Genomic DNA, 65,265 nt, shown 5'->3' on the forward strand with positions numbered 1-65,265 from the left:
AAGCCTTGGAAACATTTTTATAGTATGAAAGAACAGCGGGAACTGGCCACTTCCAGGATGAGACGAAGCACACTCCGAGCACAAGGAGAAGACAGTTATGCTCAGCGGACTGACTGAGATGTCACATGCTCCAGAGCAAACTTTTGTTGTTAACATGGAGAGATACATTTGTCTGATATATGGTTAGTTGTCATTATTTTCATAACCTGATTTCTTAATGAATAAAAAAAGTACTTTTAACTTGAAATGTTTGTCTTCACTTCACTGAACATCCAGGTGTCCTGTCCAATAAGAATATTTTAAGTCAAGTCAATTTACTTTTAAATTCTACAATCGGAGGCCCCACTGAACACACATTTCAGTTCAGTTCTCTTTCACTTAAAGCTTCTTGAACTAATATGTTGTATGGTGAAATGGTTCAGATAAGGACGGTAGTTTTTTGTTTTTTTAAAGGATCTAATGTTTATTCAGCATTTATGTTTTTAGTGCCCTTGGCAAACAGGCAAACCCAGGGGTGGTAGCTATATCACATCATACACAATCAAAAGTATTATTTTACTACATTACTTTTAAGAAACATTGAACATACACATCCATCCTCTGGAAAAGGACAGAGGAAGTAATAATCAAACAAACTCACTAGTTACTGAAATTAAGTGCCTACCCCTGGCCACATATGTGGACATGTGAAAATGTGAAACAGGAATTGCAGTCCAATAAATCCTTGATTGAATTTCATTTTTTTCCATTTTCTTTATTCCAAAGAGAATAAAACTAACAAAAAAATACTTTGATATTTGCATTTTCAAAACAAAGTCATTGTATTGTAAGTAGTTATAAATGTTAACATTGCAAAAAAAAGTGTATTTGCATTTTCAAAACAAAGTCGGGACAGTGATTATATAGATCCTCAGTAAGTAGTAATAAATGATAACGAACCATAACAAGGTTGAACAGTAATTATATTGACCCTCAGTAATGAATTATAAATGTTTACAACATTGCTGAAAAGAAAAAACATAGATATTTGCATTTTCATAACAAAGTCATACAGTGACTGTATTGTAAGTAGTTATAAATGTTAACATTGCAAAAAAAAGTGTATTTGCATTTTCAAAACAAAGTCGGGACAGTGATTATATAGATCCTCAGTAAGTAGTAATAAATGATAACGAACCATAACAAGGTTGAACAGTAATTATATAGATCCTCAGCAATTAATTATAAATGTTTACAACATTGCAAAAAAGAAACAACATAGATATTTGCATTTTCATAACAAAGTCATACAGTGACTGTATTGTAAGTAGTTATAAATGTTAACATTGCAAAAAAAAGTGTATTTGCATTTTCAAAACAAAGTCGGGACAGTGATTATATAGATCCTCAGTAAGTAGTAATAAATGATAACGAACCATAACAAGGTTGAACAGTGATTATATAGATCCTCAGCAATTAATTATAAATGTTTACATTGCAAAAAAGAAAAAACAGATATTTGCATTTTCATAACAAAGTCATACAGTGATAGTATTGTAAGTAGTTATAAATGTTAACATTGCAAAAAAAATGTATTTGCATTTTCAAAACAAAGTCGGGACAGTGATTATATAGATCCTCAGTAAGTAGTAATAAATGATAACGAACCATAACAAGGTTGAACAGTAATTATATTGACCCTCAGTAATGAATTATAAATGTTTACAACATTGCTGAAAAGAAAAAACATAGATATTTGCATTTTCATAACAAAGTCATACAGTGATTGTATTGATCATTTGTAAGTAGTTATAAAAGTTAACGACACTGCAAAAAAAGTACATTTGCATTTTCAAAACAAAGTCAGACATTGATTATATAGATCTTCAGTAAGTAGTTATACATTTTTAAATTACAAAAAAACCTTTGATATTTGTACTTTCATAATAAAGTCATATCGTGATATATGGATTGGTCTTCAGTAAAGAAACTTCATTTCAGAATTTTCATAACACCGTCATATGCTTATGTCTGTTAAACAAATGATACCATTGTTTTGTTCATGATAATGTTTCAAAATCACAATATGGCTAACAGCATTTTTAATATATCAAAAAACATGACGTCTTCATGTCGTGTTTGTCTTGAATCCCTAATTCACATATGCCTCTACTTTACCGAGAAGGTCAGATGCCTTGGTGATTGCTAACACTCCGTTCTCTGATTTGAACTGTCCATTTGGAATGTGGGGAAATGGATGGTATTGGGGATACTGAGTCTTTTTGGCGTCCACTCCTAGCGTCTTCAGATTTTCCACAATTCGAGGCAGAGCTCTCAGTTGGAGGTTGTTGAGGGAAACTTGTGCAGCCATGGCTGAAATGGAGCTGCTGGTGGGATGATGACCATGTCTTTTGTACTCTGCAGCTATGAGAGACTTTTCCACTGCTTGGTGGACTTTGAACAGACACCACTCTGTGCTCCCCCCATCAATGTCTTTGGAAGCTGCATTGAGATCACAGCGAGCCTGTCTACACCAGCGCTGGGCCTCCTCTCTGTTTGGCTTCGGGACATTTTCATTATGGGTCCAAAAGTTGTAGGACTGGTGGCCTCTAGAGAAACTCTCTCGGCCATTTCGGTGATGCCTGGCCTCCTGATTCCATTGCTTAAAGAAATCGCTGAAATCTGAGTCGCTGAAATTTGAATTTCCCCTTCTAGGGGACGAACCTGTAGTTTTGCCCTTGCCTTTGCTCAGTTCTTCAATACGATTCTGCAAGTATTTGAATGCCTCAGTGGCGAGAGATTCACAGTCAGGGTTTTTGTCAGGATGCCATCTAAGGTACAGTCGTTTGATGGCTTTATGCCTATCCTCCTCAGCAAGAGTCCAGATCTCTGTCAAGCATTTGTCAATTTCCCTTTTAGCTTCGTCAATAGAGGCCGGTGAGGATCGTGTAGATGAGGAGCTTGTAGCTGATGATTGAGAAGAATGTGGCACAGCTCCTGCTAGTGGCTCCAGCTCCATGCAAGAAGCTTCAGCAGATGTACATGTCCTCCGGCCAGGTTCTGACTTCTTTTGTCTTTTAAACTGATACAGGTCAAGACAACTGACTTCAATTGGCTCATCTTCACCAATGTCTATTTTGTATCTCCGTGAATATTGTCCAGAGTGCCCAGGCAGTTCTTCAACAATAACTGCATAAATATACTTGGTTTTGATGTTGTAGCCAACATATTCTCCCTCTTCAAAGTTATTGAGGATGTTCATGTCTAAGGAATCATGCCATTCTTCTGGAATATCTGTCCCAGGGGCTGGGGGATTGAGGAGGAAGCTTTCAGTTTCAGCACTGTCATGGATCCCATTCTTAGCCAGAGTTTTCTGAACGTCTTGCAGACTGTCACACGTGAGAAGTTGCCCGAGGACTGGGAGGTGAATTGATGCAATTCTGTGACCTAAAAGAGCATTAATCTCCTTTGTCAATGTCATATTGATGTCATTTATCACCTTAGCACCCATGTCATTGTTGTGTTTCAAGTAAAAGATGCAACCTTCTTGCTCTCGCTTGACAAAAACATCCGTTTCAGTGGCAGTTTTGTGTAGCGGCACTTTATCCAGCCAAAGCTTCGTTTTCAGGCTTTTGCAGCAGATAATCTGAATACTGCCAAAAGTCTTCTTGCACATGTCAGTCGCATCCTTTTGTGTGATTTCTCCCTGAGACTGCTCTCTGATAAGACATATCAGTCCATGTGTAAACACTACTGAGGACAGATGTTTGTCAAACCATCCACTAAATTCACAGTCAGGCTCAAGCTCACAAAGCTGCATGTGTGAGTCCACTACTTTCTCCTCAGTGAGTTGAGACAGCATTTTAGGCTGAAATTTCTGAGGCAGCAATTGCAGCAACCGATGATGCTCATAGATGTCACGGCCCAAATGACATTCACTGAGTTTCTCAAGCAACAGGAACTTGTTCTCCAGCGCTTCTTCTAACCTTTTGGTCTCAAACACTGTGTCATTGTAGTACAGTGTGCATGATGGGTATAATTTACCATCTACTGCAGGAAGATACAAAGTCTTTACATCGTCAACAAAGGACTGTTTTCCTTGAGTTTTGACTGACAGAAAAAACTGCTCAACAGCACGTTTCACAGTTTTCAGTTGGTTTGGGTTTAGTTGTGGTTTCTCACAGGAATCAGCGTACACTGCTGCCAGAACATTACAATACTGCACTGTAGTAGCTTTGTCCTTTACACCAATTTTCTTGAAGAAGTCTGCAAACAGGACATCCTGTGGAGAAATGCTGTACAAATATGGTCTGAAATCACGGTCATAAGGGATTGACAGAGAAGCATCATCAGTCTTCACAATTTCCGTGTCTTTTTCAACCAACACAACAGGAAGCCCAGCCAGTGGTTTACCTTCAAACTTGTTTGCTTGCAGGTAGGCATACGAACTTCGAAACACATTAGCACGGGTTTTGATCAACTGGTCAGTTTTACAGGGCGACTGACAGATGTTTGCCATGTTGCTGGTTACACAGTGTGGAGGTGGTTGTTCATGAGCTCCTGCATCTTTCATCATTTGTAGGAGCTTCTTTGACTTATAAACTCGCAGATGTATAATTGGCATTGAAGACCAAATCAGTTCTTGATGCTTAGGATCGCTTTCCATCAAAGATCCTCTGATTTTAACAGCAGTTCTCTCAGCAGCAAATGGTTGGTGATAGTTGCACAGTTCTTTTCGAATTTTCACAGGAAAAATGAACTTGATGTCAGCTATACTTTCCAGCAACTTTTCCTCTTTATTTTTGTCTTCATTCAAGACTGCTCCGAAAAGTACTGATGATTTCTGTTTCACCTCGTCAAGTGGATAGTTTCCTTTTGCTTCTGATTCTATCTGGTGTGCAAAATGTATTATTTCATCTTTTGACACAACATGCTTCATTCCAAGTTCTCTGAGTAACTCTTTTGATCGCATTGATGTGTGTGGATTTCCCTCAGACAACTCAGTCCAAAATCTCTCAGGTACAAATCTCTCTTGGGGCAACATAGTCTTGTAAAGCATGACACTCTCATCAAAGTAGTATGATGCTGTCTCCAGTCTGCCTTGAGAATTGCAAATCAATTTCACTGTCTTCAATGAGGAGATGATTTTGTCCTTATACTGAGAATAATCCAAATGCAGTAACAATTTCAGGCAGGGAAGCAGCTGCACCTCTGCAAGTTTGTGTACAACGGGCAGAATGAACTTCATGAAGTAATCCAAATCAGTCAGGATTGGGATGTTCAATGTTTGTGACAGACTGTAGTTCTCTGGATTGTTTTGGAGAAAAATGCTGTTGCTGTCAGACAGGATGAACAAATTTGGAAATTTCATTGAATATGTGCTGTTCAGGATAAATACCTCTTTAGGTCCATCGATCCTCACTCGGGTACCTTGTATTGTTTCAAATAATGGTAAAGATTTGAGCTTCCTCTTATACTCTTGTTTGTCTTTTGCCTTGGATACTCCAGACTGCAGGAAAACCTGAAGCTCTTTCATCTCATCAGTGGAAAGCCGGGAAAACTCTGAATGCTTGATGTAGACCTCATCTAACACAGAGCTCTTATCATTCACATCCATAAGTTCAGGATGTAACATTAAACGTTCCTGTGCATGCATCTCAGAGAAGAATACGCTGTCAAGCTGCATGAAACCAAGTTTAAAGAGGATGCCTGATATGTCACTGTCTGAGGCGAACTGAATCACACTTGGCATGTCTTTCATTGTTTGCAGGAAGCGCATGTTGTTTAACCTTGGACACACAACAGGTAAAATGCAACAGTTATTGAAGAGCTGTCGCACATCACTTAATGTCAGACTTTGTCTATCACCACTAGATGTTGCAGGTTTCATTTGACTTGTGAAGAACTTCCAAAGTGATTTCAACCACTTCCTCATCGTCTCGTTTGGGACATGAAGACCGCTGTGTGGATCAACTTCACAGTTCTTAAGAAGATGCTGAATTAATGGTTTCAGATATTCCGCTGCACAGGGAACTGTCAAACTTTTGACAAGGTTGAAAGTTTGTAGAATATGAATGTAGTCTTTGTTGGTCTGATAATCTGCAAAGTGGTCCTCCTTTGTGAAGAACAGACTCTCATATCCTGATATCAGCTTGGGAGATTTGGAGTTAAACACTCTCAAAACTTTATCTCTTGTGAGAAGAAGTGGAAGCCCTTTGACTAAACTGGAATCGTCCATGGTGACCCTTTTCAAGTGGAAATCTTTTAAGCAGAAATTCAAGAGCTTTGAACACCTTTTTTCATCTCTGATCAGAGTGGCAGTTATGGGCAGGGGTAAATCCTTATTTGTTTGTGCTGGGTCATTGAGGGGTTTTTCTCTCAGGAAAGTCTGAACAGTTGAAGGATTCACATCTTTCACTTTGACACCAGCAGAGTTGAAACCATTCCAAACTTTTTTCATGGAAAAAGGAACCAATGCCATTCCAAGATCTTCCAAAATGGCATTAATCTCGTCACTTGCTGGATGTGTCAGGTAGGGTGCCTTAGTTGATTCAGTTTCTCTGACATTACACCATTCATAAGAGTACTCCTTAAATTCTCGGTTTGCAATTGTACGTGTTGAACTCCTCAACACTGGAATCACATTAAGGCCTCTTTCTTTGATTGATCTGTATACCTCATGTATCATTTCATGCCAATCCTGACCAACATTTTGGGACACTGTTGGCCAAAAACACAAGTATGACTCAATATGTGTAGAAGAGACTTTCTTTCCTGCAATGTTACGGCTAATGTAATGAAGGAGATCTGCATACAGTGGAGCAATGACATTCTGTTTCAAAGATTCATTCCAGTCAGATTTTAGACTTTGCCCATCTTCTTTCCAAAGGCTTCTCCTGGCAGAATCGACCTCAAAGTTTGCATTGACATGCACTGGCAGTCCAGTTTTCCCTGGCAAAGGAAGTGAACAAAAGGCTGCTCCAATACAATCCATATGGCTGGATTCTGAACTCTTTGAGCTCAAACGCGCCGCTATTGCTGCTTGGTAAAGTTTGTCTGATGTTATTTCTCTTTCCCCACTGTTTCTGAATGTGCCAAACTGATCTGCAATTATCCATTTACTTTGTCTTTTATCTGAGGTTGAAATCTTGGCTCCATAAATGGCCTTGTGCGGTGTTACTGTTTTGTCAGATTGAAGCGCAATTTTTTGAAGTTTGACAAAGGCATCCTTTCCTTCTCTGTTTGTCTTTGGTATACTTTTTTCAACCATGAAGATGGTTTTGAGTTCTTCTGAATGTTCATTGATTTCATGGACTTCTATTTTGCAGATGTTTTTCAGAAACAGAATTAGTCCTTCAGGATCTTCAGAGAGGGCAGAGCAGAGTTCTTTCATGTCACGGTCAGTGACTCCCTGCTGTGATATTTTAGAGCTGTTTGCCATGGTACCCACCCTTAGAGGTAATCTGAACATGGTGCCCTCTGTAAGAGAAAATTTGTCTGGAAGAAAGGATTTGTATACATCCATGTACATGTTCTTGAAAGTGTCAGCTAGTTTATAACCAGTGCCAACTGGTGGTTTGTCTGAATGACTTTCAATGTATTTTTGATTGGGATCAGAAATGCAGAGTAATTTATCTCCAGTAAGGATTGAGGGGCAGTCAGTGAGATGGTAAACAGAGTTGAATCCCACTCCATATTTTCCTATCTTCCCTGGAGAGTTGTGCTTTCCTCCTTCTCCCAGCTGTTGAATGCCAGCCAGGTCAGCATCAGAAAACACTTTGTTGTTGAACACACACAGTGCTGGACCCTGCAGTTGGTTCCATTTCTTTCCAAATGTTTTTTCTTTGCCATGTTGTCGTTTATCCCAAACAAAGTGAATTTCTGTTGCCTCTGCATCATCAGCATTTTGGATAAGCTCTTTAAGGATATCCTTCTTTGATGGATAAGCTGAAATTATGTTTTTAATTCGAACAGTTAGTTGCTCCTGCTGTTGAAACTTAAAAGCAAATGGTGATATGTTCTCAACTACATGGTTTTGCAGAGTATGATGCCTGGTAGTTTTGATTCCAAAGTGGCGAGCTGTTACACGTGGGATATTCTCGTGGCATAATGTGACACCTGAAGCGACTGGCATCCATGGGCTGTCATTGTAAAACATCTCACTTGCAGGTTGTAAAACACCATGTATATTGGGTATCAGACAGTCATCTGTGGTTTTCTCTTTTGCCTCATATATCCCTTTGTTTAAAATTGTGAGACACATTGATAGATCACTCTTTGGCAGGGGCTTGTTACCATGTTTAAAGTGCAATTCCTGGAGCACAGTCAGAAACTGACTGATTGTAAAGTGTTTTTCAACACCTACACTTTCCCAGAGCCCCCTGAAACAAGTGAAGGCAGGTGGAAGCACATAGAGATAGGGTTTTGCCTCAAATTGCTCATTTTCTGCTACACGGTTCACATTTACAAATGTATTGCCAACAAGAATGAATGGGAATGAATTTGCCCTCTGTGAAATGACAGTGGAATTCCCAGAATCACTGAGCCACTGATCCAGAAACTTATAGCATTCATATGCTATTTTGTGAAGCATGGATCTGTCAATGGATTGAGATTGCTTACATGCTTCTTGCAGCTGCTGAAGCACTGTCTCAGGCTTTGGACTGTTATGAACTCCCAACATTTGCAGAACTGGATCAGTGTTGTGTATTTTCAGATTGGCATGATCCAGCACGGGCTGTGTCATGTTAACGAGTAGGGAGCATTTGTCACTAAAAATATCAGTGGGCCTTCTAAGTGTTGGATTTCTTTCCATTTTTGTATCACCGGGGTAAAACGCTGGGAGAAATTCAGTCATCCTCAGTGTTTCCCAGTGGAGACCTTCATCATACATGTGATTCTTCATAAGTTCAAGAAGGCACTTCAAATGCCCATATGCTTTCTTTTTGTCAATGCTCCAGGTTTTGGTAATTGTGGCTGTTTTCTCTGTGATGTCTCGCAAAGGAAGATGATCATTTGCCATTCCAAGTTCCAACAAGCGTTGAATCCTTTTGGGGGAGCAAAAGTCATTTTTGGTACCACCAAGCAAGCGTCCCTCTTCCGGTTCAAAAAGACAGGCCACTTTCCCTGTTGGATTCACAAGTTTCTTGATATACTGGAGCTGCCCGCCTGTTGTGGGGATGCAAGGATAGTGGACCAGTAGATTGTCAATTTCTTTGATACTGAGGTCAATTGCATGCATTATAAAAGTATCTCTACTCTTATGGTCCATGGTACCAAGGTTGTTAAACACTGCTTCTTGGTAAAACCTTTCCCAGTTCCATGTTCTGTTCTGTAAAACCTTTTCTAGGCCAGCCTGTTTGAAGCCATTTCTCAACCACAGTGGGAGAGGAACAACAAGGTTGGGTGCTTTTACATGTTTCTTGCACACCTGCACTGCAAGTGCACAAATGTCTCTATCCTCTTCAATGCTCTCATGTAGAAATATGGCATTGTCCATTGAGCACCACTGTTCTCCATCACTAAATAGCTCTGGGCCAATAGAGTGCTGGGCAATAGCAGAGTAAAATGCATCCACCAAAGGCTTGAAAGTTTCACTCACTTTCTCTCTATCAGGCCAAAAGTTGTGATAACAGTACATTTCCAGTTGCTTGTTTTCATACATTTTCTTTAGTACCAAGAGTGCAGTTACATATGCGGTCACTACAGGATCCTGAAGAAGGGCTTTGTTCCAGTCATGTTTCACTCCACTCTCCCATAGACCTTTTCGGTTGCTTGTTACAGCAAATGTTCCATTTACATTGACTGGAAGACCTGTGTGAATGGAAAGAGGAAGGAAGCAAAATGCCTGTCCAACAAGATCTGTTTGTAATGAGGCCAGTTTCCCAGTGTCTGGATCATTTTTCAAAGGCACAGCGATCCCCCCGATGGGCAAAGAGAACTTGGCTTGCTTATTTTCTTGAAGGGACATTTTTAAAGACTGATGTGTCCCAAAGCAGTTGTACAGGAGCCAGGACTGGACTTCAGTTAGACCAGATTGCTGACTGGTTATTTGGACAATGTTGACTGTGCAGCAGTCAATGACCTCTTTGCATTTTCCATCAAGTTTCATCAATGATTTCTCAGCTTGATGCTGCTTTGACACATTGGTATCATCAGGAATCCTCATTGTACTCACAGTGGTTTTGGAGACAGTGAGAACGGTTTCTATTTCGTCAGGTCTTGGTGGAGTTGATACATCGTTTGAGATACTTTGTAGAGATAATGTATTGATGTTCTTCAGAAACAGCAAGTGAGTTTGTGATTTTTCAGTAAAGTGCTGTTGAAAAGTGATGATATTGTGTTTGTGATACACCTTTGTGCTTATTTCTGACTTGAGAGCCTCTTCTTCAGTTCGGAAAGGTAGTTTGATAAGAGTTCCGGGATAGGGTTCAGGGGTACTTTGTCTGGTGAAATTACAATCAAAAATGCGTTCATATGGTCCAAACTGACCAGGAAACCAATGAAAAAGTCGCTGCTGAGAGAGATCCAGCTTGATTCCAGGATTTGTTTTATGTTTGATGTGCTTCTTAAGGTGAGTTACATTTGGATCAAGAATGAGAAGACTGTTGCCACTGAGGATGGAAGGAACATCTGTCACATGATACACAGTATTGAATCCAAGTCCAAACTTTCCAATTTTTTTCACCTTGTTTTCCTTCGAGGCAGAGCCAACTCGGACAATATTTTCCCAATCCGCTGCTGTGAACTGCTCATTATTAAATGCCCAAAGACAAGGTCCCTGACAAAGGGTCATATCAGGGTCAATGAGACTTTCAGGGGCAGCTTTGTGGACTCTGAAATCGACCAAGAATTTACAGGCTTCTGCCCCAGCATCCTCTGCATTTTGAATGAGCTCTTTGAAGATGTCACTTTCTTCATCATACTCTTTAAGAATGTTTTTAATCCTTGTTGTTATTGGTTCAGACTGTCCACACTGTTCAATCCCCACTAACTCTGGAGCAAGGATGTAGGTGCTGAGAAATCTGATGTTCAACCATTCAGCTGTTGCTTTTGGGATTTCCTCATGTACGACATGAATTTCCTCCTGACTGCACTTAAGTTCTTTCAACCCATTTTTGCTTACGTCACAGAAGACTGCTGTTGACAGTGGTTTAAGGGTATATTGTTCACCCTCTATGAGGACTGGCACCGGGATGTCGTCAAGAACAGTCTTCCTCTCTCTCCACAGCCAGTTAAGAATTTCTATTGACACTTTTATCTCAGAAGAACTTGCAAATGGCTGTTGCCTTCCTTCAATGGCTTGCTGGATAGAATGAAGAATGCCAACAATTTCTTCATCTGAAAGCAATGTTCTCAGGCCAAACTCCTGAAGCAACCTCTTGTATGGCAGAAATTCATTTGGCACCTTCCCAATGTAAGAGCTCAGATCTAGATCACGTGGGTAGTCTAGAACCAGATCCTGTGGTGATACAAACTGGTTGCGGCTCCATAGCCAGCGTGTGTCCTTGTTCAATATTGTTGCAAATTCAGGTATGTGGTCTTGCATGTGTTTGTAAATGCTGTACAACTTTGTTTTGAAATCTACATTTGTGTCAGGATCAACCATTTTCTGTGCTTTTGATGTCAAGACTGACAAATTCTCTATCACTTTTTCAGGTGGGGGTACGCGTTTGAGACCAAGTCTGCTGACTTTGTCACTTAACTCTCCCACCAGTGGCATTACATGCCCAACAATGTTCTGGTACTTAGAATATCTTATTTCATCGGGACAGAAGAAACAACTTTTCTGAGATTTGTCTTTGCAGTGTTTTTTGTCATTACTGGGTATAGCACATGGGACCCATTTTTGCTTTTTGAGGCGATCAAGCTGCTCATGAGAAAACTTTGACAGTAGGTCATTAGTATCCAACATTTTCAAGAGCACCTGAGCTCTTTTGAGAGCATCAGTTTGAGAGTTAACATGCAGTTCGTTAATCCGTGTGGCGGCATGCAACAAGTGCTCAGGTGACACATCTATTTCTTTATTTAGCAATCCTAGATCTGTTAGGCTTTGAAGCATCTGTGGTGTGTGAGTGTATAAAGGTGGGGGGAAGAAATCTGACTCAAAAATTACTTTAAAAGTTTGAATTCCTGGATCAAAAAAGCTTGAGGCCTTTTCAAGCTCTCCATTCACTTCAATGAAGCTCAAGTCTTTACATCTGCGTTTCAAGGTCTGATTTTGAGAGAAAAGGATCATACCATGCTGTAAAATCCAAGTCATGATTTTTTCAGTGTCTTCTTTTCTGTAAGCCCCTCTCTCAATACAGTCGATGAGGAGATTGGCTGCTTCAGCTGTGTTCAAGAGATCTACTTTGAGCAGCTGTAACAGTCTGCGATCAGCCTCAGTTGCACACTGCACAACTGAATCAGGCATAGGGAGATCTGTTGGTACTTTTAGACCAGAAATTAGAAGCACAGCCTGTTTTGATAGAGGTGCAACACAGGATCCTTTCATGGTTTGAAACAGAGGCAACTTTAAGAGTAAATCTTTCTCACTGACTGAGAGAGAATCCAGACGAGAGAGATAATCTTTCAGTTCTTCTCGTTCGCTGTGAGAGGCAGTTTCGAGTTCTCTGGTGAGATGCTGAGAATCTAAATTCACCAAGACTTTCATGACACTCCTTGGAGATGGGCACAGCACATAAGAGTCTAGGTCTTCGTGCTTGAGCCAATTGTTTTCTCTCACCACTGTGCCACCGACTTTGTTCACCAACTGAGCTATTTGTTCTGGCAAGTTCATCTCCTTGCTTTTCTGAAAAATGAGGGTTGTGTTCTGCTGTATTCTTGCTAGTGATACAGGCTGACTGACCGTCAGAGAACTTACTGGTATTAATGGCATTCCAGTGAAATTACTTAACTCTTTGAAATGAGTGTTGAGAAATTTCCAGAATTCTTGGAGCCAGTCTAAAGGTGGATGTTGACTGCTGCTGGTGTCCCAGAGAACAAGTCCTGTCCTCACCTGCTTCCAGTCCTGTGGCAAATACCTCCTCGTATATTCAGCCACTCGGTCTGCATCAATGTTGATGACCTTGAATAAATCTGAAAAATTGATATTTGGGGAAAACAAATATACATAAATATATGTATATGTAGTGTGAAAACATGCAGATGACAACTTTTAAATCACTGTATTCTAAAAAATGGCATTCCTACTTTTCCTGGACAGTTCTTTCAGGTGGGTACTGCAGGACGGACTGAGATCATCTGGGATGAAGAGGTGATTGCAGCTTGGTAGCAAGGCTCTGCACAAAGGATAAGTTTGTTCAGTGTGCATGTAACAAAAACAAGGACATTTGTATATCATTTTAGTGTACATTGAGTGACCAAAACACAGATATTCTTTAACAATCTAAATCCAATCCAACACAAATAAAATAATATAATAAATAATATACTGAAGCAAGTAAGCGTGAGTTGATCAGTACTAATGATCCTAAAATAGAATTTGGTGAACAACTGCCAACATGTTAACGGATGTAATTGCTTTAAATTACAGTAAATAATAACTTGTGGTACTTCTAAGAGTATATAGGTATATAAGTACAGCATTCCTGGAGATCATGGAAAACATCTGAGCCACATCTGTGGTGTTTTATAAGGTCTGGAACAAATCATATGTATATACAAGCCATGCATGTATAATTAGGGCATTTGAGACTGGTATTAACCTTCTCCATAGTAGCATAGTTGAAATTGCACTAATCAATATTTTTATATCAACAATGGATCAAATTAAATGCTTGATTGGCAAGGGGTCACTCGTAATGACAAACACACAGAAAATGATTACCCAACTCTGAAGCTCCCCTCAGTTCTACTGAGCACTTTAGCATCTTTCAGCTCATTGTTTTTCATTTCTGGGCAGCACCTTTACTGTTTTGATTCAATCGCAATGCTCTCATCAAACCCTTTTCCAGCTGTAGCAGGCAGATCTTTTCTGCAAAGAAGCTCTGATAAACCCAATGTACACAACCTGCCCACCACTTGGCAGACAGACAAGGTTAGCGACAAGCTGGTGAACATAGTGGAGCATTTAGCAACTACATAAGAGTCAGATATTTCCCTCAGGGGTTAGGGGTGACCAAAACAGAGATAGAGGTAGAGTGACTATTAAATTCAACAGGTGGATACAAACACAACTGTAAATGAATGCTTATGTTGCTCTGTGTCTGATGGATGTGTAGATAGGCAGCCGTTTGCTAACATGTTCACCATAACAACTTTATGGAATGACAATATGTCAATATTGTGTTTAGAGCCTGTTTCGCTGCTACCCAGTGGCCAAAATTCCAGTTTTCAATAAGTTAAAATTCCAATAAGTTATTGCTTATTGCTTATAGCCTATAGCCGACAATGAACTTGGCTACACACCACATTGTTTGGTCCACTATTCAATAGTGATTATAGCAATAGTGATGGTAATAGTGATTGTTTTGCTTATGCACGACAAAGTGTTAAGCAACAGAAACCAGACCAAATAACAAATATGATTTTTCCTACTATGGCTGTAAGCCTAAAATGGTCATGACAAACAACATTTATAACCAGATAACCTTGATTTCTAATAGTAGACATACCTTTAGCAATGATACATTTTTTATCTAGAGAATAAAGCCAAAAATTAAAACCCTACCTTGGAAATTCATTGCTATCAATTAAAGCAGTGTCCTCCTCTCTGTCTGTGAAAGATCTGAAAGAGCCATCGTTGAGCGGAAGCAGCTGAAGACCCTTGAGTTCTCTGTATTTTCCATCACTCAAAATGTACTCCAATAGACAGAGTTTGTCGTCTTTGGAGATGATGTGCACGTCAATCCTTCTGAGAACGTCCCTTAGGAAAGTTGGAGTCACATGTTTTAGGGCGTTGAGGTGTGGATAAGCCTCATTTATAGCTCTTGCAACACTACCTGGTAAAGTTACCAGATTTTCTCCACTGGAAACCAAAGTCCTTTTAATGGCGGCCAGTACTTCAGGGCTTGTTGGACCATTACACGGGAACACAGCATCTGATAGAGTGATAAACTTTCTTTCATCTTTAGCAAGAGAAAGGACAGCCACATCCTGTCTGAATATGTGATGAAGAACATCCAGAGCAACGGCATACCACTTGTCTTTATGCTTTATCCGGGTGATATCTGGCCACAGATCGTACACAGATGAGACAGGCAGAATAGATTCTTGGGCAAGTTTGATGGCATCCTGAATAATCATGAGGTATGCCTGTGGGAGCACCTCCTCCATCAGCAATTCATTCCACACAGCATGTTCGTCATGTTTCTGGTCTTCCTCTTGCCACTTGATGTGCCTTCTGTTGTCTGTGAGGCCAAAGCACGCGTTGACATAAACTGGGAGCCCTGTCTTGTTGGATTCATTGTTTGGGAGGGGGAGAAAGCAGCTCAGTCTACTCTCACTACAGTCTCTCTTCCCACCACAAGGGAATGCCAAGTCAACTTGAGGGAAAAAGCTCAACTTTTTTGCTAGTGAATCAATATTTTCTACATTGCCTTCTTTCATGGTACATGTTGTCACAAGCCACTTTGTTTCTTTGTGGTCTTCTGAGTTGAGGGTTATCAATTTGAACCTTGTTGAACCCTCAATGATTGACTCTTCATCTGACTCCAAAACAACATCTGTGGGGACTGAGGATTTCACTTCAAGTCTGGTGTTAACAGTGCCATGTTCGTTGACGTGTATCAAGGACACAGAGGTCACACTTTTCAGGAACAGGAGGCTTAACTCTGCATCAGCAATGAAGCTATCAAAAAGCTCAACCACCTTATCAGAGTCATACAGATTATCTGAAATATCTGATGCCTTGTTGCGCAAGGGGAATCTGAAAATTGTCCCGTCAAAGTGCTGATCCTCCGTGACGACTTTGGACCACTCTTGTCTGCTTACAAGCGAAACTATATCTCGAAAGGGTTGAAACTGATCATGCATGCTCGTCAGAGCTTCTTGGTCTTCTGGATTTTCCAAGGACCACCAGAAGCCTCCTTCTCTTTCTCCAAATATCTTTTCTTGGGGGTCCATGAAGCCAAGGTGCTCTGAACTGAATATACTTGGCACATCTGTGAATTAAGTGAAACAGATATTGTCCCATTAATTTACTACTTATATTCTCTAAAGACCAAAACTTAAACAGAGACTATTGGGTATATGTGTGGTAAATGTACATAGTTTCACCTGTTATGTGGTAAACAGAGTTGAAGCCGATTCCAAACCTCCCAACTTTGTTTGGGTCATTGCGCTTGACACTCCTCCCTGCCATCTGAATTCCTTTCCAGTCATCATTAGTGAACGCTGCATTGTTGTAGGCGTAGAGAGCAGGACCTTTGCAAAAACAAAACAATTCAGTTCCTGAGAAAAGTACTTATGACATTAGGTTAATACATCCATGTGTTGTTCATTAATTCTCTCCTTCTCCCTATAACGGCTTGAGGTCTATCCCAACATGCATTGAGCGAAGTAAAAATGTTTAAGAGGAGCTCCTTGGTAGCCAAATGGTTACAGTGTACGCCAAATATCCGCAATGTCTCCAATTCAACTCCAGCCAACGACCTTTGTTGCATGTCGTGTCCCTCCCTCTCCCCATTTTTCCTGTCTGCCTCTTGACTCTCACTCTGTCTAATAAAGGCAAAAAAACACCCCCAAAATATGTTTAAAAAAGAAAATGTGGCTGAGGTTGTACACATATAATCAGCAGACATAAGTTATTTTGGTAATATTTTAGTAACGTTAGGGTCTGTTGTCTAATATGGTGACCATGGTCTGCTGTAAATGTAAGCCGTGACATATATTCCAGAGACTGCCTTGCGTCTCTTATTATTTTTGTTGAAAGATACATCAGATGTTGATAACCACCCTAGAGCATTGCTATTCTCTAAACATCCTGCATACCTTGGTATTCTCCCAATTCATCAGTCCAAAGGTTCTCAGTCCCATAGCTTCTCTCATCATGCAAGAAAACCACTTCTGTGGCTTGAGCATCATCTGCATTTTGAATCAGCTCCTGTTGACAAATAAAAACAATAACCATTAACAGAGTTTGGCACACCAAAGCTAACAATCAAGGATTCCCATGTTCCTCTGCACTACTGCCACTGTGCCAAGCTGGAGCTACACAAATTAGTATACACACACACTGCACACTGTTAGTCCACCCACACAGGTGTTTTCACTTATGTTGCCTAATTAGACTTCCTCTCAGGACTGTGTGGGCATGTACAAACTGCACGTGATTGACATCTCCCCACATGAAATGCCGCCATAATTAATGTGATTAATTGTCCAGTGTTCATCAAGTCAAATGTCCAAAGTGAGAAAGGTCTATTGGACTTAAAATTACAGTTATAAATTGATACACTACCAATATACACAGAGTTATCAGTTCATTCAGTACACCCACAGAGGCTAAATCTAATGAAATCTAATTCAATGGCTCTTCAATAAATCCTACTTTTATGTGGTTTATCATGTTCAGTTCTGCTGACATGGTAATTTTGGAGGCTGTAGTTGTAGTATTGCTTAATTCTATTGCATTATATTTCTAATATATTGTCTACCTCCACTGAAATAATGGGGGTACCTAATAAACTGGCAACTCAATCAAATGCAGAACATCAGTGCATGACATAACTAAATCATGATTTCCTTGTTTGCAACAAACCCAGTGTTATCATGTTTCATATCAACTGTTTAGCCAGTGTAAAGGTACAATACACTCTTTAACAGAAGACTTTCTGACTTGTCACAGTAGTAAAAGCACAGGTGTTACTAAGAACATTAATGAAGGCTGAATTCCATTCAGCTGCTGCAGTTTCAGGGTGCTGGTATTGAGCATACTGGCTCATGAGCATTACTGCAGCACTCGAACATAACGCAGTCATCGTTACAGTGATTTTTATTAGTGAGACCTGTGCTTTTCCTATTATCACAAGTCAAAATGTCTGCTGTGAAACAGACTTAGGGATCATGCTTTACAACAAATTCTGACAACCAGCATTTTGTGGTAGAAAAATATATTTTGTACCATTTCATTTTCTGTCAATAAGCTCCATTGATCTGTTTAGAAACTGAGGGAAAAATTGTCCCAGAAAAAGATAAAAATACTTTGCTTTCAGAAAGCTGCCTTTTTTTGAAAATTTAAAAATTCTACAGACATTATTTATATTTTATTTCTATTGTGAGAATGCAACTATTATAGCAACATTAAACAGACACAGTCTTCATTTCTTTGCTTTTATTGTTTAACAGAGACAATGTGCAATGCATTCATTGCACCAGATGTTGTTAAAAGCTCATTTGCTCATCTGTGGTCCCTGTGTTGGGGCCCATCCAAGTTTTTATAGAATAAAAACTAATGTGATAAATGGGTTCATTGAATGTGGCACCTCCTTTGTTGTTTTATTGGCAGGGCAAATGGAAATGGTGCAATTAAACATTTTTTTCATATCTCCCATCCAAAATGTCATAACATCACCTGTCTTTAGGAATCAAAATAAGTATAAGCAAAATCAACATGTTTAGCAACCATTCTGGTCATAAACACTTCAAAAATCAAGGTGTGTATAAGTAAATGATGCTATTAGTAGGTTATGTATCAATTAGAAAATATGAAATGTTAAAAGTAATTATTATGACCAGTATCTAACAGAGCATTGTACCAACCTTCAGAATTTGTCCACCATCTGGATATCGACGTAGAATATCTTTCAGGTAGTCAATGAAGGGCGGTGCTGTGGCCCCGAAGGACGTTCTAAACAAAGCAGGATCGAAGAGTAAGAGTTAAAATTCAATCAACACAGGGTGAGTCCTCCTGAAATAAATAGGGTAGGAAGAGCACATATATTTGACTTAAATGTTTAGCCATAAAGTTGAAGTCAGTGATACCTGTTGTTTCCTTATTGGCCAATAAAAAGGATTCAGAGCTATAATTTTCACAAGTATATCGCATGTGAATTTATACAGATACATGCTCCAAGGCTAATACAAATCTAATGTATAGGGGCGTGTAAGTGGTTATGAAATTGTCATGTATTCTTATTGTGTATAATCAGTCATGCAAAAAAAGCTTGTCAAATAATGCATAAATCAAGCATTAACTGCTAAATATTTCTACACCAGCAGACAGCACTTGCTATATGAGCTCTATCTTAGTCTTATTAGTTATAATAGTTTCAATTAATTATTCATTATTATGTATCTATTTGCATATGCAACAGATTTCTTCAACATTTATTCATCAAACCTACTCTGCAAGTAAATACAAAGTTTGTATAGCGTGTTGTTCTTGATTTGTTGTGTTCACAAGACGGACTTGACAGACACACACACAGTCGCAATGACAACAACTTGATCTCTCAGTACTAGTGCACGTTTATGGGATATCCTTTTGGCCTTCACAATTTACTGAATTGATCAACACGCAGGAAAATGAATTAAAAGATTGAAATAAGTGATATCTGCCAAACCTCATTGTAAATTCTTATGATTTGATGATGATATGGTGAATAGCAAGCATGTACATACATATTTGTTAATACTATGAGTCTCTACTGGTTAATGTGACATAGATCCATCTGTCTGATACAACAATAATGTTCTGTACAATACGATGTATGGTGCTTAGGAAGGTCAAAAATTCAATTACAATTGAATTTGATATAACGTTCTTTTCTATAAGGCGAAACACTAGCATATATGTGCAAAACAAAAGAAAGCAATCTCGTCCTATGGCTGGGGATTGATTTCATAAGTTTCTTAAGAAATCAGTGTCAGTAACTGAAATGCTGCTTCAGTGCCCTCAAAATGAAAGAAGATTATCAGGTTTTCCCGCATCTTACCGTCATCAGTTGGCACATGAAAGTGAATTCAGATAGACTTGCAACTCACCGAGTTTTTTTCTTTGCCTTCGCACTCATCCCTGCTGGGTTGGATGCTGTAAGAGAGTCGGAGTATTGTGACACAAGCATTGCAGAACAAACTATTTTTATCCACGTCAAACTCAAATGAAATCAATGTAATCGTTGCCGATAATAAAAAGTTAACACAGAAGACTTGTGTAAAACACCTCATAAGTACATTAGAACGGCTGAATATTTGTTTTAATGCTTTAAAGTTTACAAAGCTGAAAACGTACTGTAAATAACCAGACATTACTGGATACTGTGTGAAACAGACAAACACAAATTCATTCAGGGAAGTATCTAGATACTTTTGCTGAGTCACACCGCAGTATTGTAGACTCTTCAAAACTACTCATTTCTGTGGTGTTTACGCTTGCAATTAGTGAGGCGAACTGCTCTGGTATACACAGGCCTGTCCAGTTTAATGAATCACCTGGTTCATGGAAGTAGCATAATGTTTCTCCACAAAACAGGAAATGGACTAATAAATAAATGCAAATACAGGGATGCTGAATAAAATGTAATAATATAATGATAATAAAATGTTTTTTTTTATTTCATGAATTCATTTCTGTGGCATTAAATCTTTTCATCTTGCTGTTATCCATTTTGCATGCATTTCCCCCCATAATTCCCTATACGCACTTAACATACTATAAACTTACTCACGAGACGCTCATAAAGATGCTAATAATTAATCACACAGTAATAAAATGACAGTACCTCAGTCATGTTAGTCGAAGAGTCGCATCTGCTCCGCTGTTACCAAGTTCACGGAGACTAATGAAGTTGCATTAGCTGTGCTGTTTATAAAGGCTGGGAGGTCCAACACAAATACGAAGTTTCTTTCGTTTTCCACTGAGCTCAAGTGCCACTTGCTAAGAAACGAAACTTTAGGACAACGAAGGAAATCAAAGATCGTTTCTTCTGCCATTCCCAATGAAACGAAACTGTTCTGATTTAGGGGTTGAATATGAGTTAAGTTTCCATTCCGTGGATGAGATCTGCCCTCCAGAAGGCCCATCAAAAATAACAACAAATCAAGTCTGTTCACATATATGAACTTTCTTCCGCATTGTCTTTGTGAAATGTATTTGCACACACCGACATCATCACATGAAGCCTTTAAAGACAGTTACTCCGCCACTCGCTAGATGATGCTGCAGCACATTTCTATCAGGGGAAACCGGGAAGCTTCTTGCAGGAAAATGCAGGAGGCGAAACGCGATCTCCCCGTTGTTATCTGGGTGTTATGGTGATGTTAAACTGCGTTTACCGACGCATGCACATTGTCTTGGAAAGAATGAACACGGTATGTGGGCTAAAATGGGCTTTGTTGGTGTGTTATTACTCGCCATCCTCAACAGACGTCCTCATTGTTCGGGGCGAAACAAGGCCTACAGTACAGTTGAGATGATGCTAAGTGAGCTAGGGTATTTCTGGTTTTCAGATTTGCATGTCGGCTATGGTCTGTCTGTTTGGTCAGTTCATCAAGCCATGTAATCAGATGAGCTTTGGTAGCCTACTATCGTGCACTGCACGGCGTCAGTAAGGAGGAACTAATGCAGAGATAAGATAATCCGTGGTTTAGCCTTCATTTTAATAGTAATAAAGCTGTTGACATGGATACTCTGTGATGCATAACATACATTATGTGTCTGTCACTTCCAGATGTCCCTGTGATGTGTCAAAGAATGGAAAGCCCTCCCCTCCCACTCTGGCTGTAGATAGCACCATGCTGGATAAAACCAGTGATAAAGGCCAAGAGACTGGCTGCTGTTCAGACTGTGGATGCACGCTCAGCCTCCCACAGCCTGACCCTGATTCAACCAACACTTCAGCTTCTCCTAAAAAGCAGCGTGTGCACAAGGCAGATGGTCCCTCCAAATGTGCATCCTGCCAGGCGGGCAGCAGCCTCCCTAATGGCCGACGTCCACACCGGCGCATCCGCCTGGACCCTCACAGCTGCAGCCTGTGCTCAAAAACCTTCATCTCCTCCGCCCACCTGACCCTTCACCTGGCCTCTCACAACAAGGAGAGGAAGTTCAGATGCAGCATCTGTGGCAAGTACTTCCATCAGTCCTCTCACCTGATGGCACACAAGATAATCCACAGCGGGGACAGGCCGTTTAAATGCCCCGACTGTGGCAAGACCTTTGGCCGGGCCTCACATCTGAAGACGCACCGTCGGCTCCACACGGGCGAGAAACCCTTCAAGTGCACCTACTGTGACAAGTCGTTCACACAGAAGGCCGGCCTCCTGGCACATGTTCGTCTACACACAGGGGAGCGGCCGTACAAATGTGAGCAGTGTGGTGAGGGTTTTCGCTCCTTGTCACTCCTGCTGTCTCACAAGGCTGAAAAGTCGTCCGGCCAGGCCAAACCAGAGTCAGCACCAGCACCCAACCAGCCCCAGAAGACACAAAGTAGCTCAGAGGATCTGAAGTGTGGTGTCTGCTGCCGCACCTTTGTACGATCATCATACATCAGGCTGCACATTCGCCTCAACAAGGGACAGCGGCCATATCACTGCAAAGTGTGCAACAAGACCTTTGTCAAGCTGGATACGTTTGTAAACCACTGTGATAAACACTTGAGACAGAAAAGGGATAAAAGCAAGGAGGGGGTCAAAGACAAAGTCGTTAAACCTCCTCTGTTTGTCCCCCTCCCCAGTCCTCCTTCTCCTGAGGCCTTACCCCCTCAGCCTTTATCCTCAGAGGTCAACACACGCTCCAGAGCAAAAGCAAAGAGTAAAATGGAGCCATGACAAAGAGGAGTGCAACCACTTTAAGTAAGAAGTGTGTCGTAACACAGCACATAATAACAAATGCAGGACAGTAGAGTCAAGTTAATGTCTTTTTCAAAAGGAATCTCACCAACAGAACCAATGAAAAGTTTACAAATTATCTGAGAAAGGGACAAAGAGCAAATTAGTAGTGGAATAACTCCTAAGACGCGTTATGTTATTTATATCAATATGAGTTTACTAATTGTACAGTTATTTTATTTTGAATAATTAATTTTATTGTGAACGATAACTTATCTTTGTAAGTACTACAATGTTTTTATTATGCATATTTTAGCTCATAAGGCTATTTAACATTTCAGTGGCGTACATTGTTCATTTTAATCTTTGAATATAGAGAAAAGTATATAACCATTATAATTCATGGTTAATGTGTTGTTTTCGTGAATCCATACAAGCCTATTGGCATGTATAGCACTCATACAAATTACAATGTAAATGAAATGCCTATTGTAAAACAGTATGCGCATAAAGTAAAAATAAACACAAAAGCATAGTGTGGGGGACTGAACCATTTCTTTTGTTGCACCCCTGAGACCACAAATATCTGTTCAAAACAATTTGTTGTTTCAGTTACCAGCCATTGTAAACACAACACTGTCTTCTATAAAGCCTCCTTTTCCACTTCGCCCAATGAGCATTCAAGTCAAACTTAGAGCAGTGCTCCACAGTTCATTCTTAGCATGCAACTTCTTCTCTGTTATTCTGCTCTTATAACATCATCATGGGCCTGCAGTTATCAGACTTAATACTGTTGGACTACATGTCCTGCCAGATGAGCCTCATTTGACCGTCACACTTTCCATTCCATTCCAGGCCAGCAGCAGCTCACAGCTGATACCTCACTGACCCTTGAACTCAACAGAAGATGTATTAGTATTGTTTGTCCACTGCTGACGGAGAATCTGTCACCTCCACATGGGGAAACTCTTTGTACCAACCTATGGACAGAGAGGAAACAAAAAAACAAGTGAACAACTCTCAAGGACACCATTTAGAAGTTAAACGTGAAGTTAAGGCTCTTGTATGTCACATCGCATGAGAGTCACAAATGTAACCACAATTCTATGAACGATAATAAAACAATCTACAACCACATTATTGATATAGTCAATGAATCGCTCAGATGAGGAGAGTGTAAAGTGAAAATGTTTGCCTGGCAATTGTCTGTGTCCTTTGTGCTGCTGTTAATGTTCCAGTGCAGGGTAACATTCATGTGGCGTCTCCAGGCGGGGTTCCTGCGCAGGACAATGGTTCCTCTGATGGAGTCTCCAGCATACACACTAACTGGCCGGTCTAGCATGAACAGAGTCTGCTTCCAGTGTGTCGGCCTGAAGAGAAAAGGGTCTACTTAACACTGTCATGTATTGCATTTGACTTTTTTTGGCACTATGATTTAGAGTATAACAATATTATTTGCAGCCTGTAACACACAGAGATGTACTCATCTCTGCGACATTGGTTATAAAGTCCTACGTATTTGTTTATCACTCATTAATTATCTTAATTATGTGTATTTGCTGTTAAAAATAGCTGTATGGGCTGTTAGTGAATTAACTATTCTTCATGTTGTAAGTGCAAAACACAGTAAGTGTTTTAAAGTTTTACTCAGAGTTAGGTCCGGTGTTTAGCTCCACTGCTGCACCTCCCGTCTCCAGGCTCTCAAAATGAACAGTGAACCAGGCGGTGAATCCATGGAAAACACCAGACTTTTCCACACAAAAATGAAACTGACCCTTTATTTCCTGAGAAATGAAACAGAGCCATCAGTTACAAAATCCAACTCGTGTGGAATGGAGCAATTTCTAATAAAAGAGACACACACACACACTAATTACCTCCAGGTCTTTGACTTGTAGAGTGTACATATCCAGGTTTATGACATCACAGGGGGCAGTGAGGCAGTCATCGGGCTCAATGACGTGGCTGAACTTGGGCTTGGTGAAGAACTCCTGCTGTGCCAAGGGCCTGCAGAGATGAAACACCATGAGGAAATTAGGTTGCTGCCACAGATAATATCTTACATGACATGGGGAAAAGCACAAATACAATTTAAGCGCACTTATGATAATTAAGAAATAGAAAAGACTGTAAACATTATGAGTTTCTGCGAGTGTATGCCATAGACATTTTAATCATATGTGATGTAATCTATTAGAATGGAAACATAAACAGTATAGATTATGAACCTCTTCATGCATTTAGTCACAACTGTTACTAGCGGTCACAACTGGCTACCTAAATATGGATTACTAAATACAAGTTGTCAGAGCTGCTCAATGATAAATGCTGAGACCACAGTTTGTAGTGTTGTAGCAAACGTCCCTATCTTAATATCCTGTAGTTGTCTTATGACCACTGTTCCTCTTCACTAATGCAGTTTTCCTGTGTTTGGTACGTACATGTTATCACAATCTTTTGAGACTCTTGACTACACTTCATAATTCCAGTGTTTTTGTCTGATTCACCACTAGTTAAAGATGCTTGTTAAAGATAAACTTTAATTGTGGTTGGACGGTCACCGATTTTATGTTTAAGGGCAACAGAGGGCAACTTACAGAAATACAAATACCCCAGTTAGTTGCTGCCTGAGCTGCTGGTGGATCAGTCACCCTGGATCTATTTTGAAAACACAATTACTATTTGCATAATGAGGGATATGTTAGAAATAAGGATGTTAATTGTACTTACATTAATGAGTCAACACTTCCCACAGTAAAGTACTGTGGCATGAGGAGTCATTACATACAAAGTTTATTCGTACAAAATGAAGTACTTTTGTCACTGATGTACACTCATAGTCAGCGTGACACAATTTGAGTTAAGTTAAATGCCTGTTTCACTAATGTGTCTTCTACTATTCATCCTGCCAAATGTGAAATAACACAAAAACAGCATCACTACATGGCATCAAGCTGGCACCACAGACTATTATACCTAAATGTTTAAACTTCACATCTTTAACCTTTCTACAGCAAATGATCTTCAATACTGTGACCTTGTTAGTTATAGAAAATCTGAGTAACTACAATCAAATATAAGTGAGACAGGACAATGTTCACTGGGAACAGTTGACTAATGGCCCTTACTGAAGAGGAGTGAAGTCCAGGCCGTAGGGCCGTTCCCAGAAGGACATTTTCTCCGAATAATAGCTGTCGGCCTGACATGGCACCAGGGTGAGGGCTGCAGATGAGGGCCACATCACGCCACCTTCCCTAAGCCAACGGTCCCTGGCCAGCAGAACGGACTCCACCATGAACTCAAACTACACCAGAGAATGGAGAGACAGAAACATGATGTAGTATATTCAAACCTGAATGGGAGTGGAAGAGCATGACTGGATCCACTACAACTATACTAATACTGAGATAAAGAATCTGAAGTAGAAAAAAACCCAATAACTTCTATTATCACTGACAGTATTGGCAGTGTCATGATTACCAGCAGACAGTTGCCCATCCACTCAGACACCAGGACGTCCACCTGCTCAGGTAGCTCGACCTCCTCAGCTCGTCTCTGGAGCACCGTGACCACCTCCTCACAGCCGTTCTTCTTCACCAGCTGTCTGGTGTACTCTGCCATGGAGCTCGCCTCCACAGCATACACCTACAATACAACTGCCAAACTTACACACTGTACACACCATGCTGTTTATACCATGTAGCAACACTCCTTGTCCAGCAGATGGGAGTATAGGTACATTAATGCTCGATATACAGCATACCCATGAGTAAGCTAAGTAGTTTGGTATATTACACAATGACTGTTCCTCTGACTTACCATATTTTCCTGGGAATTGTGTTATCATTTAAGATGTACTCAGAGCTTTGAACTGCAACTACCATTTCTGGGTAAAAATTTGGTTATGCACATTTTCATGATATTTGAGTGTTACTTTATTTGAGTGTCACTTTATGCAAATGAGATCTAATTTTAAAACATTTCCAGAGATTGGAATTGGATAACCATTTTGCCAAATTGGATGACAAATGGTTGATACTTAAAGAGGAACTCCACTGATTTTACACATCAACTCTGCTTGAGGCTAGCAGCTCCAGGCTACATTAGCCACTACCAGTACGACACACACAAATCTCTGATGAAACTGTTGGCAGTCAAGTTGTATTGTGGGTAATGTAGTAAATGGGATTGTATCCATCCCACAAGGTGTCAGTCCCCCCAACTGTGTGTACACTGCAGACTGCATTACCAGCAACCTGTGTGTGTGTCTGAAAGAGCCTCAGTATTTGTTGATATTACCACTGAGGGTTGTGCCAGCTGAGCGCAGAACAGGCTGATGATGCCAGTCCCACAGCCGAGGTCCATCACCACCTTATTCCTCAGAGAAGCACTGTTGCGGAGAATAACCTGCCGGTACGCCTCAGTGCGGCTCTTATCTGACAACATCTCCAAGTGAAGCCTCTGTATGAAAAAAAAAATACAACAACTGATATGATTTGCTGCAGTCAATGCAGAGTAGCATATTAGTGTGTGACATGATACATGTACAGATGATATTGGCAGTTTTGCATGTTCTTTTACAGAGACCCAAAGTGTTATATCAAATAAAAATGACATTATGAAATAAATATTACAAATATATATAGACAAAAAAAATAACCGTGCAGTTTTTAAATAATCTCATAATTACATACATTTGTCTGTAGTTATTTAATATTGGAACGGTTTGGGTCTCCATAGTTTTTGCCCATGAACTCAAAATTGAACATACTTTACAATAACTGACAAATTATTATTTAAAGCATGCCTTGAGTTTTTGTAACTGCATTACATTGCAAGGATAACTTTGACAAAAGAGCTCATTGTGGTGGATTACCTAACTCAAGTAAGTTTCAGGTCTCTCCATGTTGTTGTTTATAGTTACCACCCTGAAATGCATGACTGCCTGGCGGGCTGCAAATCAGTCAAAAGTCTTGCGTTGTGCTTTAAACTGTAGATGATAAGGCTGTGACATGCAAAACATTACGATCATTTAAAGTTTCTAACCAGTGTTCCATAACTGCCAAAGTATTCTTCATCTTGCCATGGGTCCTCCAGGGAGGTGTCCTCCTCCTCCTCAGCAGCATACGGGCGCATGTAGCTGGCGGGGACATAACCTGTGACCCCATGCAGCTCTGCCCACCACCACTCTGATGAAGGCTTGGCGTGCACGAGCAGTCTGTCCCCGCTGCTGAAAGTAAGCTACGGGACAAAAACAGCACAGTCAGAGCTAGCCACCCGACCTTCAACTTCCCGATGAAAGTGTGCAGTTATGAGGCTGCCAGACGTCTGTGTGGTGGGTCTCTAACCTGGTCGCTGCCACATCCAGTGAAATTGGACAGGGCAACATACTCTTCAGGAGACGCATCATCCTCATCCTCTTTCTCTGACTGCATGTCTGGCGGCGGTAGTTTCGACTCGCCTGCTGTTTGTTTGCCAGTAAGAAACAAGTTCACCAGATAGCACAGTGTCAATGTAAGTAAAGAACTGTGTACTGCTGTGAAATGAGCGGTAGAAACACCACCACACACTTCAACTCCAGTGGACAGGACACTTCCTGTTTTGACGTCAGATTAAGTTACCGTGCCTTCACGTTCTGTCGGAAATATCGCAATTGTGATTTGAGTGTAAATTCAAGGTCCAAAAAACATCATGTAAGCATGTCACAAACGCGTGGCAGTTATGTTACTACATTTTATAGCTAACATTAGACATTACGCATATTGCTTTTATATTAGTTCTCCATAATATTAATTCAGCTTTCATTATAATGATCAGAATTGTGCATATCTCATATTTTACCACCATAGCCAATTTTATTTCCAAGGTGACTCCTGTTACTACGGCCTAATTTACAGTTTATTTCAAAACACTCCCAGTAAAATTGTGATAAATTGACTAGGAAATAGGGAATCTCGGAGGAGCACCTAAGGGCAGCACTGGCTCTGCAATAGTTCCTTTAAATATTTCTGGTAGTCTCCTCTTCTTCAATCAACTCCAAAAAATGAGTTTAGTTAGACTACTCCTCTTCTTCATATTAGAATTAGTACGTCATTAGTCATTCAAATACAAACATATACTCGCGTTATTATACAGTAGATAAGTAATCCAAATCTGTAACATATTCAACACTTTAGTGTCTGCATCATCCACCCTCTCTCTCTCTCTCATCAAAAAGCTTTATTTCAATGTTCCAGTTTCATGCATTTCAATAAAATATATGCTTTATTATCCCTAGTTTTTGCAAAGAAGCAAGACATTTTAGCACTCCCTGGTTGTTTCTTGTTGAGAAAAAAGTAACAGTAAGAAAGAATTAAGGTACACCATACTGTATAAAAATATTACAAAATATTTATTTTCATAAAAAATCAATTCAGCAATGAACAAATGATATCACACCATTACTCAGTAACGCACAGAATCAGTGTGCAGCTCTAACAATTGAAGAGTTCAGTTCACGTCAGTCACGAGTATTATTATATAATTTAATTCAGTCCTCTGAAGTGTGTTTGCATGCTGATCAATATGATGACCAACTTTATAGACTTTTCAGAAGAAGTTTCAGCTGTCTTTTGTCTTCGACTTGAGGAAGGGCTTGTGCAGCACATCATGGAGTCGCCTTGCCTGCAAGCACAATGTCAACATAGTGATTTAAGAAATGCTCCATCTACCTTCTGTGTATTCATATAGTGCACATGTATTTTTACTCACTTTCTGTGGTCCAAGGCCTGGACAGAGAACTAAGTCTTCCTTAGAAGCACTGATGATTCCTTCTACTGACTGTAAAAAAAAAAAAGCACAAAATTCATCATCTCAGTATACTGACCAGATCATTCCTCTTGGAGAACATCACCAAATGAAACTGATCAGCCGGAGGACATTTCTGTGCATATACACTGATTATAGTGTAGCATCAATCTGAAGATGAATGAATTTCCACTGTGGTGGTACTCACTGAAAAAGTTGACAGCAAGGTAATGGCATCCGTCTTGTTGATAGACTTCACAGTGGTCAGGCAATCTGTAACCTTAAAACAAACTAATCCAATCAGCATTGCAATCTTCAAGCACTGAAAAACACTTTTCAAGACTTTGGCAAATACACTGATTGCAGATAGTTTTCCTTGACATCCTATGACTGCAAAAAATAGCAATGGACCTCACAACCTTTAAATAAAAAAGGGTGAATCCACACACCTTTGACAGATAGTCTTTTTCAACTTGCTCCTTCAGTACATCTGCTGGTTTCTTTTCATAAGACTTGTACGTTTCCAGGTAACGTCCTGCCTCCTCTGGACTGCAAAATCAACATGAAGCAAATAATATGTTTGTTTATTAATGTATTTAATCTTGATAGTTTATCAGGCACAAGGTTCCCTGATCAAAAGAAAAAAAGAAAGTAAGCTAGAGGGCTGATTTTATTTTTCCTGGCCAGAATAACACAACATAAAACAGCATATCTTATGAATGTTACAGTTAGATGCTTGAAGAATAAAAAGACATTAACTACCCATTAAAAACCCAAAAATGCATTACATAACATATTCGAATATCAGACAGATATCTTCTGATTACACACGTTTTAAGTGGCAAGGCCAGGATCATGTGCACATCGAGATGTGAATATTTAAAACGGTTTATTTTATATCTGTGTCCTGTAACAAACTGTCCAATCTGCTGCAGGTCTTACCTCCAAGCCAGGATGAGAGTGCAGTCAGCCATGATGCAGATGCGAGCCAGCTCCTTCAATGTGTGATGAGGATCTTTCTGTGATGATAAACCAATGTCAGTGAGAAAAACTACATTCATTCTAAAAGCTTTATGAATGGAACTCAGGGCTATAGATGTGTTACACATATTTTTCATACAGTACCTAGTGTTTGTCATCTCTGGAAGTTATTTTTTCCCGACATACAGTACCGAAACTGCCTTCAGCTGCATACATCAGACTTCAATTACACCACTGTTAGCAAAACTAATTCAACTGATGCAAGATACACTTGACAAATTAAAAGTTCTGCATGGTTAGCTTACATTACAGCTCTCCTCTGTATCGGCTGTTCCATTTAGTTTAGGACATTGCTTCCATTTTACCTACCTAAGCTGTTATAGTTAAATAGCTAGCCAACCAATGTAGAGGTATTTTGTGTCTCCATTCCTGTTATAAATTTGCTTTAAAGCCAATGTTTGGCTACTAGTATTAACAACTGGCAACACTGGGTTTTTTAAGTCTCCTAGAAACAGTTGAATATTTAGATGAAACCAAAGGGAACATTAGGAAAACGAGTATCAGTCTTGAACTGCTGTAGCAGGAAGCTTTGAAATCAATAGCTTTTAATTCATAGTTTTTATAAATGCAAGTGTGTTAATTAATTAATTATTATTATTAACTAAACTATACTATACTGCTGTATATTAGAAATAGGTACTAGCCTTTAACAAAGTACCATAGGAAATGTATGACACCTTAGAACAACTGGCTAGCTGAAGCACAGCAGGTTAAATAAACAAAAAATCACAATTTGATCCGATTTGATATACAGATATAAATCAATTATAATATGTCTTCTTTGGACCTGATAATGATCTCAAAGATTGGGTCTGGACCTCCCTACCTAAAGTATGATACATTGACAAGTACTAACAACCACAATATTACCTTGCAGGAGTCAAAACACTACTGTTTGCAAAACTTAGCACTTTAAGCTGTGTGACTCGAGAATGTTGACTGAATCAATATAACTGGTCAATGTTTTGATTACTTACCACATCTACTTGCACCAGTAACACTCGCAGGGTGAAAGTCTGTCCAAGCAGCTTGAGACGGTCGTGGATATAGTTTGGATTGAGATTGTGATACCTCAGACTTTAAGCCAGGCCCAAAACCAAAATAACACACAAGACAAAAAAATACATATGAAAAAAATGCAAAGACACTTTTGTATAAAATATAATTTTTTTTTTTAAATCAGTGCTAATCAAAACTAATTGATTGTGTACCCACCTGAGGAAGAGAGCACAAGTTGTCTGGCCTAAGACATAGTCTGGTACAACATCTCCAAACTCCCACGGGACACTCCTCACAAACTTCAGAATGGGATTTCCCCTCTGAATGAGTAAAAACAAACATCTGATGTGATACCTTATGTTGTACAAGCAAACAAACAAGCCTGAAAACAGTGAAGCTATTCCAAGCCGATAGAGAAACAACTTGAGAGCCTGTGGTTTCTTGCACAAACATACCTGTCGAGGACTGACAATAATGCTGCTCCCAGACCCCACAGGCTTTGGACCCACGCTGAGGCTTGGATCTGACATTTGACAGTTCCCCTCTTTTTGGTCTGTGCCAGCCACCTGTGTCCCCTCACTACTCTTAACCCCTTCAGAGCCACCTTCAGTCTCTTTAGCACAGCCCTGAATTGCTTTACATCCTCCTGGGGCAGACGACACTGAATCTGACTCACATAGCTTCACATTGGTAACTCCAGCACCTTCAGTCCTGAGCAGTTTGGAGGGACCCCCTCCCTGAGGAGGAGCAGCCACATTGCTTTTACTCTGGACAATATATTCTGCATACGACAAGGGCTGGTCCACGGGCTCAGATGCAGGCTTTACTGAAGATGAAGTTGAGGCGTTTTGTCCTCCTTTGGAGGAAGGCTGAAACTGCGGCTTTAGCTGTAATACAATCACATAGAAATCCTGTCAGAGACTCGAGAATTAAGAACTGAATCATGTAAAACAATCACTCACGTTTCAGCAAACTATATTGACCAAAATTTTGCGTTGAAACGTTGGTAAGCTATTTAAAAAATTTAATTTGAAAATAGTAGCTACCAGCTGGAAAGCTAGCAAGCAAGCTAACTCATAGCCATCGTATAAAGTTATTGAAACCAACCGGCGTTGTTTCTTTGGTGAAAGCAGAGTCGTCCAGGTTGATGTTAAACCTCTTCTTCATGTCTTTTAACTAATGAACACTTTTTAAGTAAACACATGCCACTGACTAGTGAGACTTCTTATAACGTTACTCACTATCCTCTCTCATACGGAGCTTCAACAACAATAAGACTTCCGACCCTAATCCTTCAGAATAAAAGCACCGTCTCCACAAATATTAACTGACTACAAAACTGCCACAAATGATATAACCTTCTGGTGTTTTACTGTATTCTCACGTTGCCAATTAATCTGCAGCCGTGTAAGTAAAAAAAATCACAGATCCTGAAATTCAGGCTATGAGTGACATTTTGAGTCGTATGGTCCCAAATGATGTGTAAACTTGAACCCTAGAATGGATTTTTAGGAGACGTCTCATGTTTAGTTAAACACAAGATGTCTCCTAAATGTCCAAGTTGCATATTAATTGATTCTGGATTTTCCAATGAGGGAGAAGGAGTGGGTGACATTATAAGACTTTAAAGAAGGTCACAGATGTTTTGTGGGGAAAAAACTTTTCAGACGAATCATTCAAAGCAGGGCATTTTACAATACCTCGCAATACGTTTTGGGTTACCTCACATTAAGTTTTGCGTTACCCGAATTAAGTTCTGCGTCCCCCCTGATAACAGAAACAGCTCGTGTGTCGGTCCAGTCCAGCTATAATACACTGCCATGTAATGCTTTGCTATTACTCCTTTCAAAAAGCCGAGCTCCGACAGTAATCACCTACTGGCTGTGAGCACCGCTGATGCTGCTCTGCCTGTCTGTACTGCTTGAAGCTGTGGATATGGTTATTGCTGTAGGCTACTGTAACAATAGAGTCTTTACTGCCATTACCATTAGCCTAGAAAGCTTCTTTAAGCCAAACGGAATCTGAACTCATCAAATATGACAGATGTGTTATCCATCTATACAGACTTGCACCTGGGTTGGCCACAGCTGACGGTGAGCCCACTCGCGCTGTGGTCACAGTGGTCTACTGCATAATACATAATATCATATCATAATACAACTCAGCTTTTCTCTGTGGAGGAAAGGAAGAAATGCAGAATGCGAAACGGTAAAGCTAAATAACCTTATTGCGAGGAAATTAAAAATATTGCGAGGTAACGCAAAAGTAGTCTTCAAAGATCTCGCCGTGACCCTTTGGGGGGCTCCGTGTTCCTCAATCCCCTGGAGTTTGCTACGGTTTGCTACCACGGTGCATGGAGTTGCCTAGGAGACGGTGACGCCGCCATTCAAACCGCGCAGCATGGCATGTTGGGATACCTTTCTCCGTCATGGCGGATCAGGTAGTTGGCTAACGTAAACGGTTAGCACATTCAACGACTGTTTGCTTTCACACAATTTAGGACTGCAGCCATCTGGCATTTTCTACACAGGGACTGCAGCCGACGAACAAAAACTAGGTAATTATGTGCTACAGAATTGTCAGCTGTGATGGGCGAACGAACTTGCTTTGTTGTAACAAGTAGCAGCTAAATGTCTTAGCTAGTTGAATAGCTATGTGCATGCTAACTTAGCTAGCGGTAGCGGTGAAGGAGTTGGTTGTGGATTGCCGCTTAGGCCGCGGCGTGCTGGCGGCATGTTTGGCTCTTGCAGCTTATACGTTGTCCAACTGGTAAGCGCGCAAAACAATTTATGTTTTAAGGAATATCGGTTTTATAAAAATCATAGTCATTGTTATATAAATTTGAGTTATCGTTAGCTAACGTAGCTGCAGCGATCACTGAATGAATGTTAACGCTCGCTACGGCAGTGTAGGCCCGACAGTATAGAGCGTTATCTAACGTGTTAATAAACTGTCTGTTGCTGCTTAAAACTTTGTTTCTCTTTTTGGTGTTACTACCCGCACAGCTTTGACCTACGTATAAATAATTGCTTTTTTGTTTAATTTAACACGGTGACATAATATATCGGGGACAGAAGGGGTAACTTGACGTTAGCTAACGATACTTGAAACCTAAAATAACATGTTGGCAACCGTACATTTGATGTTTAGCTTTAGCATTAACGCTAACTGAAGCGGTAATATCCCCTTGCTAACGCTTGATGTGTTGCGTTACTTACATAACCTTGAATGTTCGTGTCTTGCAATTTTAGTATCGTTGTGTTCGGAAAAGTAAGTATTGCTTCGTGTAAGTTAATTGTTTACGCAAATAAAGCCTGTACGTGATTTGAGTAAACTATGAGATTATGGCTTCATTGTCAATGTTTGTGGGCAGCAGCGATAAAATGTCTGTGAGAGATCTCTGTCAATTTTGAATGAAGTTTGGAGTAAGGAAATAGTGATTATTTCAATGGTATGGCTACCATTCTCTGCAACTTTGTTTGCGCTAGCAATCTAGCCTCACTGTAGCCCGGGAGACGCTGCAGGCAATGCTACCTTTGTTGGGTTAGAAGGGGTCTGGTGGTTTTGTCCGACATGGCTATGCCATTGACTTTTACTACCAGCGCCCCTATATTTAAGTGCTGGTACACTATGTTTGTGTCTGTTACACCTCTGGCCACATCTAGCCACATCTAGGTCAGTGGTGTTTAGGTGGGTATTTTGCCCTTTGGCAGATTTAGGTGCTTGCATCTATTTATTCCCGAAAGATAGCTGATCTGTTAGCAGACACATACCACAGTTCACTTGCGCCTCTCATTTAGCGAATTTGAGTCCTTCAGAATTGTGTACTGGAACTAACTAAAATTTGTATTTACAGACTGTAAAATCATAAGCAAATGGTAATCAGATACCCGGTTATCCTCTCAATAATCTTGTCAGCTTTTGATCTCTGTGCTGAGACATACTGTTGGTTTATCCAAGCATCTTAGTTTGCCAGCCAAACCGTCAATATTTTGGCCAGAAGAGTTAAGTTGTTGTGGCTGGATTATAGTATGTGGTGGAAAAATGAAATGTGTTCTTTTTATATCAATATTTATCACAATATCTGTTTGAGAAGGAGATGGAATGAGACCTGGTTTGTAAGGGGCACATAAGGAGTACACTGATAATACCACATTTTATGCAAGATTTATCTTGATCATACACTTTCTTTTTGCATCTCATTTCAGCACAAATTGGGAACAGATCAGCTCCAATCCCAAACCTGTAGATCTTCTTGGGGCATTTCTAGTCTGCTGGTCTGGTCTGTTGGTTTTAATCACAGAGGGGTCATATACAGTACAAAAAACGTCTAATACAACAGACCTGCAATAAGTCATGCCTTCATGAAGGTTATAAAGTATATAAAGTTAGATCAGTTTTATTTATATAGCCCAATATTGCAAATTTGTCTCATGGGGCAAAGGTTCAGTTTTGATTCTTTCAGAAGCTGTAGTTTGTAGTACTGCAGGTTATACTGAGAGGTGTCTCTAATAATTTGCCCACCACATTTATATTAATTTTGAGAGCCTGCTCCCATTAAATAAATGAGTGGCATTCAAATACTAATAGCAACATGACTACAGCCACGAGCAGGCAAGCCAGGCTGGCTCAACCCGTTTTTCCACTGATTTTACAATGTGGTGACTCTGTAAAACTAATTGCCTATCACGTCACTATGATCACCTGTGGACCAATCAATCAAGATGATGTTACTTACATTTTTTTTGTTTCCCTTGCCAGTGTTGAGTGAAGGAGCAGCACACCAGTGACATTAAGAGGACCTTCTACAAAATCAGGAGCACCGGCACAATGGAGTGTGCAGTGGACATTCCCTCAGGTGAGTGAGGGATAGGAAACAAAGAAATCTGTGTCATTTTCCCCATTTTCATTTAGTTTCTTTTACTGCTGTTTAACCTCAGATTTTATGTTTAAAATGTTAGTTTATGCCTCTTAGTTCAGAAACTCTTTAAAACACATGAAAGTTGTTTTTGTGTGACATGGCCAGTGAAGTTTTTCCCCCAAAAAACTATTCTTGGCTGTATCTCTGAGAAGCATGTTGGACAGACATGCGGTTACATTGCTGTGAGGAATAAACTACACTGGCCATGTTCATATTTTAAAGGAAGAAATTCACCTAAATATAATAGTACAGTTGCTCGTGGCATGGCTTATTACGGTTATTCCATCTGTATGGAAAAAACAGCATTATATTAAATTCTCAAGGTGAAAGGCTAACCAATGTCTGCCAAATGTCCCTTAGCCATAAATCACTTACATACTGTGCACCTAAGAGTACACAGTAAAATGGACAAGATAATCAACACAAGCCTTCAGATCAGCTTCCAGAATTACCAATTAATTTAAATAGGTAATTCTGGAAGCTGTAGTTTGTGGTACAGCTCTGAAGTTATTCAGTTTAAGAAATAATTTACATCACATGTACAGCAACTACATGTTATGGATTTGCCAAATACTTGTGTAATCTGAAATACTGGCTGCCCTGTGCAGGTGAGGATGAGGCACCTGAGAAAGATGACATAAATGCCAAGGAAGGGAATGAGACACCCCACAAGAAAAACAAAAAGCACAGAAAACACAAGAGTAAGAAGAAGAAGAGGAAGAGGAAGGGGGAAAAAGAGAGCAGTTCAGAATCTGGCGCTGAGTCGGATGTAGAGCCACCACCTCCACTGAAACCTGTCAGGACCACCAGAGCCAGGTAAGAAGAACTAAAATTTTAATCAAAATATGTTGTGTAAACTAAATGTACTTTTGAGACTTGATAGATGTATTGAATTTTTACATTTTATAAAATTCAAGTTATCTGTAGGTGCTAAATAAGGTATGTTAAAGTAAACACATCTTTGTTTAAAAAAAGTAATATCTCTTGCTGTCCAGATCTCATAGTCAGGCTGTGGCCACATGCTTTGGAAACAAAGCAAATGCAGAGACTAAATCTCAGTGGAATCTTGGTGGGTCTTACGGTGATTGATTCACATACAGAAAATGTTAATATAGTGTGGAATAGAAGGTGTAAGAGGCACTAGGCACCAAGCCACATTTTGATACATGTAATGTTCTAGAATATAGTTTGAAATCTAAATTTCATATACATTTTATCTAGGGAGATTTGTCTGAGAAAAACCACTAGTCCCTTCTAAATTGGTTTTTATGTTGCCTAAACAAGATTTTGTACCTTACCCAAACTGAAATCCATTTTTTGGGAACTCTTTTGTTTGTTTGTAGTGCCAGACTGGCAGCAGCTGCAGGAGCTGGAGACCATGCTGGGCTGAAAGAGGAGGGCAAAAAGGATGTCATTACAGGTAGGACACCCTCACACATAAACATAATTCATATTTCCTTTGAAAGTAGTGGATTCATTTTCCTGTTATTTCATTAAAAAACAAAATCATCGTTGCTCCTCTCAGATCGCGTGGACACGGAGGGAGATGCAAAATCCAAAAAACACAAAAGACATGCTTCTAAGAAGAAGAAAAAGAAGAGGAAGAAAGATGAAAAGCAGGAAAAGAAATCCCCATCTCGCTCCCCATCTGAAAGCAGCTCAGCTTCAGGTTCTGAGTCTGAGGGTGAAGGAGGTAAAGGGGCTGGTGATGGGAAGTACTCTCCAGCTGCAGCATCTGACCTGCAAGAACCAGTGTCCAAACTGGTTCCAAAAAGCAAACGAGGGGAGGACAAGGGGGTTCCCATCCTCATGCAGAAACCTGAATTGCTTGGCGTTAAGAAAGAGGAGATATCAGATATGGATGTGTCCCCATCGGGAGGGAAGGGTACAAACACCAATGGATCAGAAAATGATATGAGGTTGCCCTCTGCAGGCCAGGATGAGATGACACAGACAGCGACAGTTAAGGTTAAGACAGAGGGTAGTCATGCTGATGGTGCATTCAGCCATGCCCAGGACCTCCCTGACATCATCCCTAAACAGGAAGGTGCCACCCCAAGAGATGACCAAGGCCTGAAAGATCAGGCCATTTCAGTTCAGAGGGCAAAGGTCAAGGAACGTGATTCATCCAGGTCTCCTTCCCCACCCAGGAGTCTAGACATTAAGAGGTCTGGGTCAAGTCATAGTCGGTCACCAACACCTAGTCCCAGTAGGCAGCAGTCTGATGTTAAAACAGCAGCAGCAATGAAAGAACGGTCAAGAACCCATTCCAGGTCAACCTCTAAGGGAAAACATTCTACAACTCCTCTAAAGAGTCGGCAGCTGTCCCGCTCTCAGTCCCCTATATCTAGGAAGAAGTCACGCTCCCCTTCCTCGAAGTCGCCCAAGAGAGCTAGCTGTCAATCCCGGTCCACCTCTCGCTCCCTCACCCCCAAGAAGAAGATTTCAAAGCCAACGAGGAAATCCAAGTCCCCTAAACGTCGGAGGGGTTCCTTGTCTGTTTCCCCAAAGCGACGCAGAAGTTCCCACTCTCCTAAAAGAAAGGTGTCACGATCCCCTAAACGTGGTGGCCGCAGGTCACCCTCTCTGTCTCGGTCTCCAAGGAGAAGTCGAAGGTCAGAGTCACGTCCCCGTGGAGGCACAAGGCACTCCAGGACCCGCTCACCCAGACGAGGCGGTGCAGTTGGCAGGCGTTCGCGGTCACGTTCCATCAATAGAACCCGTCGCTCCCACTCTAGATCAAGACGTCCTGTTCGCCGCTCCAGGTCACGATCTCCAGCCAGGCGTACAGGAGGCAGGCGCTCCAGAAGTCGATCCTTGTCTCGACGTAGGAGGTCACCACCTCCCAGATCCCGTCGTTCACGCTCCCGGTCCATTCGCAGAAGCAGGCGGACTCGATCACGTTCCATTGTCGTCCTTAAGCGCAATCGTCGTTCCAGATCCAGGAGTCCTCGCAAACGGACCAAATCCAAAACCCCTCCCTCCCGACGGCGGTCTAAATCCCGGTCACCACTCAGAAGGCGCTCTCGGTCCCCTGCCAGGAGAAATCGTTCTCCGCCAAGGTCTGGCAAACGGTCCAAATCCCGTTCGTTGTCTCGACGGCATCGGTCAAAGTCACACTCACCACTACCTGGCAAGAGGAGGTCCAAATCTCCTAGGAAGAGTGGAAGAAGGTCAAAGTCTAAATCCGTCTCTGCAGGCTTGAACAGATCTAGGTCCAGGTCTGAGTCAAGTGATGGACAGTCTGACAGCTCCTCCCCAGCCAGATCCACATCTTTCTCTCCTGTTAAAGAGATGACTCTTTCCTCACTGAAGGCAGAGCAGGCAGCTGATGGGAAGGCAGCTGGAGAAAGTGGAGGACTGTCAGCTACTGCAGGTCAGACCTTTTTCATTGCTATGTTTTTAAGCAAACTACAAAAACTCAAATTTATTTTGCTCCTTAAAATTGCTGTATCTGCTCAGTTACCAAGAGAAAGAAATCCCCAGTAATTTGTGATACTGTTGTCTTGAAATGGACTAAAATGTCTTTATGCCTTGTCATTTTATATGTACCATGCAGGTGCGTGGAAACCTGTGCCCTCAGCAGCTGCCTCCAGCCCCCAAGCTGGGATCTCCTCAGATAAGTTGCAGGAGCAACCTCAGATGCTTGCTGAGGAACAGAGGGAGCGTGTCAGCTCATCCAATGAACGAGATGTTTCCAGGTCCAGGTCTGGTTCCAGAGAGGCTGGCACTGGCCCAGGTGGGTCAGATTGTTCCGAAGGCTCCGATGAGGAAGAAGTTCAAGTTAAAACGGCACCTCAACGCCCGAGAAGCTCCTCAGGGTCAGCGTCTCCTCAATTGCAGAAGAAGCAGCTGTCCAAGTCACGCTCACCTATGATTCGCAGGAAACTTTCACGCTCAACTTCTTCGCCTCGACGATCAACATCCAAGTCTGCGTCCAGAAGGAAGCAGTCTAGGTTTGTAGTGTGTAAATTAAATTACTGTATGGTCTTGAAATTAAATGTTAAAGACCTCATGAAACAGGGACTTGAAAGGCATCTAGTCGCCAGACCCAATGCTCACATTATGCTGCTGACAAAAGTCAGTATGGTGCATATGCACAATGTCTTATCTTTCACCTTTCCTCAGGTCCAAGTCTCCAGTGAGGAAAAGAGAATCTGTCTCTCCATCAGAAAGGAAGAAGCGACGGTCTAAATCTCCTGCCCGCCGGCGGAGGTCACGCTCGCGCTCCACCGCACGGCGTAAGCAATCAGGCTCCAAGTCCCGAACCAAAATCCGACGATCCAAGTCCCGCTCTCCAACCCGCAAGAGGCGATCCCGTTCACCCAATGCCCGTGGGAGGAGGAGGTCCAAATCCACTGAGAGAAGCAAGAGATCCAAGAGCCGCTCCACAGGCCGGAGGAAAAGGTCCAGGTCAGGAGACAGAAGCAGGCGATCCAGGTCTCGGTCTTCTGATCGCAGACGCAGGTCTAGGTCGAGGGGTCGAGGGAGGCGCCCAGTGTTTCGCAGTCGTTCGTTTGATAGACGGGACAGGTGGAAAAGGGAACCTAGCCATTCTCCAGTTCTCATTCTCCGCAAACAGCGCCGGTCAGGGTCCCGGACACGACGCAGCACCAGCAAGACTCCTCCACGGCTCACTGAACTGGGTAAAATATTAATATAGTAATTAATGACAGTCACAACTTACAGTTGTGAGGTTACATTTATGGTAACATTCATGGTTTAATTTTTGTATGATTTTGTTTTTAGATTTTTCTTTCAGTTTACACAGCTTGTATGCTTAATCCTACCTGTTTTCCCTCTTTATCTACCCTTTCTGTGCCCTGTTTTACCCCTCCCTCTGTCTCACCTCTGCTCTCTCCTTCCTCAGATAAGGACCAGTTGCTGGAGATAGCGAAAGCTAATGCTGCTGCCATGTGTGCTAAGGCGGGGGTGCCCATTCCTGAGAGTCTTCGACCGAAAGCCATCCTCCAGCTCCCTCTACCCACGCCATCTCCTACCCCCCTCTCCTTGCCTCTACCTTTACCTCTCCCAATGGGCATGGGGATGCCCAATATGCCCAACATGGGTCCAATGGGGATAGCCAATATTCCAGGAATGCCCAGCATGTCAAACATCACCATGAGTGCTGCTATGGCAAGTATGACAGCAGCTACTATGACAGCTGCTTTGACCAACATGGGTGCCCTGGCGGCCATGCCTCCCCTTGCCCCACTTCCTACCATCACTAACAAGCCTCCGCCATGTCTCGCCCCCCCAACACCAACCCTTAACCTGGACCACATAGAGGAAGCGAAGAGGAAGGTCACTCAGCAAGCTAACATACACACCATCAAGGAGCTCACTGAGGTAAATGTTTTTGTTTGAGAGATTGTATAGTATGTGTATTTGTTTTATAGAAACAATGTTGAAGAGAGTAATGTGGCTGTGGTTTTGTGCAGAATTGTGCCAACCCAAAGTAACTGATTTTTCCCTGTGTTTTTGTAGAAGTGCAAGATGATCGCAAATAGCAAGGAGGAGATGGCCATTGCTAAACCCCATGTCTCAGATGATGAAAGCTAAAACTGCCAGGCCCTCACGGTGAAATTTTCAACCTTTATTCTTCACATTTCAGTCTGTGTCCTTGTCTTTATATTAGTGTTTTATTAATGTCACTTCCATTGTGATGTCAACCATGTCCAGTTGCTTATTGATCCAGTAGCAACATACTCATTGGCCATCTCAATTTGGAATCAACTTCTTTATTCTACCATACTGTAGTCAATTATGTGCTTTTCTTGCATATGAAACACTTCTTTTTCCTTTTTATAGTGTTTCCCTTTGGCTTAGCCCTTTTTTGGTTATCCATTCCTCCTGCCCACATCCTTCGTAATTTATATTTATGATTAATTAAGTCATTTACAAGTGACCCATTAAAACTCAATGAACCTATTAATTGTTTGATTGGTTTTTTTTTGCCCAGTCCATTTTTCTCATACATTTTCATCTGTTAAAAGACCCACACAGATGCTTTAGCCTGCTGGTCATTTTACCTGACAAGTACATTTGTACTAAAAGTCTTAATATGTCATGGTAGTTCTGCATGTTTAATACCTCACTGTAGCATCCAGCATTACAAGTTGTCATTGTTTTCTTTATGATAATTCCACTCACTAGGTTTAAGCATGCTAACAAGGCAGACTCACTAGTTCTTTTTTCTTTTTTTTTCACTTTTCAGACAGTTATCCCTTGCTACATGTATGCTAACAAGGGACATGCCATCAGCCTTCCCCTCTCTGAATTGGTCCTTTGTATATTATGTTGACAAGTCCTAGTTATATTGAAACCTAATGTTGTTCTCTGTAGACATTAACTGATGAGTTTGTCTCAAATACAGACTAATTACACAAACTGACCTTTTCTCTCTCTTTGCTTGCACACAGCCGCTCCCCTCTGAAGGACTGAAGGAAAATGTAAAAAAAAAAAAAAAAAAATGCTTTACAGGAAGACCCACCTTCCCACAGTTCCTTTTGGCAGCCAGATGACGTGACTGAGCCACATAAACCACCAAGAAGAAGCGCACCCTCATTGTCACAGTTACAACATAGGAGCACCGGCACCAGCCACTGTCCCACTCAGCTCCCCAGTTTGTTTCTGTTTGTGTAAAAGAGAGACTGGCAGACTGTCACCTGTGATACCACTGAGAATATTGGGACACACTGACATGTGCACAATTGTGTGACTGTATAGTGAGTGTGAGTCTGTGTGTATATAGTGACTCACTACCAACTCCTCAGTGTTTCTGCTCATTTAGGCAGTCACTGTTGTAAAGACTGAGAGGAAACAAACCAAACTAACTAGTGGCGCAAGTGTTTTTGTAAAAGATTAGTTTCTCTAAATTTGTTTTACTGCTTTCTTAAAAAATTGTGTTAAGTGGAGACTGCTTCCCTGTTCTGCTGTATTCCCCTCAGCCATCTCTAGTCCCTGGTTTTATTAACAAATAATGCAGGTGAAGTTTTGGTAGATCCTCACATGTGATTTGTTTTTACAAGGCCAGGCAAGAGGGAGACCACATGTTGTGAATCCTGTAACAGGGTGCCAGATCTGATTATTTTGAAGGAAGGAAATGACTGAATATATGTGCTGAAAAAAATAAGGTTTGAATTTTGGCTATGACAAAGATTATCATTACCATTCACAAAACACAACTAATTCAGTTAGCACTGCCCTGGGTGTGATTTTCTTTCACTCTATTTTAAATGGAACCAAGCTAATCGTTGACTCTAACCTGATCTTTCATTTGGGCTTTGTTGGGGTTTTTTTCAATTTGAAAACATGTTTGTTGTAAATGTAAATGGACATTTCATCTGCCACAGTTTTAACACCAACATCCTGTCATGCTGTGTTGTGTGTTTTGCAGAAAACTAAGATGCACAAAAAGTACACCATTAGTATTTGCTAGGAATTGCCCTGATGGCAGACTAGAAGACATTTGGTCAAGTGCAAACATTTGAAGCGTCTATGTTTCTATCATTTGTCATCTGGGTTTGATTTTATGAGCAAGTGTCACTTGAAAGAAATGCTGGTTACTGGCTGTCTTGGAGATCCTAGATGTTTTTGGAAAAGAACCTTCCAAAATACCCATAATCCCAGATTCAGATCACATCTAACATCTGATTGACTGGACCTTGAACCACCAAGATTAAACTATATCACTGAAACATCTTTTTGTTTTCTTGATAAACAGGAGGGATGAAAATGCAACTTTCCTTAAACTTCACACTGTAAATGGAGGTAATGACTTGTTTAGAAGAAGATTTCTATTTCACCGTGTGGCTGAATACTATTGGCATTTTTAAATACACTGTAGAGATGCTTTTGCCTTTCTGTTCCTGTTGACGTTATTAAAACATTTTGGAGAACATAATTCATGTTATTGTGCTGGGGGTGACAAATGACTTGTAGTGGTTATAGAGGTGAATGTTGAAAGTTAAGTATGCCCTGAACTGTGCCATTGTTCAAAGTTTTTGTGTATTAGACAATCAAGTTCTTTGTCTCAAAATGCATTTTTGAAGAAAGAACTATAACCACATGAAATTAACATTAACATCTTGCTGCATTGTATTCAGGTGGAGAATTGAGAATTGTTTTAGATAGCAGTGTGTAGTAATGTGCAAACATAATGAAAAACCCAACAAGCCCTTTTCATTGAATCCACTGATAGTCAATATCTGCTTTACTAAATGTTGTCACCCTGGCCTGTGGTAGGTCTTCTTTGTGAGCTGTGTCTGGGCAAATGGGGTCCGTGTTTTGCTGAATGCTTTTGTCCCTTTGGATAACTGAAGAACAAAGACGAATTTGGTGCTCTTGGGAAAACTGGCAGGGATGAGGGTTTTTTTTCTTCTGTTTTTTAAGGAATCTTGCACTCAGCTCATTTATTTTCATTGCAGAGGTAAGTAATTCTGGATCCATCCTTCTTTGTTGAACTCACATGCCCAGGGCAGCCTAGGCTGTGGAAGATAATCTGTGAAGGTTTTGTCAAACTAACTATACAGACTCTGTACCAAAAGTGTTGAACTGTTGAATTGATTCCCTAAGGTAATCTTTAACTATTTTAATGACAGGAAAAAAAAAAAGAAAATGCATTTTAGGATTGGTTTTTTTTTTTTTTTTGGTCATTCGAGTATGACAGCTTGCTTTGTACATAAATGTGTTGATGATTATTAAAAACCTCAATGATCTGTACTTTTGTCCTGTGCAATGTTCACTACAGTCAGGCTCATGATGTATTGCTGCACATTTAGGACTTTTAGTTGGAAAGTAGTATAGTTGAGTTTAGGTGGGACTCAATTATTGGATTAGAAAAGACGAGGAGTTGCAGAGGGCTGTACATCCTGCTTGTTTATTAGTATTCATTTCAAAAAGGCTGTTGGAGCCAGATAAACTGTTATATATGTTAAAATTTGTATTTTTTTGGAAGACTGAGGCTCTCTGATAATGTATCAGTGATTCCGCACCACCAATGGATTTTTGTGTTTCCTCAGAACAACGCTGTGCTATCAGGGTAGTAAAACCCCAAGGAAACTGATCGTTTCAGAACATTTATTAAGTGAAATACGTTAGAAATAAGCCCTCCTTTTTGATTTGTCTTTATATGGTATTTGTTCAGAAAGTGTATTGTGCAGCAAGCTGTTTTAGTAATTGTTTTGTAACAGATTGCACATTGTTAGCCCATAGAATAACTGTTTTGCCTATGAATTTCAGTGGATATGTACATAAATATATTGACCAAGACCTTAATTCTACATCGCAGAGGAAATGCCTGAGGGCAAGAAAGTACAGAGTTCAAAAAGTCAATTTCATCATAATGCACTGACAGATTTAAATCATGACAGAATATCAAGATTTGTATCTGCATCTTTTAAAGCCAAAATGTGTATCAACCTTTACATCCCTTCTCCAAATTGTCACCATGACACACACCCCATTTCATGATTAATAATAACTTAAGTTGGCAAGGAATCCACATGGACCTGTAAAGAAGCTTTTGTAATGTGTGACATAGTGCATGAGTTGCCTTTGTTTAAAATTAGACTGCACTGCCAGGTGTGAATGGGGTCATAGAATAAATGTTACGTGAAGTGACATTGGCCCAGTTGTGCATTGCTCAGCAGTGAGAGACCAGCTTTCAGATCTATAATGAAAGCCTTCACAGCAGAGATGGAGCCCAACCTGACCGAACAATATCGATTTGCAAGACTGTGCTTGTGTGTGGGCTGTTTGTATGTTTGCCTGTGTGAGAAAAAGATGAAGATAGATAAAGATAAATATATGTTGTTATAGTGTTTGAAGTGAGCTGATGCCACCATGTAATTTACTGGGTGATTGGATGATTAAAATGTCCTTTCAGAAAATGTTTAAGGTAGAAACAACCTGTAGTTATGAAACCTTCCAACAAGTGGAGCCCTTTCTCTTTGTTTCCACTGTACTTTTATTGTGGAGGTCAGAGACTTAAAACAAGCAATTCTGTACCTTCTCCATCAACAAAAAGGGCCTTAAGACTCTAAAATGTGGAGTTCGAACAGATAGTGCTATGGTTGGAAGAGTGGTAAAGCTACTCAACTATGAGGGCTTTGACACATTAAACACTTTATTTTCAGTTTACAAGTTTCCTGATGTACTATGTTGAGCAAAGAGGAGTCATCTTAGTTTCCACTGTAGTCTTCATCATGAAACTTGAAATCATGAATTTTCATACACTCCCTAAAAACAGCAACAAATGTCTTAATTATAAATGCAGAGCCAGTATTTCAATTCAACACAATAATGCTTTCTTAATTACTATGTGTGGGTTAGGGGTAGTAATCTGTGAAAGAGTGACTCTGTTTAAATATTCTGGGCCAATTAAACTCATTTAATTTGTGGACTGTAATTACATGAATCAGTAATTACACTTCCAGGCGTTCCTGTCAGTGTCTGCATGTATGCTTGTTTACACACAGCAGTCACATTTGCATGTACATGTATGTAGGTTTGCATACTGAGCAAATAGTGAGTCATTGGATTTTGCAGATCAATGGCTGTCAGTCGATGGATGGCTGAGTGCTTTGCAACGACCACCCCGTCCAAGCACTCTACCCACTCTGTCAGGCAGCCAGGAAAAGAGGTCACATACACAAATTTCCTCTCACTCCCCCCTTGCTTTCCATTTTCACAACACACTCCTCTCATTGCTTCACACACCACTCACACATGCACAAGCACACACACACACGTTCACACACTGGATAAGCGGATGAATTCAGCCTGTGGTGGAGTTCTGGATCAGAGTGAAACTTGTTTCACTACAATGTGAGACAGACTAACGAAGACAACAGAGACAGCGAGGAGAAAAGGAGAAAAGAGGATTTCAGGGAAATGAGAGGCTCGGCGAGATAAAAGCTGACGAGAGTGGAGAGAAAAGAGAACAAAAGAGGAAAGAAGATGCCTAATTTTACTGAGGAGGATTTGGAGCGCTGCCCGTAGAACCAAGTGAGCTGTGTCTGTAACTGTGAGGGTCCATGTACTGGTCAGAGGAGTACAATAAAGGTTGTGACTTTGACTGTACTTGTCGGTTCATTGTACTGTCAAAATTGTGTGTGTGCACATTTCAGTTAAAGTGTGTGTGTCAGTGTCCTTGACAAACCAAAATTGTGTGAAAGCAGGAGAGTCTGCTGCAACAATAGTATGTGAACATGTACGACTACATGATTGAAGACACACATGCTGCATGCATGAACATTTCACTGGGAAGGAGCAACTATAGATCTTCATTTATGGTTGAGTGAAGTTATCCCATTTAAAATATTCATGCAAACTCTAACTTTATTCCAGATAAATATGTATTAGTTTGCACATTTGCTTGAAGAAATTCTTCATCTCCTAATTCATGGTTAATAATCAAATGATTATTCATATTTGAAAACTCAAATTCTGTACAACAGTTGATACTCAACATCTCAAAACTTGCAAATACTGCACACCTGTATGTGGATCAGATCAACTGCATATTTCCATATAATTTCCCATCAGTCAGTCTGTTTGTATTTATGGGTAGACTTATGGGTAGAATAAAATTTTCAACTAGTATGTTGGTCGTCTAGGATGGCTGAATGTCATCTTGATCTAAGAAGCTAGACAGAAGTGATTCTCCTTAGGGAAGGTTCCCCATCTGACCTTTATTTGAAATGAGCCTTCTCAGAGAAAATGAACAAAAATAACCCATGAGCAGCAGACTTAAGTATATATGTTTATTAACCTGCAATTTAGAAGTCTTGCAGATCTACCCATAAAAAAATCCATAAAAAACAGTATCAAGTATCAAGGCATGAGGTTGTCCTTAAACCATGTTAAATTATTTGTGTTGTGTGTCTAATTTCACATCTGATGTAGAAATACAATATTTGAAATGTGGCTTCCAGTCATCGTAGCTGGACTTGGGTCATCGAACTCTACCCACGAGGGCGGAGGAGGTGCTGGCTGCTGTCGCAGAGTTGACCTATGAAGTCAGCCACAGAGACGGATGCTTCCTGACTGTAGCACATGTTGGTGTGAATGATGAGAACATTGAGGTAGTACAGTATAGTTTGTGTGTGTGTGTTTGTGTGTGTGTGTGTGTGTCGGTGTGTCTGGCTGCATAGATTCCAAGTGATTCATATCTATAGTGAGAAAGTGTGTGTTTGTATGAGTCAGAGATCATAGTGTGTGTGTGCAAGGTTGTGTGTCAACAAACACAGCAGCAAGGTTGTGTGCATGTATGTGTACATGTGTCCTCTTTGTCTCTCTCCCCCTGTGTGTGTGTGACAGCTGCGGGAATGTGTATGTTAGTTTCAGTCCATTGCTCGAGAATGAGAGCAGAGGTAGTGGTCTGTGTATGTGTGTGTGTGTGTGTGTGTGTGTGTGTGTTGTTTGTCACAGGAACGGAGGGAGAACCTAGGATGACGTCCACATAGATCAAGGTAGATCAAGGTTAATGTGTGTGTGTCTGTTAGCTGCAGGGAAGTAAAGTTCCTCTTGTGTCGACACTGATTAACATAACATGTGTCTGAACATCAAGGTAAGACTCAGTGGTAACACGTTCATATTTAACTGATGGTGGGCAGCAAAATTGAGTTTTCTTCATATACGTTCCCTAAAATCTGTAATAACCTTAATTCATTTGACTTTCAACATAACATAATTTGAAATAAGTGCCTTAGATCCCTCTGGATGTCACCTGAGCCATCATCCTATAACTGCAGCCACACACTACTCAGACAGCACACTCAGTGTGTGTGTTTTTTTGTGTCATGTGTATGGGAGGCTTCAGTCCAGTGCTCACACCTAAGCCCCTAACCCCACCATTGAGATGTGTGTATTATAGAGTCATGGGCGTTCCAGTCCACCGCCCATGTTAGGGCTCACAAGTGAGAATATCAAGAGTGTATCGCAGTCACAAAACGATGTAAGGTCATGATACAACAAAGTAGAGTGCTTCAGCTGTGTGTGTGTGTTTGTGTGTGATTGTCACTTGCACGGAAGCAAGATCTAGTTCGTCGCTCTTGCTGACGTGTACAACAAAAGCATCAAGGTAGAGTGGTGTTGGCGTTTGTATGTGTGTGTGTGTGTGTGTGTGTGTGTGTGTGTGTGTGTGTAAGCATGCATGTGCTTCAGGAGGAACAACTTGCAGCGAATACACAAAACATATGAGTAGCTGCCATTTCATGTTGCTCCTTTGACAGTTACCTGCGTGTGTTTCCTTCCCACGACTTGAATATTCAGTGTTACACATACGTACGAAACAGGGTGTTAATCTATTCAGATTGGCTGCTGACTCAAAAAGTACTCACAGTTGCCAATAAATTGCCTGCTATGAAAATACAACTCTATTAATGAGAGATTAGGGCTGTTAGGGATGACAGTGGTAGTCTATCAGTGAGTTCATTATCAATTATTATAATCAAGTTTCCTATATTTTTACCCTCATGAAATGTGCAAGTGGTGTGCAAAAAAAGGGTAAATACTTCAATACTTGTATGTATCTTGTTCTAAAAAGGTCTGAGGAAACAGAAAAAACATTACAATTATTTGGGTCTGTGAGACCCCAAACAATGATGAAATAAAGCCAGTGTTGACAAAACACACAAAAAAGACAAAAACAGACAAACTCACAACTTAATTGGTGTTTTTATTTAGCTTACCAAGGAACATTTGCATGGTAAGCTTACAGGCTGCTACAACAATATTGAACAATGTAAGAATAAATTACATATGGGGACTAAAATAACCATGTTTCAGATCTTACCCACCTGCAACAGGCTAATCAAATATTCATACTTACCAGAGGGCTATAATGTACTCACATTGGTTAGTTGAGTGGTCTCCCTGGGTTACTGAGAAATCAAACTTCTATTCTCGAATAAACTAGTGCAATCTTTAAATATAAACTGAATCCTTTCGGCTTACCTATTCATTAGTCACCCCCTCACAGTGAAAGTTAAAATCATCTTATTTTTCATTATATTTCCATTTCATCAAAAGAGAGCACATCCATTTCTAAGCTTTCAGTTGGAAAAAAAAAGATCATCAGTGCATTGATTACCTTCATTTACTACATTTTTCTTTAAATGTCATTAATGAAATCATGAAAAGTCACAGGGAAGATGGGTAGAGGGAGAGTTGAGGGTTATTTCTTTGTACCTCGGCTTTATTACACATCGGGGAGAAATAAGAAAGATGAGAAAGACATAGGGGGTGAGATGACTAAGGTAATGAGCCAGACTTGAACCCACCTAATGAATCCATGGTGACTGGCTTCACATGCTGACTAGTTGCATGGGCATATTATGAGCTTCATATCAAACAAAGTACATCCTATCATATCCTTTCCGATCCTATCTTATCTTATCTTAACTTATCCTATCCAATCCAATCTTACCCTGTCCCATCCCGTCCGTCCCGTCCCATTCTATCCCAGCCCAGCCCAGCCTAACCAATCCCAGCCTAACCAATGCCAGCCCATCCCAGTCCAGCCCAGCCTGTCCCATACTATCCCATCCCAATGAATGTCAACTAGTTGACTCTTGGGAGACCTCTTTGATATGTGGTTAGGAGAAGTCTCTTCCTACAGGTATACACCACAAAACACATAACTGTCTTTGGTGTATTTTTTGTTGCAGGCTGCCTGAAAAGCTTTGTTGTAATTTGACATACAACACTGACTTCACACATTTTATTCTGAGGTACAAGAATACAGTTGGAGGCAAAGGTATTGAAATGTTTTCTATGTGCCGCAGAAACGATAAATGCCTCTTCACTATCCCACTGCTTTTCTCAATGAACTGCACTTAGCACATTTTATTCATGCAAGGTTTTAAACGCTGACTCACTTTCACCAACAGCTACAAATATTTTCCATGCTGCTGTCCCAAGACTTTTATCTCTGACTGTACTTGTACACATTTTTATACATGACAGCTCTTTTAGAGTTAACTCATGGTTCCCTGACGTAGCAAGACAGCCAAGAAATGTATGTTTTTGCCTGCTGGTGCATGCATTAATTATGGCTTCCATGCAAAATACATAAGATCTGCAACTTCACTGAGTGGCCGAGGCAGTTCATGGCTCACATGACTTTGCCTCACACTCCAGTCCAACTAAATGAAGCCCACTTTCACCCACACCAACCTGAGAAATAAAAATCATGCAATTTATGACATTATGCCCCTCAATTTAGTTTCTTTTGTAGGTGGACATTGCATCCCTTATCAGAAGGTGACCAACTCAGTGCTGTTGAGATACTGAACTAATATCAGACTAATGAGGTGGAATATGCAGCTTTTGTCATTTCTCCTCTTATAGCATGCATTGTGTGTATGTATTTAAGTACATGCTATATCAACCATCAAGTAGCCAAAAACTATATATACTAGTTATAGTGTATGTCACAGTTTAACACAGAGACCAGCTTCTATTTCTATTTTCACAACCCTTAAATCCCTTTTCAGTGTGTAACTGTTTCCAACAACATTGTGCTATATTACAGAGAGGACAGAAAGTCTGATGTGTCATTGTTTTGGTTATTCTTCTATTTTTCTGCCGGACATGTTTGACTTTGAGAATACGAGGCGCTGTCTGTTAGCTTGTCTCCTGTTGTCTCCCAGTGTTTGCCACTTTTGGATGCTTGCTGGACGACAACACTGACCCGCATTTGTTTTCCTAGATGCAAACTCACAGTGAGTCTTATCTCTCCTTTACGGTCATTAGCCAGAAGAGATGCACTAGTATGCGTCATGAATATAGTTTCTAGAGAAAACAAGGATTTTAACTGTAACATGATTTGGGTGTAAACTTTGACTGTAGATACAAAACTGCCTCATTGCAGCCAGAAATTCATGGGGAATCTGTTCATATTCTATTATTTACAATACAGAAATATAGACCAAAGTCTTCTCTGTGGCCTGTCTCCAAATGCACCTCAGTTAGAATAGTGAGGCATGTTTAGATATGTCAGCCCCCTGATATGAGACTGCGTGTTTCCACAAGTACAGATGTTAAGTCCCAGGCTTTTAATCTGAGAGCTCCTATCTGTATCTGTGGAAAGAGTGCTTTGCTTTAGAGGCTGTTATCGACCTTCTTTGCCCCTAAAGTGTTGTGCTTATTAGCCACCTGACAAACAATCTATGGCAAATGGACTCTGTGGGCGTAACAGTAACAGCAGGAACTCTTTTCCTCATTTTGGATTAAATTTTTCCCACTTTTTATTCATCACATCTTTTTCTGCATCTCCTCATCTTTCTTTCTCAAGTGAGCACACGTGTGTGCCTCTATACGTACATGCATGAAAATGCATGAAAATTGACTGCATTTAGAAGACACAAAAAGTGGACTCTGGTGCCAAAAACATACACTTTGTTCTCCCATAAAGACAGCCATTATTTGCTCCTTGGTGTTGGAACAAATGACCAGTGCTCTATTTTTCCTAGTGAGGACGTCTTGGAAGACAGCAGTCATATTGATGAAGTGATGAAAGGTTCTTTTATTGACAGAGAAAGTCCAAAAATGAACTGTGACTCAAAGCGGTTCTAATTATCTTCTATATTAATTGCCAAAAGTTTTTTTCTACTGCTGTCATTGTTTGAGATCTTCAGTTGACATAAATATCTTTGTGACCTGCTCTCCCCTGTTTGTGACCTAGACAATCACCATCAATAGCTTGACACTGACAGTTTCAGCAGCCCCTCCTAGATTTGGCAAAATGTATAATAAAACCGCAGTTAATAGTTTATTAATCTTTAAATTACAGCCATTTCATCTGCTTCTTCCAGTTAAAAAAAAATTCCATTTTAATAATTCATGTGTGAAAGGAGATCATTTTTCTAGTTAAGTTTATCAGCCTGCTCAGGGAATATTTATGGAAAATTGGGATCGAGCGCCGCAGCCTCACAGGTCATAGTTCACGTGGGTCTGTGACTTCATTTAATGATGGAAATAAGGGAACGACCAGAGTAGCAGCTGTTGGTGGGAACAGTTGATGTATGTGATGGATAACTGTTGCAGAAATCTAAAAATAGCATTTTACAATATATTGCAGTAAACATTTTACACTCCATTTAAACACAATGTTTTACCATCATGTTTCATTATTTTCCTAGCAGCTGCTTTTGGTGATTTATGTATGTGCCTTGAAGGATGAAAGGATGACGGTACAAAAAGTGGTGGAATATTTCTAAAATGTCTAAGTATTCTGTATAACTGAATAAAATGTTTCTTAATGTAGATTTGGTGAATTGCCAGCATTGGTTATCTTACAAACACCAGTGTCCTATGACTGTAAAAACTGTACGTCCGTGTGTCTATAGGCATGAGCTTTTTTTCACCACAACATGTCTGCAGAAGAACAGAATATGCAACATGCAAAGAGCCATTTTGTACATTACATGCACATACATATTGCATGTTTTAAATCTGGGTTCTGTGTAATCATGTGTTCATTTGTGTTCGTGTGTGAGCTGGAATGTGCTCTTGTGTCTGTGCTGTTGTGCTCCTAAATATGTGTGTGTGTGTGTGTGTGTGTGTGTGTGTTTTAGACAGGAAGGTAGGCCTCCGACAGTTGCCTTAGAAACATCAGACTGTGATAGAGGCAAGCTCATGGCCACATTGGAGATGATCAACAATTGGACAAAAAAGGCCCATCAGCCTTGTTTACTTCAGTGCTAGCTATGCTCACAGCGGGCTTGTAGCATCAAGGTTGGTCTACACGCAATCACACACACTCACACAAACGAATACATTAAACCGAGGTCAACTGCCAGCAGCATCGATCACTGAGCTTCCCCTCTCTGGAAAGGTACTGAAAACAAACCTGGTGTTCAGTATCACCGTTTAAACCAGGGTTTTGTCTATTTTTCAGGTGATGTGCATACATAGATACAAAGCTGTTGTTTTTTTTTACTCTAATTGTTAAGCACTTTGTAAACTTGTTTTTGAAAAGTGCTATATAAATGAAATTTATTATTTCTATATTATTATCATTATCGTTTCATTCTATATTACATTACCTTGAAATGCAAAAAATGTTTGAGATGATGATAGGTATCAATGAGTTATTGATAAGATAACTCATTGTATGTATTAATGTGATGCTTGGTGTATAAATGATTCATTTTGTGACCTCCCAGACATTCACGATACCTCAACACTGAGCTAAAGAGTCACACTAATGAGAAGCCTTTCCTTCAACAAGAATCAAAATTATGACAGTAATTTTGTTGGAACACTGCTTAAGTAAACACAGCAGGAGGTGTGTAGCTTCTGCATAAATTCATACTGATTTGACAAATTGGAGTTGATGCACTGTTTTCTACACAGGGAATTTAAATAGAGACTCATGTACAGTCACAACACAAAGCTGACAGAGAGATGACTGAGACAGGCAGCGGAGAATGGAGGGATCTTCAAGTTAAGCGACAGGATTACACTGGCACTCCAGGAGGTTTTGTCGCCTAGCAGTGCCTATAGGTCTCTTGATTGAACAGCTGCCGTATCAATTCAGGGGCCAGAGCAGCGGCTATTTGTAGCTCAGAGGTACCTTCGGCAATAAATCTCCTGACATGGGTAAAGAGGGAGACACAACCCTCTCATATTGCACTCGCTGCTTCAATCCCGTGTTCTTGTTGGATGAACTGGAGCTTTACCTCACACACATTTGTGGGTACACACAGACATATTTTGCAATAGTAACTCCGATCCCTGAGCGACGAGAGCTTCTTCGTCTATTTGATGCGAGATGACAGCAGGAAGCCCCTTTAGGGCTGCGATACATGGACATCAATTTCAGGCACTGTGGATTTACATGGGCAGTCCTTCCTGCAACACGCTGAGGCAAAAGGAAAAATTACTGCCATTGGGTTATGAGGTACGAAACATGACAGAATTGTTCAAAATGTTTTATAAATGGCATTAAGACCAAAAACATGTACTTTCAGGGCACTAATGCTACACAACATGGTGATCTGTGTTTCAGGTAAAAGCCTAATTTGGTGAATAAAACTGACAAAAGCGATTTGTTTGTTTTTCCTCTTACCTGCCATCCAATTTCAGACCACTACAGAAGACATCAATCAACCCGTCCAATCTAGTCAGTCAGTCAATCAATCATTCAATCAATCAATTAACTGATTATGGGTCAGAATTCTTGATGATAACCTGGTTCCAGACCTCTGAATCACATCTCTGATTTGTTCAGTCATTCAATGAAAGAAGCAAAACCAAATGGAAATTCGATCTGATTATAAAGGTAAGTTGCTGATTTTCTGAAAAATTTCAAGTGGTCTCTGCTTATCTCATGTTTGTATGATAAAAAAAGGGTAATCTTGTTTGTTTTGGTCCCAATTCATCACACAGTTGTCTGGCGCTTTTTATTGACTCTAACCTCTGCCCAGACCAGTCCACAGAGAATGACCAATTATAGGCCTTTTATTTTCACACCACACAAGCATGGCCTAGACATGTCAGTTTCCTGACAGCCTCTGGATGTACGTACACCCTGGTGCTGTGAGTCAATCAATACTCACCCTCACCTGAGTAATATATCCATAATATATAAATATCCATATTCCTTGAACTGTGATCGCAGTAGACTCACAAAACTGTTAACTAAAAGATTGATAAAACACCTTTCTCTACAACATCTTATTGTTTTTTGTCTCTGTTTCGCTCTCACATCTCCTAATTGCTTTTCACATTTTTTCACAGCCTCAACCCCCTCTATTAGCTCTCCTTCCCTCCCTCTTTTCCCCTCTCTCTCCTATTCTCCTTTGTCTCTCACCTGCACCAGTTTTCCTGTTCCCACCCTGCCTCTCCTCTCTTCCTTGTTCCTTAATAGTCTTCCTCCTTATGCTTTTTCTTCTCTACCTCCCTCTTCGCCTTTCCTCCTCATTTCCATCTCATGTGCCCCTCCATTATGTGCTCTTCTCCCACCATCTCCACCTGACATCAGTCTTTTACTTCCCCATCTCTGTCCTCCCTTCCCCCTCCTCACACTGTTCCCACATTGTGAGAAATACCAATAAGGACTGTGTGCAGAAGTGTGTGCTCCCAAAATGTCGTAAGTGTGTCAACCAGTGCTACTTGCACCACTACTTCATACGCTCCTGCAACCTGCAAGAATGCAGCAAATCCACTGAGCATGACTGCACTGCACAAAGAAACAGTGACTTCATAGATGACCCCGGCCTACACATGCAATACACAAGTGTGGGTGTGTGTAGGTGATGTTTTGAAAATGAACTAAATCGAAAACCCGAATAAATCAACTTTTGGCATAAAAAGTCCTGCCAATGGGAGCCAAAAACAAAGGCTTTTGTTACTGAGAACAATAGTTTGCACTTGGACAGTGAGTAACATGTGGGTTATGTGTCTGTTGTGTATGAAATACACTGTATATTAAGCAGTGATATACATAGACACCGCTCAGTATATGCCTGTATTGTCCAGTGACAAACTGATGAGGAAGCCAATCTAAATAAATGCTTAAGAGCCCATAACTCAATTGAACAATTACAGCTGTTATTGTAACTTAGGACACATTTACCATGAACACAAGAGATTTCATAATCCATCACATTACATTACTCAGTTCTGAGTTTAGATATATAATGTGATGCACTCTTTTAGTACATCATTGGTTTCATATTAGGTTATATTCTTTAGCCATTTGTTGATATCCAACACTGGTTTCATGCATGTGGGCGTCTGTTTATAAGTTCTTGAGAGAGAGAGTGAATGCCTAACTAGTCTGAAATGGAAAATTAGATTCATGTCAGCTTCCTCCCAAAGTTATGTTCTCTGTTCTCTCTCCTGTCCTTTGCTATAGTTTAAAGATGTTTTATAATCCAGTACTGCACAGTCATTTCCACTCACAGTATGCATCTCCATATCAGACCCATTTCATCATTTCAGCCAATGTGTCAGACTCCACGCCCATTAAGTCATAAAATCTTCCAACATGAAGACCGGCCATCACTCTACGGCTGCTTTCATACAGTCTGTGTTAGTCTGGCATTTCTCCTGAGAACTCTGTTAGCTTTAATATGTTCTCACCCACATGCTGACAGGCACATTTATACACATACAAACTCTGGAGGGTGTATGTGTGTGTGTGTTCTTGGTTTTGTCTTTTATTGGCCCTTGTTTTAATATCTGTTTGTGTGCCCTTTGTTTTCTTTGAAGCAAAGTTCTTTGTGATAAAACACTTTGTGACAAGCGCTTTATAAATAAATCTGACTTGATTTGACTGGCCAGCCATATAATATGATGGGGGGGGGGAATAAAAATACTTCTTAAAGCAGGGCTACACCAGTTACCCATGGTCAGGGAGATGGGCAGGAGAAGAGAGGCTCTCAGACAGCATTATGCAGGATGACTGAAATTTAATTGGAACATCTCTTGTCAAGAGGAACACAGGTACGCAGGAAATGCAGAGACCAGTGGTGGAGCACTTGTTTCTATTTTAACTATGTTGTCTGAACAAGAGAAAATGACTCTAATGAAGGTGGCTCCATGTGTTAATGGTGTTCATTTCTGTGTGTGTGTCTGTTTGCATTTTTGTGCACAGTAGACAGCAACAAGAAGAGGTTTTCTCAGTGACCGTGAGCTTTGATAACAGTAATAAGCCACATAAATAGAAAGCAGGTTTAAAATGTGGTTTAAGAGCAACACTTTTATCAGATAAGCAACAGGTTTATGTAATCAAATGACAAGAGAAAATGCATTTTTGTGACTGTGAATTCTCTTTAGTGAGTAAAATACTATAAACAAAGTGTGAATCAATAGATTGCTGACAATTTAATCTTGGTACTGTGTTGTGCCATCACAAGCCTCCAGAGTAGCTTGAACTCCTTTTGTTAATGGTGGTGGAGAGTGCTGTCAAACACACAGGCCAGTGATAACATAATAAAATATATTACTGTATTATATATAATATATTATACAAATATATAGTATAAAAATATAATTAAGCCAGTGAATTATCTTTCATGTTTTCTGCTTTGCTGTTGCACAATTTTGATGAGGTTCTATTGGCATTACAGCACTTCAAACATCCACTTATATTTATGATTTCGTTTTACGAATTTTAAAACAACTCAAATCAACCATGTCATGGTGCCAGCAACAGTGTCTCAGTAAATGACCACATTGTGGCAGAATATTATGACTCTAGATGGGGCTGTTAGGTATATGACATATTACATAACATTATATAATACAGTAAAGCATCAAACTAGAAAGCATTTTCTGTATAATAAGTTTAAATAAAATGACGAATTACGTGTATATATGTGAATTAATGTAGATAAACCGTCCTTGCTAGTGTGTCTAAAAGTATATGTTATCTAATGTGTGAAGGCTGCACAGAGCAATGAAAGGGTTAAGGATAGGTAGTGTGTGTCAAAGAGACAGAAAAAGTGTTTAAGACATCAATGAATATTTTAAGAGAGAGCGGGAGCTGTGGGAGGGATGGGTGAACTGAAAGAGAGTTGGGCTGCTGAGAGACGGAGAGATAATTTAATAGACGAGCAGAGCAAATGTGTTGGAGGAGAGACAGAAAAGCTGGAGGGATAGGAGATGAATGAATGGTGGACTAATCTGGACTAAGCGATGGAGAGAAGAACCGACATTAATTTAATAAGATGGATGAATGGACAAATAGATGCATTGTGTAATGTTCAAAAAATCCCTAAACCTGGACAGGCTTGTGACAAACAAAAAGTGTGTGTATGTGTGTGTGTCTGTGTGTATTCCAACGAAATTAAATGGTTTAGAAAAAGCACTCTAAAGGAGGACACTTGTAGAAAAACAGGAGATTCAAACAAGTTTTAGACTGATGATGTCTGGAGAATTAAACAGAGAAAAAAGGACTCTAGGATGGAAAACAAATAAGCAATATAATTAAAGCATGCTCAGACAAGCTCAGTCTCCAGGGCCACCGTGGCCCCTGTTTAGTAAGGGTTCATTTTTGCCCTGATGTCACACAAGAGCAGCACTTGAGCTTAGCAGAGTGGCCTATGGACTGACCAGAGGGACACTTGAGGGCACTTATGACCAGAGAGGCCCAAGGAATGACTGCGAGGTCACTTGTAGGACAACTGGGCTGACCTGAGTAACCCAAGTGCCCCTCTGGTCAGCTCAAATGCTCCTAAAAGTGGAATTAGGGCAGAAAGTAAAGATATGAGGGGATCAATTAGAGAGAAATTTAATCTGCTCAATTTAAGTACAAATCCAGGCCCATCTTCTGTCAGCTGCTCTGGTTGTAACTCATTTCAAGCTCAACACTCTTCCTCAGGTAGCATCGAGCCATTACATTCTGACAAAAATGAGGCATGGAAGTAAAATAAAATATAGCAAAAATGGGCCAGTGCAAGCCACTGGCTAAGATGACACTGTTGACTTAATAAACAATTTGTCTTTCCTATTGCATGAAAATGTCCTTCTTTCAATTAGTAGTTGCATTTACTTCATAACTTTAGATACTCAGGATTACATGTTAGGTGCAGTTTTATTCTCACTATATGCTAACCCTACCTCATCTGCCATAACAACACTGACCTCCACTGATATGCTGATGATTTTCAGCTGTATCTGTTAAACGTACATCATCCTTTATCTGAGTAAAAGACTGACAGACGCTGGCAGTGATTTAAAACCAGGGAATAAATTGTTCGGAAGCTTGTCAGAGATGAGCTGAGCTCTACTTGTCTACATCCAAATTACTTTCTGCTGCAGCTCAGCTCCAGCTTCTGGTTGTGAAGACATAATGATCCAAACAGGAAATGTCACTTCAAAAGACAAAATAAAAGTGGTTCTCTCTACAGTGTGTGGCGTCCATGTGAATCCACACTATAAAATATGGTGTTTAAACATTGCCTGTGTTGCAATGATCTGCATTCAGTTTACATTTACATGATTTTTGCCTGTTTGGGGTATTTTCATCTCCTAAAAAAATGTACACACTGTAAAACCTGTTTATTTTGGAAGAGCCATTGGTCTTAACTGGCTCCTTGAATCATTCAGAAAAAAAAACTATTTTGACAATCAACAGGTAGTTTCACTCAGGGTTGCAGCATAAAAATCAGGGTCCTGTTGCATATGTAGTCTCAGTGAGCAATAATAATAACATTTTTATCTTTTATGTAAAATTTTAGAATTGCAGATAAAAAGAGCAAGAACTTTAATTCCAGGCTTTTTGAGGGTCTTGCCTAATTATGACCTCTATTAGCACACTAGGACACAGCTTTCACCTGCCTCTCCAGTGCCAGTGGGTTGCCCCCTCATAATACATGACAGTCTTCACCTACTAAGAATATTAATTTTAATAATAATGTGGATTTAGAGGTTCTTCACATGCATCACGATTGAACAAAGCACTTAAAACCTGCAGTAAATACTGAACCAATTGTCCAACACACCACTTAAGCACTGAAGAAGGGGTAATGAAGGGGTAATTCACTGGAACCACTGATGCTTGTAGAATAACATTATTTCAAGTTCTCTATTCCCTTTGCTACTAATCTACTCAATGCCACAGAGCTCCATTGTTATGTTTTATGTATCTGGTTTAATTAGAGAAAGAAAACCCTGAATAAGTAAGCAGAGAGATATAACTAATGCAGATGCTTCCATTCACGTACACTAAATGATACAGTTACGCAATTTGCCTTCTATTACGCTCTGTATAAAAATGCCAAGCAGGCCCAGTTGACAAAAGCTCTGAAATACATGGGGCTCATTATTGAGACATGGTGGCAGGAACTTCAGTCATAAAGACTGGGTACAGTGTTCCAAAAGGAACAATGCTATGGAAAAGACATCAGTAAATAGGTTTGGAAACTTTGGTTGAAAGGACACATTCAGTGACCCTAATACTTGTGCATTAGTGCAGCATATAAGGAAAAACAGAAGATAAACTCTTCCTTGACCATGAATGTCAATGAGGACAGGATCAGCAACTTTGTTGTCATGGTCACAATAATAAACACATGGTTATGGTTAGGGGACGATCGTGGTCCCCCCCAATAAGAAGCGAACAGTGGTCTCCAGTGTCAAAGTCCAATATTTTGTTGACCCATCCATTCACCCCAACCTACACCTACTGTATAATAATTACTATGGCCGCTAGAGGGATCTCTCACTTGCACGTAAGCATATGTTGTTTTACGACACTTTATGGCACACGGCTTTGTCGTCGATGGGCCCATTTTTTTTACTTTGAATTTTTACCAATCTGTTGATTTACACTATGCTTATAGTACTTTACTTAGTAAAGAATAAGGCCTTATTAAGTTTTGTGATAGTTAGGTAAGTTAGGTATCTCCTTTCTGTCTGCCGATAGCTTATCTTGAAATGAAGGCTATCATTGAATCTAAACAGACCTGATTATGTAGGCATATATTTTCTTTTTTGCAAATGTATCAAGTGTATTTTTGCAAATTGTACATTAATTGTCAATGTATGTCTACTGTCTGCTGCTCATGATTTTGTCTATTGTATTCTCTCTTCAGAGGTGGCAAGAAAAGGACAGTGAAAAGAGTGATGATAAACACAAGTCCCAACGTCCAAGTACAAGGGCTTCCCGTCCTAAGAGATCCGGATGTAATCTCTGTTTAAAACTGACAGCTTGCTTGTTAACAGCTTGGGTCCAGCTGCTCACATTAGTAAACACTGCAACAGTACACATCTGTAAAAAAGACTGAAGTCCTGTTTTGTTGCTGGCACCTTGCTATTGCTTCTGAATCTATTTCAAATAAAACTTGGCAGTCTATTTTGGTCTTTTATCCAGATAATAGACTTTTGGTATCATCTTTTATCCATGCTCGTCCTTTGAGCCCCTCTCCCAAATCATCATGTTAACTTCAGCTGGGTAATATTTCAAATTAATTCCTGACTCAGAATCATGCTCAAAGTCATGGTTTCTGAGTTGTTTGTCTCAAATCCTCTGACGCTTTATTTATCTCATCGTCTCCAGATATAGTGCAAATTGCTGCAGCTTATTTTTACGCCCTTACATTCACAGAGTGGCATTTTTTTTTGTTCTTTCTCGGATTTCATTGATAACTTCTTTGGGTTGTATGGGTCTAACCTCTGGCTACAACTCTAACCTTTTAATCCAATATGAGCCTGAGCACAGCCTCAGATACTCATGCGGGGCTTTTTTTTGGCAGTCTCGGTTAAAAAGAATGAGTGACAGGGCTTTTGCTGTTAGGGGCCCTTTGGCTTTGTAAAGCTTAGACTATAAGTCAATGTCATCCTTCTAAATCACCTCTCAAACCCCATCTGTACACATAAAGCCTTTCCACAAATTTAGTTGTATTTTGCTGTATTAAAAAAGAGGCATGGGTCGAGGGCGACAGAGGAATAACCGAACAAGTGTACGGGCAGACAGAGAGGCAGACAGAGAGATGGATGGGTGGATGGAAGATTGTTAAGGAGAAGAATAGAAAGTTCTGAATGCCGCTGCGGCAGGCTGTGCTGACGTGAGGAGTGTTCCCAAACACAGTTAGTAGCGACTGCAGACCCACTGCATTACCATACTCACACACACACACACACACACGCTGTGGCAGAGGGAGAAAGCTGCTTGCAGGCTGAGCTGAGTAGAATGGCAACAGAATCTCCAGCTCTGGTCCTGAAGAGGTCACTGTGTACTCACTGAGGTGTGTGTGTGTGTGTGCGCGCGCAGGTGTGTTTGCTACAGGTTTGTGTGAGCATGCATTGAGTGATGTTTCATTTGTGTAATGGGACCTTCTACAGGTGTGTGTAAATTTGTGGAGCTATGTGTGTTTATGCACCGATGTGCTTTGTGCAATGGTGTGCACTAATGCTGTGCACTTCTGTGTGTGTGTGTGTGTGTGTGTGTGTGTGTGTGTATTTCCCTGCACAGGTCGGTTCCTCTCCTCCATTCTCCCTTCTTCTCTCAAGTCTGCGCTTCCTCAGCTAGGTGCGTATCATTGGATCAGTAGCTGCTGCCTGGCACACTGTCCAATCGCATCTAGGGAGAGAAAGAGAGAGAAAGAGACACAGGGAGAGGGAGAGAGAGAGAGGCAGCGAGAGAGAGAGAGCGAGATGGGGGAGGGAGGAGAAAGAAAGGAAGAGAGGCAGAGAGGGAGATTGATTATTTGAACGTCCTGGGCCTTGCATTCCGTGGAGAAGCACTTCAATCTCTTCTACATCCAAAACGACATTTAATGTCCATCTTTCTCGGACTGAAGGCTTGAGGGTTTGTTTGTTTTTCTTGTTCTTTTTTGGGTTGTTCTCACACAGGAGACGTGCCACCGCCACCAGCAGCAGCAGCAGCGGCAGCAGCACCAGAGGAATATCTCCCAATATCCCATCCTGGGCACGTCGGATAAGCTGCAGCAGCGAAAACACGAGGCGAATATTGCGGTGGACGGGAACGGGAACATGCTCCGTGGGATTTCACATCTCTCACCCTGTTCTGGGTACGGTACATCCTACATTTTCATTGTCATTTGGAGATTTTTTTTTTTTTTTTACTGCAGCGAGGATGCAGGTTGAGGTTTGCATTTGTGTGTATGTGTGTGTGTGTGTGTTTTGCCGTAGTCAGCTTCAGTGCCGATATAGATTTAGATTCTACCTCTCTCAAGCAAGCATTCCCCCCCCCCAACACTTTGCTTTTATTTTTTCTTCTCTCTTCTTCCTTCTTGATAATTTCATTAAGAACGCAGCGCAGCTTTTATCTGCGCTTTCTGTGTAAAAAACATACAGGGGGAGGGTGGCAGGCGGGTTTGCCTTGATAAATGGAGCGTTATTCATCAGCGTGTGTGATCACCACTGGAATGTTAACTAGCACCTTGGACAGCCGACACCAATACAATCTAACATGGGAGGAGCGATAGTACGGATCGTTTTTACACCCTAATATCTTTGCTACTGCTGTGTGTGTGTGTGTGTGTGTGTGTGTGTGTGTGAGATTACACGGAAATTGATGTTCTCTGTGCGCGTGTGTGAACATGTTAATATTCTGCCCTAAGGCCCTCAGAGAGAGATAGCAGTGTCGGCTGGGGAGCAGCTGTGTGTGTGTGTGTGTGTGTGAGAGAGAGAGAGAGAGTGTGTGTGAGCATGTAGGGAGATCAAGAAAAGTGTGTGCGTCTTTGGAAGAGAGAAAAACCTGTGTGTATGTGTCTATTAGTGAAACATAAATAAGGGGTGTGTGCATGCATCTGTGGGAGTGAGATAGAGAACAAAGTGTGTGTGTGTGTCACAGGCTTCCTACCTTATGCTACCCTACATGCAGGTCAGGAGCCCCGCGGTGTATTCAGGGTTTAATTAAGCGTTAGACTTGACTCCCCCCCCCAACCGGGTCCTGTGATCTGTGAAACAGTGTAGTGAGGATGTGACATATGTCTGCAGCTCATACCGGACACACACACACATACACACACATGCTATTCTTGTGCGACACAGCAGTCCTGACAGTCTGACACCAAGTTAAGCTGAGCGGACAACATCCCTATCTATCGCTCTCACATCTATTTTTAACGTGAACAGCAGCAAGATAGCACAGCCTATTCTTCTGATGTGATGTGTAAGTCTGCTGTGTGTGTGTGTGACGTTTTATTTATTTTGCACTGTGATTATTCTAATGAAGACTAATTTAATCATTCTCTCCTTCTCTTTCCATGTCTCTCGCCTCTGTCTCTTTTCCAGGAGGCCGTTTGGGCTTGTTATGGGGGTGACCGGAAGGAGAGAGTGACAGAGGAACAGTGATGCTACTGTTTACATAACGAGAGATTCACACACACACTCACACACAC

General features: G+C 40.6%; 5 protein-coding genes across 5 annotated transcripts; 2 read left to right on the forward strand and 3 right to left on the reverse strand.

Annotated features, from left to right (window-relative positions):
• Positions 1 to 1,943: 1,943 nt before the first annotated feature.
• Positions 1,944 to 20,692, reverse strand: sacs2 (sacsin molecular chaperone 2). Its single transcript, XM_070914540.1, has 9 exons — positions 20,646 to 20,692; positions 19,909 to 19,954; positions 18,685 to 18,772; positions 16,915 to 17,026; positions 16,201 to 16,347; positions 14,654 to 16,085; positions 13,174 to 13,262; positions 2,704 to 13,059; positions 1,944 to 2,661 (listed from the first exon to the last, which is right to left on the reverse strand). Exons 2-9 carry the CDS (start codon positions 19,935 to 19,937, stop codon positions 2,132 to 2,134), a joined length of 12,783 nt encoding a protein of 4,260 aa, XP_070770641.1. The 5' UTR covers positions 19,938 to 19,954; positions 20,646 to 20,692; the 3' UTR covers positions 1,944 to 2,131.
• Positions 20,693 to 21,109: 417 nt separating this feature from the next.
• On the forward strand, positions 21,110 to 23,227 carry LOC139292405 (zinc finger protein 436). Its single transcript, XM_070914736.1, has 2 exons — positions 21,110 to 21,234; positions 21,594 to 23,227. The coding sequence occupies exon 2, from the start codon at positions 21,658 to 21,660 to the stop codon at positions 22,687 to 22,689; it is 1,032 nt and encodes a 343-aa protein (XP_070770837.1). The 5' UTR covers positions 21,110 to 21,234; positions 21,594 to 21,657; the 3' UTR covers positions 22,690 to 23,227.
• prmt2 (protein arginine methyltransferase 2) lies at positions 22,921 to 28,124 on the reverse strand. Its single transcript, XM_070914735.1, has 9 exons — positions 28,038 to 28,124; positions 27,736 to 27,930; positions 26,989 to 27,150; positions 26,170 to 26,334; positions 25,818 to 25,993; positions 24,567 to 24,696; positions 24,337 to 24,473; positions 23,885 to 24,059; positions 22,921 to 23,669 (listed from the first exon to the last, which is right to left on the reverse strand). Exons 1-9 carry the CDS (start codon positions 28,122 to 28,124, stop codon positions 23,637 to 23,639), a joined length of 1,260 nt encoding a protein of 419 aa, XP_070770836.1. The 3' UTR covers positions 22,921 to 23,636.
• A 983-nt stretch (positions 28,125 to 29,107) lies between these two features.
• ercc1 (excision repair cross-complementation group 1) lies at positions 29,108 to 32,682 on the reverse strand. The gene is made up of 9 exons (XM_070915168.1): positions 32,623 to 32,682; positions 31,971 to 32,402; positions 31,732 to 31,835; positions 31,494 to 31,593; positions 30,418 to 30,494; positions 29,925 to 30,024; positions 29,684 to 29,755; positions 29,440 to 29,508; positions 29,108 to 29,352 (listed from the first exon to the last, which is right to left on the reverse strand). The coding sequence occupies exons 1-9, from the start codon at positions 32,680 to 32,682 to the stop codon at positions 29,290 to 29,292; spliced, it is 1,077 nt and encodes a 358-aa protein (XP_070771269.1). The 3' UTR covers positions 29,108 to 29,289.
• A 3,663-nt stretch (positions 32,683 to 36,345) lies between these two features.
• sona (SON DNA and RNA binding protein a) lies at positions 36,346 to 45,160 on the forward strand. The gene is made up of 10 exons (XM_070915024.1): positions 36,346 to 36,373; positions 37,045 to 37,252; positions 37,780 to 37,856; positions 37,962 to 39,812; positions 39,996 to 40,386; positions 40,565 to 40,747; positions 40,811 to 41,082; positions 41,307 to 41,785; positions 41,924 to 42,016; positions 42,859 to 45,160. The coding sequence occupies exons 1-9, from the start codon at positions 36,346 to 36,348 to the stop codon at positions 41,996 to 41,998; spliced, it is 3,564 nt and encodes a 1,187-aa protein (XP_070771125.1). The 3' UTR covers positions 41,999 to 42,016; positions 42,859 to 45,160.
• The last annotated feature ends 20,105 nt before the right edge of the window (positions 45,161 to 65,265 follow it).

Source organism: Enoplosus armatus, chromosome 11 (genome assembly GCF_043641665.1).
Source record: "Enoplosus armatus isolate fEnoArm2 chromosome 11, fEnoArm2.hap1, whole genome shotgun sequence".
Lineage (NCBI taxonomy): Eukaryota > Metazoa > Chordata > Actinopteri > Centrarchiformes > Enoplosidae > Enoplosus > Enoplosus armatus.

Bases quoted from the DNA above. Each gene is read 5' to 3' on its own strand.
- sacs2 (XM_070914540.1), bottom strand. From the start codon at position 19,937: ATGAGTGCGAAGGCAAAGAAAAAAACTCG. The intron at 18,773-19,908 runs GTGAGTTGCAAG...TGCTTTGTTTAG, and splicing joins AAGGCAAAGAAAAAAACTCG to AACGTCCTTCGGGGCCACAG. The intron at 13,263-14,653 runs GTAGGGTTTTAA...TCCTTTGTGCAG, and splicing joins GATAGCAATGAATTTCCAAG to AGCCTTGCTACCAAGCTGCA.
- LOC139292405 (XM_070914736.1), top strand. From the start codon at position 21,658: ATGCTGGATAAAACCAGTGATAAAGGCCAAGAGACTGGCTGCTGTTCA.
- prmt2 (XM_070914735.1), bottom strand. From the start codon at position 28,124: ATGCAGTCAGAGAAAGAGGATGAGGATGATGCGTCTCCTGAAGAGTAT. The intron at 27,931-28,037 runs GTTAGAGACCCA...TTTGTCCCGTAG, and splicing joins CTGGATGTGGCAGCGACCAG to CTTACTTTCAGCAGCGGGGA. The intron at 24,697-25,817 runs GTAAGGGCCATT...TCATCTCTGCAG, and splicing joins CTGGACTTCACTCCTCTTCA to GCCCTTGGCACAGCAGGAGT.
- ercc1 (XM_070915168.1), bottom strand. From the start codon at position 32,682: ATGAAGAAGAGGTTTAACATCAACCTGGACGACTCTGCTTTCACCAAA. The intron at 31,836-31,970 runs GTATGTTTGTGC...TTACTCATTCAG, and splicing joins TTATTGTCAGTCCTCGACAG to AGGGGAAATCCCATTCTGAA. The intron at 31,594-31,731 runs GTGGGTACACAA...CCTGGCTTAAAG, and splicing joins ACTTGTGCTCTCTTCCTCAG to TCTGAGGTATCACAATCTCA.
- sona (XM_070915024.1), top strand. From the start codon at position 36,346: ATGGAGTGTGCAGTGGACATTCCCTCAG. The intron at 40,387-40,564 runs GTCTAGGTTTGT...ACCTTTCCTCAG, and splicing joins TCTGCGTCCAGAAGGAAGCA to GTCCAAGTCTCCAGTGAGGA. The intron at 41,786-41,923 runs GTAAATGTTTTT...GTGTTTTTGTAG, and splicing joins CCATCAAGGAGCTCACTGAG to AAGTGCAAGATGATCGCAAA.